Source organism: Urtica dioica, chromosome 6 (assembly GCF_054948205.1).
Source record: "Urtica dioica subsp. dioica isolate 48M chromosome 6, U.dioica_male_clone48M_v1_H2, whole genome shotgun sequence".
NCBI classification, from domain to species: domain Eukaryota; kingdom Viridiplantae; phylum Streptophyta; class Magnoliopsida; order Rosales; family Urticaceae; genus Urtica; species Urtica dioica.
In genome coordinates, this window is record NC_142761.1 from 38493333 (window position 1) to 38552034 (window position 58702).

At 36.3% G+C, this 58702-nt stretch overlaps 5 protein-coding genes across 7 annotated transcripts; 2 read left to right on the top strand and 3 right to left on the bottom strand.

Moving 5' to 3' along the window:
• Window positions 1–7067: 7067 nt before the first annotated feature.
• Window positions 7068–7824, top strand: LOC149393973 (uncharacterized). The gene is made up of 2 exons (XM_089618227.1): window positions 7068–7379; window positions 7495–7824. The coding sequence occupies exons 1-2, from the start codon at window positions 7068–7070 to the stop codon at window positions 7822–7824; spliced, it is 642 nt and encodes a 213-aa protein (XP_089474353.1).
• A 6545-nt stretch (window positions 7825–14369) lies between these two features.
• Window positions 14370–19173, top strand: LOC149393974 (high mobility group B protein 15-like). Of its 3 annotated transcripts, none has more exons than XM_089616471.1 (7): window positions 14370–14396; window positions 15559–15749; window positions 16300–16378; window positions 16459–16621; window positions 16715–16819; window positions 17548–17927; window positions 18496–19173. In XM_089616471.1, the coding sequence occupies exons 2-7, from the start codon at window positions 15619–15621 to the stop codon at window positions 18844–18846; spliced, it is 1209 nt and encodes a 402-aa protein (XP_089472597.1). In that variant the 5' UTR covers window positions 14370–14396; window positions 15559–15618; the 3' UTR covers window positions 18847–19173. The 3 variants fall into 3 exon arrangements, with proteins under 3 accessions (XP_089472597.1, XP_089472595.1, XP_089472596.1); XM_089616469.1 differs by lacking the exon at window positions 14370–14396 and adding an exon at window positions 14694–15454; XM_089616470.1 differs by lacking the exon at window positions 14370–14396 and adding an exon at window positions 14694–15138.
• A 13024-nt stretch (window positions 19174–32197) lies between these two features.
• On the bottom strand, window positions 32198–33727 carry LOC149393975 (uncharacterized). The gene is made up of 3 exons (XM_089617309.1): window positions 33495–33727; window positions 33193–33424; window positions 32198–32668 (listed from the first exon to the last, which is right to left on the bottom strand). Exons 1-3 carry the CDS (start codon window positions 33512–33514, stop codon window positions 32396–32398), a joined length of 525 nt encoding a protein of 174 aa, XP_089473435.1. The 5' UTR covers window positions 33515–33727; the 3' UTR covers window positions 32198–32395.
• A 12114-nt stretch (window positions 33728–45841) lies between these two features.
• Window positions 45842–47152, bottom strand: LOC149393976 (uncharacterized). The gene is made up of 3 exons (XM_089617762.1): window positions 47034–47152; window positions 46715–46949; window positions 45842–46253 (listed from the first exon to the last, which is right to left on the bottom strand). Exons 1-3 carry the CDS (start codon window positions 47051–47053, stop codon window positions 46026–46028), a joined length of 483 nt encoding a protein of 160 aa, XP_089473888.1. The 5' UTR covers window positions 47054–47152; the 3' UTR covers window positions 45842–46025.
• A 7797-nt stretch (window positions 47153–54949) lies between these two features.
• On the bottom strand, window positions 54950–57089 carry LOC149393977 (uncharacterized). Its single transcript, XM_089617457.1, has 3 exons — window positions 56832–57089; window positions 56494–56725; window positions 54950–55485 (listed from the first exon to the last, which is right to left on the bottom strand). Exons 1-3 carry the CDS (start codon window positions 56849–56851, stop codon window positions 55210–55212), a joined length of 528 nt encoding a protein of 175 aa, XP_089473583.1. The 5' UTR covers window positions 56852–57089; the 3' UTR covers window positions 54950–55209.
• Between the last annotated feature and the right edge of the window lie 1613 nt (window positions 57090–58702).

The window sequence follows — 58702 nt, forward strand, 5'->3', positions numbered from 1 at the left end:
TTTTCACATGGTAAAAATAACACCCCGAGAAAAAAAAAACGACACATCAAGCTCATACACAAGGCCCAAGCCCACAAGCAAATTCACGCGCCAAACTCCGAGTCAACACTCATAAAATGTCTTTCAAAAGAGACTCTCAAAGAATGTTCTCAAGCGAGACTTCTTGACAAATCTTCAAGACAAAACCACAAAAGAAGACCATCCGGTCATCTTCACTCGGTCAAAATCACCGTCCGGTTATCTTCACTCGGCCAAGACCATCCGGTTATCTTCACTCGGCCAAGACCACCCGGTCATTTTCACTCGGCCAATATCACCCGCCCGGTCATCTTCACTCGGCCAATATCACCCGGTCATCTTCACTCGGCCAAGATCACCCAGTCATCTTCACTCCGCCGAAATCACCTGGTCGTCTTCACTCGACCAAGATCACCCGATCGTCTTCACACGGCCAAGATCACCCAGTTGTCTTCACTCGGTCAAGACCACCCGGCCATCTCCACCACCCAATCAAGTACTTTTCACCAAACTCTTGGCTCCTATAAATACCACACTCATTCATAACACAAGGGAAGTTTCTCTCAACTTGTCAAAACTCTACAAAAATCACACCACCATTTTCTCTCTCTAGAAAACATAGAGACAAGTACAAATCGTTTACCAAAACCACAATACAACACAACTAATGTTGAGCATCGGAGAACGCGCCGAGGGAAAACCCTCCGCGTCCCTCTAGATTCACGTTTTCTTGTGGTTAGGGGAAAGTGCAAGGATTCGAAGACCCGACAAAGAGTGGAAGATTCGAAGACCCGGAGACCCGAAGATCCGGACACTGGAAGATTCGAAGAACACGATGAACACGAAGAACACGTGAGAAACATGAAGAACATGGAAGATTCAAAGGGTTGAAGACTCAGAGAAGCAAAGACTCAAGAACTCAACGAAGAACACGAAAGATCCTTAGATCCGAAAACTCAAGGACTCGAAAACCCGAAAATCCGAATAACACAAACACGAGAGAAGAGAAGAACTTCACCAAACTCAACCTACGTGCAGCTATAGGGTCCGGCCATAGATCGAACCGCGGACGGTTCTTAGTGCTAATTCAGAAACGCGATTAACAAAATGTTCTCTCCATTACACTACCCGGGGGCCCCACCCCCTCTCTCTCATGCGTCAATTTGATTTTCTTTAATAAAAGTAATAGTGTTTGTAAGCACAAAGAACTTCCACATTATTACTCAAATATCTCTTTTATTATTTGAGCAAAAAAAATATATATCTTATAATTATTTTTTAAATATTTCAAACCTTTAATTACAACTTACATGTACGTAGTGTTATACAATATATATATATATATATATATATATATATATATATATATATCTGCGTACATAGATATTCATTATCATATGTAATATGATTTATGTGTACATATAGTAAAATTGAAATATAAATTGTATATGCATGTATATACAACATTAATTATACATGTAAAAAATTAGTTGTATCAGATTTATTTGTACATGAATTAAAATTCAAAAATACAAATAGTATAAATTTAGGATACAAAATTTTTGTGTGTATATGTTTTATAATTTTATTTAATTCATAAATTTGAATGGTCACTACATACATATACATATATAGAACATATATTCTAAATTAAATTCTTACCTATTACGCGAGGAGGGGTAAGGAAAAAGTAAACAACATTAAAGAAATACTTTCGTTGCAAGAAGAGCTAGGCTATCGGAGATTAGATGAATTTAATCAAGCATATATGACTATATTAGCCTGGTATGTGGCCTATAAACCCGGTTTATTTTGGGTGAGAATCCTAAGAGCCAAGTATTGTCGTGAAATGCCTTTTTTACACTGCAAATTGAAGACTAACGCTTCTAGTGGTTGGAGAGACATATGCAATATGCGGACGCTGATGAAAAGCAACTCGAGATCCCTGATTGGGGATATGGATACTTTTACCGATCGATGGCTGGAGAGTGGAATCATGGAATGGAGACCTTACATGGGAGTGGCTAAAAGCGTGAAAGTCTCGGATTTGATCCACGGTAATTCGAGATCTTGGGATCTGGAGACGGTTAGTTAGTTTTGCGATCAGAATAAAGTAGCGAGTATTCTGAAGATTCAACTAAGACCGACCCAGTTACACGATAAATTAGTGTAGACTAAGATATTGAATGAAAATTTCTCAATTAAATCGGCGTACAACGATATCCTTAGACCTTCCTTTGATCCTAACGAACTAGTGTAGGCGGCCATCTGAATATTAAAAGTTCATGAACAATGTAGGTTGTTCGTGTGACGTGTTGGTCGTGAGGCGATTTTGATAGCGAAACATCTCAGGATATGCATGGTGAAAATCAGAGAAGAGTGCAGAGTCAGTGGAAGGGACAAGGACTCGCTATGGCACATCTTTTTCAAATGCAACACAACTGAGCGTCTGTGGTCCATGGCTGGGTTCGGTCGGAGATGGGGAGGGATGGTTTGGAGATCATTCGTGTTCTTTTGGATTTTAACACGAGTTTGAAGGTTCACTTGGGTGAGAATGTCTTTATTTGCAGAGCGGTCAGATGGAAAGTTATGTTGTTCTCCAATCTAGTGTCGCAGGCTATCCAGATAGGTCATGACATGGCGGCGTCGAGCCATGTGCACGGCCCAAGGGCTCATAGCATAGACGACCTAGAGACTTGTCACTAGATTCGTTCCCCTAAGAACACGACTAAGTTCAACGTCGATGCGACGTTCAGAGTAGCGGGAGTGGCAATCAGTTTGGTGGCTCGTGATTGGATGGGCGGGGTTCTCTGGTTGTGGAGAAGTAAGGTGGAGGTAGAGCCGGTTATGGAGGCAAAGTTGAGAGGGTCCTGATACCTCTTTTATTGGCATAGTTTCGGATTCACACGAGAATCTTAATTAAGGGGGACAACAAGGCACTTATGGAGGGACTCGCAAGGCGAGGTACTTGTCTGACTTGGCCGTGTATCCTTCTTTTCGAGCGGACTCTTTCTCTGTGTAAAGTGCACTTGCAACGAAGGTGCTCATAGACTTAGTCAATGAGGTACTACATTTTTGGATTTTGGCTTTTTTAATCTTAGGGATGTCCCGCCCTTGTGCAGGACCTTTTCACGGTGGAAGCCGAAGTTTTATGAGATGATTGGGGTATTTTTTTCCTTAGTCGCCAAACCTTTTTTAAAGGATGGTTGAGGTTTTGAGTAGGCACCTGCAATTTTTAAAACAAAAGATTTGGCGTTGTACCTCTCAATCTTTAATCGAAGTGATTAGTTTCTTCAAATCTAAATCTCAAATATAAAATATGATTTTCTTTGGACGTGGACCTCAGGTGGGCAATACCTCTATAACCGCAATCTGCAACAGGCGAAGACTGGCGTTTCCGCTCATGATTCCTGTAGTGATCTAATAATGACTGGTTACCTGCATAGACAGATAACCAACAAGTTATTTCTTGTATTCTGATTGTTTGTGGTCCACTTTTCATCTTTTTCATGTAGAAGTTTTTGAATTTTTTTTTTCCTTATTCTTGTTATCTAAGTCTTTGTTTTATTTATCAATATATTCATTTGAGGAGCCCTATATAAATAAAAATAAAAATAAAACCTAAAAAAAAAGTTTGTATGACATAAAGCTAGAGAGTAAGAGAAAATTAGAACAGAAAATTAGAAAAATAGTCAATTTAAATGTTTGACATTGCTAAATAGCCAACATTTGGTAAATCTTAGATAAATAGTCGTAAATAAGGACGCGGTCTAATATATGGAGGTGGCTGCTTATCTAAGATTTACGTCTGTAAATACATGAAAATGACTATTTATTTAAAATTTACCAAACGTTGACTATTTAGCAATATCAAACGTTTAAGTTGACTATTTTTTTAATAGATCCAAGTTTCCTAATAGACCAAAATAAAAAGGTAAACGACGTCAAAAAAAATAAAGAGGTATACATATTTTGGGAACTTGTTTTAATTATTTAGGATAAAGTCATGAATATAGAGGCCATGTAATTCTGGCCCAGCATCTTTCAGCTCCACAACTAAGATAGATGAAATGGAAATGATAGGAAGGAAGTTATGAAATAATATGTGATGTATAAAATATGATATTTTGAAAATTTTGTGTTGAGCTTATCGAAACACCATTTCAGCCAATCGCTTTCAACTGTCATTTGTTGTCGTCGTATGTTTCCTTAATATGGTTTTATTTGAAAGATTAATTAACTAGGTTATCACCAGTTTGTGTATAGTACAAATTCGAAAAAAGTAACATAAGTTGTGTTTTAAAGTGCAATATGTTAAAACTGTGGCTGTTAGAATCCTTTCAAAAATGAAAAAAAAAATGTTATAACTAAGTAAATGCCTACATTTAATTGAAAGTATAGTTCAACTATTCAAATATTAAAATTAAATAATCCAACTCATACTTACATCTCAATAACATGACGCATGCGTCTTGTTTAAGTTTAGATTATTTTTTTAATTTTTAATGTACATAATTTAAATGAGTTATATATCTAATTCTCTCTTCAAAAATGGTGTTTTGTTTCAAATTGATATTATTTTTCTTATAAATAAACCTCTAAACAATAAATAAACAAAGTTAAATAGAGCCCAAAACAATAAACAAACTTTAAAGAAAAAAATTGTACGCATTAAGTGAAATGATTGATTATGGCTTGAAAACATTATTTTGGAGATAAAAACTATAAACACACCAATTTTGCAATAAGTTTAAAAAACAAAGGGATTATTTCTAAACTATGAATTCCTCAATAGTTTTGGACCAAAGTTCAATATGTTCAAATTAATCCAAAACTATGACTTATCATTTGGTGTAACTACTCTTTTACTTTTTTCTTTCTTTCCCACTCATTTATCATTTCGTTCCCCTCTCCATCTCTCTCTCTCTCTCTTTCTCTCTCTCTCTCTCTCTCTCTCTCTCTCTCTCTCTCTCTCTCTCTCTCTCTCTCTCTCTTCTTTTTTGCAACTATTCATCTTCTTCTTTGATTCTCTGCTCAACAAAAATGACAAAAGAAACTCTAAAATCAAAACTCAAACCTAAAGTTAAATCCACAATGAGTTGGAGTTAACGCCGATGCCGACTCCGTGAACGGAACGACTCTGTGAGTAGCATGTTATGTTCATGAACCCCAACGACAGCGCTCCTCCGGAGAACTCTAATCTGCGACAACTGCTCTTTCGACGCTGCCGTCGTCAGCTGCTCCACTGAAAGTTTGGAAGAAGCAAGATTTAGCAACGGGAATTTGCTCAACATTGGAGGTCAAGTTTGGAAGAAGCAAGAAATGATTCCGTGAAGATAAAAAAAAATTTATAAAAAATCTGCTTGTTTGTTCCTCACCACAACCATGCCGAAGATCGGGTTCACTAGCCCTCAGAGTCCCAGATTCTATGAAGATTTATTGATATCGATATCAATAAATTTGGAAATGCGAGTTCTTGAAAATTCTGGAATTTTTTTTCGAAGATTTTGGGAATTTCTTTGTAGATTTATTGACATCTAAAAAGTTTATTGACAACGATGTCAATAAAATCTTCAAAGAATTTTCCAAAGAGAAATTTCATTTTCTAGACCCGAAAGTAATGGAAATATCTCAATTAAACCCACTAGTTAAGAAATATTCAAAATTGGACTTTTGTACAAATTTTGGACGAAAATACCATTGCAAGACCATATAACACTACTAATAACAAAAAATTCATTAACTACTTAATTGAAAATCTCTCATTCTCTCTCATTTTCTCATCATTTCGCGTATCCAATTGGTTGAATTCCTTCAAAATCGGTGCGTATGCTTCTTCATCCATCTTTTATAGCTTTAGTGATATAGTTTGTGTAGAATAAATAAAGTTGGTAGATGTAGGTTAAACTTTCCGGAATTTGACGTTATTTCCGATGAAATCCGTCCATTTCGGATGAAATTCATGTACAAATTCCAATGAAATTCAAGCAGAAAATCCGGCGGTTTCCAAAAACAAACTATCACATATAAGTTCTGTATAAATTTCAGCTGCCGCACCCAACTTGGGCAAGATCTTTTTATCTTTGGGCCACGCTTCTTCGGCCTCACACAATAAAGTCAGAATGGGCTTCTTATGGTTCTGTTTGAGAGAATTATACATATATCTCATTTATAATGTATAATTTCCTTATTATCTCTTATTTTCCAACCTTCAAAAAACTAACTCTGCGACGAGAAGTAATTTTCAGACAATATGGTTTTGTTTGAGAGAATTATACATAAAAGTAGAACTAAGTTAAAATATATAATATCCTGATTATCTTTTATTTTCCAACCTTCCAAGAACTAATTCTGTATTACTAATTTTCAGACGAGAAGTAATTTTCATAATATATATTTCTTATTCAAATAAATACAGCAAAGAAAAGATTAATAAATTGTAATCAGTAAGAAATAAAGTCAAATAAAGCTACAAACACCAAATTAACTTCTTCTTTTTTTTATATAAAAAGATATATTTATGAAGAAAAAAAAAACAAATGAAAATTTGATTGACTAAGTTTTTATTTTAAAATTAGTTTAGGTTATTTCCACTCCATATTTTGGAAAGTAACGTTGGGACTATTCTTGATTGACTTAGGATAACCGAATTACATTTTTTTTTTACGAATGCCATAAATTGAACTCCACCTGAACCAACCTTTGGATGTGATATTGGGAATGGTGGCTAATACGGTGTCGTTTGCTCTGTTTTAGCGATTGTGCGTTTTATTTGTTCTGTTGTTAGTATTTTTATTTTTGACTCTCTTGTACACGGTGGCTCTGTATATATTAAATAGCCCTTTACTGTGTTTTGTTTTTTTTCTCTCAATAAGAAAGTTCAGATATTATTCAGAAATCTTTATTCCCAGTTCATCTTCTCCGATATTCTTCATTCATAGAATTAGGTTGCAATATGGTATCAGAGCTTCCGCGAATTCTCTGACCTAAGCTTTCCTTTTTCTCATATCTTCTTCATTCTCGATTGAGGATTTCTTGTTTCTGCAACAATGGCGAAACCGAAAAACACATCGACTGAAGAATCGTCAAAGAAGATCGTATCGCATCAATCTTCCGATGACGATCTCCTGGATCCTTACTACCTTCACCATTCGGATACTCCAGGCTCTCTTCTGGTTTCTCAAGTTCTCACCGGTGACAACTACGTCTCTTGGAGCAGATCGATGAAGATCGCGCTCGATATCAAGAACAAGCTTGGTTTCATTGACAGATCGATTCAGAAACCGGAATCGGAGGATCCGAAATTGCTTAGGAAATGGAGGCGCAACAATGGAATCGTCCTCGTGTGGATTCTCAACTATGTATCAAAGGAAATCTACGCAAGCCTCCTATATGGAGAAACAGCTCCTGAGATTTGGAAAGACCTCGAAGAAAGATTTCAACAGAGCAATGCTCCAAACTCCAAGAATCTTTCAGCTGCATCGAGATTTCGTTCATTGCGTCCAAGAACAGCAAAGTGTTGGCCTCTACTTCACCAAGCTCAAAGGAATTTGGGAGGAACTCGGCAATCATCGCCCTAATTGCAAATGCAAGTGCAAATGCGGAGGAGCTAAGGAATTGAACGCGTTTCTTCACTCGGAATACGTGATGCAGTTCCTCATGGGAATCAATGAGTCTTTTACACAGGCAAGAGGCCAGGTCTTGCTGATGGATCCCACTTCTCCAATAAACAAGGTCTACGCAATGATCACTCAAGAAGAGAAGCAAAAGGCGATCCAGATGGACATGGCAAACGGAGTTGATTAGACCTCTTCAATGGCGATGAATGTCAACCAAGATCCGAAGAAATTCAACAAGAAAGAGAGGCCTCTATGCACACACTGCAAAATGCTCGGCCACACCATCGATAAGTGCTACAAATTACACGGCTATCCTCTTGGTTACAAACCTAAAATCAGGAGCCAGGCCAATGTGGCAGAAAATGGTGGTCAAACCTACAATGGTGTGTCCGAAGCAGTCAATGCCATGGGAAACTTCACCAGCGAGCAGTGTCACCAACTGATCAATGTCCTCTCCAACAGGATCACTTCTTCTTCCTCAGAGCAACCTATATCGGGTGATGTGAACATGGCTTCATACACCACAGGTTCTTTATGTTTCAAGTGTCCCCATTTTTGTTCTAATATTACTAACAATGCCTGGATTATGGACACTGGTGCTACAAAACATATTTTCTCTGACAAGTCTTTATTCATTAGTCTCAAACCCTTGCAAAATTCTAGTGTAACTCTACCTGATCATTCTTCTATAGCAGTTCATTTTTTTGGTGATGTTAAGATCAATTATGACCTGACTTTGAAGAATGTCCTTTTGGTCCCGAGTTTCAAATTCAATCTAATTTCTGTCAGTACTTTAACCCGTCATATGATGGTCAAGATTTCTTTCACTGACGCTCACTTTGACATACAGGATATCAAGCGCAAGAAGATGATTGGCTAGGGTGAGATGTACTCGGATCTCCATGTCCTCACAAGTCACATTGAGCATCACAGTGCCGTGGTCAACAAAGTGACAGATCAAGTGTGGCATAGAAGATTGGGTCACATCTCATTCAAGAGACTTGAATATTTACGTACTAATCTTGGTTTTTCTTCTTGTAGCAATCATATTCCTTGTTATGTGTGTCTGTTAGCCAAACAGAAACGACTTCCTTTCATTTCCCACAATAATCGTCATAGTCAGCCATTTGACTTAGTTCATTGCGATATTTGGGGACCTTTCTCTGTAATATCACGTAATGGTAACAGGTTTTTCTTGACTTTAGTGGATGATTGTACACGTTTTTGTTGGTTGTGTATGTTAGTTAATAAATCTGATGTTCATCATATTGTTCCTCATTTTTGCGCTATGATTGAAACTCAATTTTCTTCTAAAATAAAGAATTTTCGTTCTGATAATGCTAAGGAATTAGTGTTTGCTGATTATTTTTCTAAGCAAGGTATTTTACATCGATACTCTTGCGTTGAAACACCACAACAAAATTCTGTCGTGGAACGCAAACATCAACATCTTTTGAACGTTGCTAGAGCTCTTTATTTTCAGTCCAAATTACCTATTATTTTCTGGTGTGATTGCATTCTTACTGCTACGTTCTTGATCAATAGAACTCCCTCCCCGTTGTTAGACAACAAAAGCCCATATGAATTGTTATACAACACTCCAGTTGATTATAATTCATTGTGGGTTTTTGGTTGTTTGGTCTTTACCTCTACTTCGAAGGCTCACCAATCGAAATTTGAACCAAGAGCCAAGAAATGTGTTTTTATTGGTTATCCTCCTGGTATCAAAGGCTATAGATGACTGGATTTACAAACTAGAGATACCTTTATATCTCGTGATGTTATTTTCCATGAGAACATTTTTCCCTTTCATCACATACATGATGATTTACATTCCCATGATTATTTTCCTAATATTGTTTTACCTATTAATCCTAGTACATATACTAGCAGTAGTTCTTTATCTCATACTTTTCAGGAAAATAGAGATGATAATCATGATCATGACGTAGATAATCAGTTGGAATCGCATGATCATGATATACAAGATCCTGTGGAAATAGATGGTCATGTTGATAGTCATGTGGAGTCACAAGATGTTGGTACAGTCCCAGTTCAACCTGATGACATACGGAATCCGACTGATAGTTCACATGACCATTCCAGGCCTCAACGAACTAGACACGCACCGACTTATCTCAAGGACTATCATTGTGAATTATTGCAAAAATCTCCAGGTGGACATGTTTCATCTCCTCACCATTTATCCAACGTTGTTAGCTATGATAACTTGTCTACTTCATATCGTGCATATTCCCTTTCAGTTTCTATTCATTCCGAGCCGCAGTTTTATCATCAAGCGGCGAGGCATGAGCATTGGAGAAAGGCTATGGATGATGAATTGAAGGCCATGATGGATAAAAAGACTTGGAGTATTGTTCCTTTGCCGCTGGATAAGAAAGCTATTAGATGTCGTTGGGTCTATACCAACAAATTTCACTCCGACGGGACTCTTGCTCGTCATAAAGCACGATTGGTGGCTAAAGGATATAATCAAAAGGAAGGAGTGGATTTCTTCAGTACCTTTTCACCGGTGGCCAAATTAGTGACGGTGAAAGTGTTGTTTGCTTTAGCTGCTTCCCAAAAATGGCATTTGGCGCAATTAAACATCAACAACGCTTTCTTAAACGGAGATATTTTTGAAGAAGTTTACATGGAGATTCCACATGGATATCATCTTCAGGGGGAGCTGAGGAATTCCAAGCCTAAGATGGTTTGCAAGCTGCACAAATCAATCTACGGTTTGAAACAAGCTTCGCGCCAATGGAATTTGAAGGTCACAGAATCTATTCTATCTGAAGGTTTTGCTCAGTCCAAATCCGAATATTTTTTGTTCACAAGAGGAAGTGGAGATCAGTTTGTGGCCATTCTTCTATACGTAGATGACATTATAGTGGCTGGTCCATCAATTCAATTGATCGATCGAGTGAAGAAGATTCTGAGTTCCAGGTTCAAGCTAAAGGATTTGGGAGTACTCAAATATTTTCTGGGGCTCGAAATTGTGAGATCAAGTCAAGGCATTGTGGTCAATCAAAGACAATATGCGTTGCAGCTTCTCCAGGATTTTGGCTTCCTGGAATCCAAGCCTCTTTATACGCCTATGAATCTCAGGCATACAATGTCAGTTGATGATTCTGAACCATTGCCGGATGTTTCTCATTATCGGAGTTTAATAGGCAGGTTGTTATACCTGACTATTACCCGGCCTGACATTACTTATTCGGTGCATTCTTTAAGTCAGTTTGTTCATGCACCCAAGGTCTCACATCTTCAAGCAGCTCATCATTTGCTCAGATACATAAAGTCTTCTCCTGGGTTGGGATTGTTCTTTTCTTCACAGTCTAGGACTCCGTTGAGAGGGTTTTCGGATGCAGATTGGTCTACCTGCCCTGATACGAGAAGGTCTGTTACAGGGTTCTGTATCTTTCTCGGAGAGTCATTGGTGTCTTGGAAGTTGAAAAAGCAGTCTACAATTTCACATTCTTTTGCGGAGTCTGAGTATAGAGCGCTTGCTGCAGCCACCAGCGAAGTCATCTGGTTGAAGCAGTTACTTTCAGATTTTAAAGTCGAACCTTCTGGGAGTACGATTTTGTACTGCGATAATCAGGCAGAAATTCATATTGCTTCGAATCCTTCGTTCCATGAACGGACGAAGCATATCGAGATAGACTTGCATTTCGTTCGCGAGATATTTATGTCCGGAGATATTAAGCTTCTCCCTATACGAACACATCATCAGCTTGCTGATGTGTTGACGAAGCCTTTGCCAGGTCCTGCGATTCAGTCGATTAAGTCCAAGCTTTTCCTTAAGCATGTGTTCAGTAAAGCTTGAGGGGGAGTATTGGGAATGGTGGCCTAATACGGTGTCGTTTGCTCTGTTTTAGCGATTGTGCGTTTTATTTGTTCTGTTGTTAGTATTTTTATTTTTGACTCTCTTGTACACGGTGGCTCCGTATATATTAAATAGCCATTTACTGTGTTTTGTTTTTTTTTTTTCTCTCAATAAGAAAGTTCAGATGTTATTTAGAAATCTTCATTCCCAGTTCATCTTCTCCGATATTCTTCATTCATAGCTTAGGTTGCAATATGTGATTTCATTGCGTCGATATTATAATCAAAATACACATTTCATAGGACTAACATTCCACGCCGCAAAATATGTTAGAAAATAGCTCAAACAACACTTCAATTTGCTCGCATTTTTATTGCACCCTTCAAATGATGGACCTACCTTCGAAGTTCGAATGTCTTTGCCTTGATATTATAACCAAATAAACCTTTTATAGGACTAACATTCCAAGCCACTCGGCCAATATTTTATCATCACACTTATATACAATTATAGTGACCATAATCTTATTATTCACTTGTCATTCTTCCTTTCCTAGTAAGCCTTAAACAACTAGTTATGTGAAATCCATTAAAGATCTACAAATCAAGTTATCCAAAGGCAAATTTGATGATTCTAAGCCATAATTATCAAACCCCTTAAACTAACCTTATACGGTATGTTTCGGGGTTGTACTAATATTGTATTTAGTGTATTTTAATAATAAGCTTAGTATTGAGTGGTCTAACGCTCCATCAATAAACTTTCATGTAGACACAAGGACTTTCATGCCAATAAGAATGTAATTGCTGGATGCTTTTCCTTAAATTTTCACCCTCAGCACCAAGACTAGAATTAACTTTGAGAGGACATGCAAAATTAATGATATAATCAACGTATTTATCTAGGAAAATCTCACGAACATCCATCTGCGAACATCCAAAAAGGAGCGTGAATGTTCAATCTAAGACCACTAGTACGATGATTCCATTTCGTCCGCAAAGAACGAGTACGCATGACCTAAGTCGTTCAATACCCCCAATCTCTTTTTGCCATCGTCGTTCATATTTCATCAAAACAACAAGGTCTCCGACCAAAATCTCAGCTCTTCTAGCATAATATTAGGTGTTTAAGAATCCTTACTTACAATGACGAGTTGGATATATCTAAGGTAAGATATATAATTATGGACCACCAACTCCTTAGGGAGGCCAACAATAGTTCCTTGTGTGAAAATATTTCCATATTCCGAAGTTTAATTCGTGCTTCAATGTTCAATATACTTAATTGTCTATTCTACATGAGGTAAAAAGTAAATCTAAAAAAAAAATAAGAATGGATTTGGTTGTAAATTTGTGATTGGTAAATAAAGATGTATTTTTCCGCAATAAAAAAGATGAGAGTTTAGCTGCGTTATAATAGCCGAGTATTTTATTTCAATATTCTAATTATGTAACTGAAATTTAACTTTTTTGTGGAGCGTTTTTTATTTGTCTTCCTAAAATGACCATGCAAATTGGTCAAGCATTTATCATAGATTGAATACGAATGCATAACTGAATTTAATCCTTTTTTAAAGTTAAAATTGCCCCCCTTAAAATAAGAAAATATATTAAAAGGTAATCTAATAATAAACTTGCAACACTCACAGCCTCACAAATTTTCAAGCTGTGCTTGCCATTTTCTTATCATGCGCTAAAATAAGTATGAATTTTTCTATATGTTGAATCTACTAAATTTTTGGCCACCCAACCCAATACAACCAAATGACTAATGGTTCCTCTTTGATGCCAATTTTTTTTTTCTAATTTTTTTTTTCTCCTTCCTTCAATGAATTTGAAGGTTATGATTTGTAAATTAGGTGATGATGATACATCTCCATCTAGTCTAGAAAGACAAATTTAAGTCCCAATTTTTTTTTATATTTTTATTTTTTTGGATATACGTAATATCAAGCCTTTATTGTTTGTCATTTATTGCTTTAACGTAGTACAAAGTAAGATGCCGGTAAAACAATTAATTGGGTATTGAATATTACCAAATAAAGCCAATGTTTAAAAGGAGAGAGGTACACAAATAAAATGAAAATATAATAAAGTTCTTAGAGAAAAAAGAAAGGGGTTGAGAATTAATTTCAAGTGATAAATGCGTTTATTTAATTCCAAGGTGCTTCTGTTACGGCACTCATATCTCAACCCCAACCCCTTATTTTTGGTCCTTATCTCTTTATTTTATTTCATTTTTTCTATTATTTATTTAATTCCTATATGAAATATCGTGCCCATTTTATACGGAAAGTCAATAGACACGTTTTTACTAATCCATTAGAAATGGAAAAATACACCTCCCTTTTTTGTTATTTTGATTTTTACTAACTTTCGTTTACTAAATAATTATCTTCTAATAACACCATATGAAAATAATATTTTATTTCATTTAAAATATTTGTTTTCCAAGTTTCGAGGAATTTACATGGGGCACCCACCAAATCTTTTGAATTTGTTTAGGATTAGGAGGGCAATAAAGGACACCGAAATTCCAAGTCTACCCTTATCCCATCACCCATATGTGACAAATTAATAGGCCAAATATTGTCTTTTCAGCGGCTTTTTTATTTTATTTTATATGAATTATATATCTTCCATAACGAGGCTTTTATTTTTCTTCTGTGTATTGTTTTCCACCATCGAAAAATATGAAGAGAAAATAGAAAGAAAGGAATACGCTATATATATATATATATATATATATATATATAATAGATTGGCAAATATAAATAAAATTACAATCATAACCTATCAAAACATTTCGTTGGTTTATAATATGAGAGGTTAGTATAAATCTCTCTATAAGCTTTTCTTCGTTAATGTCATTTCATTTTTGCATGCTCTATTCTATTCTCTCTCTCCGGGTCTCATTGTATTTGTTGGGTAAGTTTTTTTTTTTTTTTTTTTTCCCTTTTCTTTTTCATTCTTATTTAATTCTCTTATACTTTATGGAAGCTTTGTGTGTCTGACATTTCGTCATCTTCGTTGCCTTCATTCTGTATTATTCTCGACATACATACATAAATAAGCATATGCGTATTTCACTATTCATTTTTATAATCGAACCCATTATTTTAATATCATTAGAGTATTGAACATTAGAGCATTCAGTTCGGATTCGAAATCTGTGAAAGAGTATTTTATTTGTTTATTATTCCTCTGCTAATTCCTTTGGGCAAAACAGGTGAAGGGAAAAAAAAAAAAATCATTAAGATTTGGGTGTGAAAGAATCGACCCACTTCTGAATATCATTGATTTTCTCTTCTACCCCACAAACACAATATCTTTGACAAAAAAAACAAAAAAAACCCCAAATAATTTGCTATTTATTTATTTTTCCATGTCTATGAAACAGTGTCAGAAAAAATATTCAAGGAAGAAATGGGAAAAAGGGACATGGGACTTTGTTTAATGAGAGAAGATAGACAATAGACATATAGACATATGTACATGTACAATTTAGATATCATCATATCTTTGGAATGTCAGTTTCAGTCAGGCAAAGCTTAAATGAGCCTATATACACACATACATTGTATTATATCTATAGATGGGTAGCTAGAATAGGCCTGTCTGTTGTGTAAGCGAGTAAGTCTGGTTTCAAACAGAAGGGAAAAATAGAGAGGTGACTTTGTTTTATTTTTTTTTGTATCTGGGTCTTAATTGCTCAAAAGAAAGAAATAATAACAATAATAAAGAAAAAGGTGTGATCTTGATGGATGTTTCTACTAGTTCGTGTTGGTATTGCTGTTTCATCCTCCTCGGTAGTGTGAAGGGAATTCATGGCTCTTGTGACAGCTATTATGTGTTATTGTTGTACTTTTTTTTTTCTTTTCTTGGGCTTGCTTTGATAAATATCTCTCTCCTCTGTTCTTCTTCTGGGATAATAAGGGCTATTGTACTATTAATTCTATTCTCACTCCTCCTCTCCAATCTGCATGGTGATTTTTTTTTTTTTTTTTTTTTTTGGGAATATTTTCATTTTAGCTTTATTTCGTAATTCCTATATGCATTAACTATTGTGTGGTTGGTTATATATGTGTAGTGTAGAGAAGGAAAAGTGAAGTGTAGCGATTAGTATCTTGGTTGATGGTTGAGCCAAGAAATGGCATCGACTTCTTCAAACTTCAGACCATATCCGCAGGTTTTTGGGAAGTACGAGGATGTTGTTTCTGATGCTAAGCTTTTCATGGAGACTTTGGAGAAGCTTCATGCTTCTATGAGAACCAAGTTCATGTATGATCTCATTTCTTTTTCCCTATCTTTTTTTGTTTGTTTTTATTTTACCATTCTTTGTTGCTTGTTAAAAAATAAATAAGGAATAAGGTGACTTGTTATGGAGAATGTAGGTGAACAAGTCTCTGTAGTTATTATGGTCTCACTTGCTGATTGATCAGATGTCTTTTTTTCTTTTTGTTTTTCCTTTTTTTTATTGGGTGCATGATGTTTGTGGTTAAACTTTATTTAATCATCTAACGTCGATATTAACCTTTGGAAAACTTCATAGTATTTTTCACCTCTTACAGTCTAAAATAATATCTTAGAAAAGTAGTCACATGTTACATTTGTTTCCATAGACAAGATATAAAAAAACCTGATTTGTGTAGTGTTAAGCTCTTGTAGGTCCAGAGAAGTTTATTATTATATATTAGTGTGTGTGTGTGTGCGCCAACAATTTGCTAGCATTTTGGCCATTAATCTCTGTTTCAGATATCATCATCTCATGTATTTATTTTTGTTTGTTTATAAACTTTATATAAGTAAATAACTATGGTTTCTGTTTTAGGATCCCGATTATAGGCGGGAAAGAGCTCGATTTACACCGACTGTTTAAAGAGGTGACATCGCGGGGCGGCATCGAGAAGGTTACAAGAAAAGAAAAATAAAAATAAAATGTTCATCAACAATTTCTTTTTTATTGATAATTTTTTTCTTGACGTGAAAGATTCAAAGGGACAGAAGATGGAAAGAAGTGACGGCTGTGTTCAACTTCCCGTCGACGGCCACGAACGCTTCGTTCGTTCTGAGAAAGTATTACTATTCGCTGCTTCACCATTACGAGCAAATCTATTATTTCAATGCCGGTGGATTTAGCCCCGTCTCTACCGGTACTAAAACTTTGCTCCGTGTTTCGATAATTTCCCTTTTTTTGCGACGATTCGCTGTTTTTGATTGGTTCGGGAAACGGAAAAAAATGGCAGAGGATTTGCAGAGCCCTTCGAGGGCGCGTGCTGAGTCATCGCCCACGGAAGCTCAAGCGATTATGTTCCCTCAAACTCCGACCACTGAGACCGAACTGCCTGGAGGTACTTTATGTTGGTGAAACATTTGTTATTTGTATAGTAGAATATTAGGTCCAATTTTTGCATCTCAACTGAAAAACTGTTGGAGTATTAGAAATTTCCTTAGGCAGTTTGTATGTAAAAAAAAATGGGCTATACAAAACATTTCAGTGCCGGAGCCAGAAATTGCAGTCAGAGAGCATATTTAGAAAGAACAAACCAATTCAGGGGGAAAATTTTTTAAAAAGAAAATGATGTAATTTTGAGCTAAAAATTGATAAAAAAATCTTAAGAGTAACGGTTAAAATATTCTAAAGTTTAGCGAGACATTGAAAAAAAAATCTTTTGTATTTTAGTACGTGTATATAGTATCACACCAAATTTGATGTGTTACTGTATCACATGGCAAAAGAAAAAAAGAAAAAGAAAAAAGAGTGATATTATTTTAGTTTTAGTTGATTACCAATTCCACTACTAAACCAACACTATTGTACTATTTTATTGATTTTAATAATATAACAATAAAAAATAGTACTTTTAGCGTGAAATTTAGTGTTGTGATTGGAGTAAAAAAACAAAAATTTGGTGCTAAAAACACACAAAAATAGTGTGATTTCAACACAAATCTTTAGGTGTGATTTGTAACATTGACCTTTCCTCTTCATTTGTATTTTTAATTATAAAAAATATTTCACAACATTAGAAAAAAAATAAAATTTCCCTTAGAATTTTTTTTATTTATTTTTGGCAAGCTCGAAGCGCGCCTCAGTCTTCATCAGGAACTCCGGTGATGGGAGTGATCGACGGGAAGTTCGAGAGCGGATATCTGGTGACAGTGACGATCGGGTCGGAGAAGCTGAAGGGCGTGCTGTACCAAGCGCCTCGGCAACACAGCGAGAAGGGCAACAGCAAGGCCTCGACGGGCGTGCCGGTGATCCAGCGGCGCAAACGGAGGAAGAAATCGGAGATAAAGAGGCGGGACCCGGCGCACCCGAAGCCCAACCGGAGCGGATACAATTTCTTCTTTGCGGAGCAACACGCGAGGCTCAAGCCCCTCCACCCGGGCAAGGACCGCGAGATCAGCCGAATGATCGGCGAGCTTTGGAACAACCTCACCGAGTCCCAAAGAGTGGTCAGATTGCTTTTCTATCTCAACCATTTACAAAAGACTGGTCTCAAACGGTTTGGTCTTTTTTACGTTGTTTAAAACATGTTATTTCCATTTTCTCTCGATTTTTCGGGTATTTAAAACCTTTTTTTTTATTAGTAAAATGGTCATAAAATTATCGATTTTGTAACATTTAATTTTTTTTTTCGGGTATTTTATTTTTTTAAGTGAAATGATCATCGAATTATCGATTTTGTGGCATTTAATTTTTTTTCTTCTTTACTTGTGAAATTCAACACCTAAATAATTTAAAATGTATTTACAAGTGACTTGAGTTTGTAAATATGTCTTCCGTGGTTTAGGTGTTGAATGTTAGTACATACTACAAATCAATAGCTTGAAAGACCAGTTTTGCTAAAATAATAATATAAAAAAAAGGTTTACATTTTAATTGTTAGCATTTTATATTTATAAACAGATTTTATTTTATTTTAATTTTTTTTTTCTTTTTATTTGGTTTGTTCTGATCTCAACTATGGTTGGAACATAAAACTGAGAATTGAACTTTATGGTTGAAAAATAAATTGGACAGGTATACCAAGAGAAGGCAATCCAAGACAAGGAAAGGTACCGAATCGAAATGGAAGTGTACAGAGAGAGGTTGAAAACGGGGCAAGTGATCAGCGATGCGGTTCCTCTGAGGCAGCGTTTTCCCGAGCAAGAGGTCTCCGTCGTGGGATCCGCCCCGAAGGCTGAGATCGAGGCAGACGAGTCTCCTCAGCAAACTATGGACAATGAGAGCGTCTCGAGCGGCTCCGAGGACAATGACGGCTCAGCTGGGCCGATGAAGGCCGTAGAGGAACCTGAGGTGGTTGACTTTGGGACTGGAGAGTCAAAGGAGACAGAAGAAGAAGAACAACAACAACAACGAAGCATTAACTGAAGGGAAGTGCAGTTCTAACTTTGGTTTTTTCTTTTTTTAAATATATATAACTATAGCTTGAGCATTTATCAGTCTAGTTTAATGTTTTTTGTCACAGTTGTAAAGTTTGGGGGGTTTTTTTTAACTTTTAACCTGTTTTTTTAACGCATTGGTGAAATGGGGACAGTAATTTTGGAAGACGCTCAGTTTTGTTGGTGAGAAACTTCCGGTGGAGTAATTCCTAGTAGTAGGTTTTTATTTATTATTTTATTTATTGGAATAGTTTGGTACTTTTCATGTAACCGAAACAAGTTTATTTACAAAAGAAGAGAAGGCTATTGTTATGTTCACGGGTTATCAATTTTTTTTATTATTATTTTTTTTTCTTTATCCGAAGGTTTTATCAATTATTCGTTTAATCGTAAAATGTGTATCGAAAAGAGGATGTAGGGCCAAAAAAATTTGACCCAAAAAATGGGAGATATGGTCTCTCCGTTCGTAGCTTGGGTGTTGAAACATCCCTTGTTTAATCGTTTCAAGATGCCAAGCATTCCAACATGTGATAAAAAGATATACCTCGATGATCATCTTGATACGTTCATATCATGAATGCTGCTACAAGGAGCTGGACCAGAAGTAATATGACGAGGTTTTTCTATCACCCTTGCAGGCTCAACCAAACCGAATACACAAGCCACTCGGTGGAATCATGGAAGCAGTTGACTCGAAAGTTCATGGAACAATTCGTCGGGTCTAGTTTCGGAAAAACTCCGAAGGAGAGGTTGTTAGCAATTAAGCATATCCATGAGGAGTCCTTGAAGGACTACATCAATCAATACTCAGAGCAAGCACTTCAAGTACACGACATAAACGATGATTTCAAGCTCTTCGTAAATACCTCAGTGGTCCGAATAGAATCAAAATTATGGCACCCTCCCACGAAACAAAGGTAAAGCTCAGAACCTAAAGTTCCGAGCAGCACGGTACTTCATGGAAGGTAGCTCCCTTTATAAAAGAGGTTTCACAAGCCAACTTCTCAAATGTCTATACGAAGATGAGTCAGTGTATGTGCTCCGATAAATCCACGAAGGGATTTCTGGAAGTAAGATTGGGGGCGAGGCACGGGCTCAAAAGGCCTTCCACCAAGGCCTTTATTAGCCAACTCTGAAGAAGGATGCTCATGACATGGTCCGCAGATGCGCCAAATGCCAAATATTCTCCAACATCCCAAGGCTACCACCATTAAATCTCATTACCCTGACCTACTCGGTACCATTCGTAGAATGAGAGATAGTTCTCATCGGAGCCTTACCGACAGGAAAAAGGGGATGCAGGTACGCCATTGTAGCAATTGATTATTTTTTCAAATGGGTCGAAGTCGAACCTTTGAATAAAATAATTGCTTATAATATTGAAAAATTTGTATGGAAGAATATCGTAACAAAGTTCAAAATCCCAACCAAAATAGTATCCGACCACAGAACACAATTCAATTGTGATTCATTCCGAATGTTCTGTGACAAATATGGTATTAACATAGTATTTTCTACACCAGTCCGACGACAATCCAACGGATTAGTGAAACCAGTCAACAAAACTATCAAGCATGGTCTGAAGACAAAGCTGGACAACCATAATGGCGAATGAGTAGAAGTGCTCCCGGAAGTGCTATGGTCATACAGAGCCACCAGCCACTCCATAACTGGCGAAACACCTTTCTCTCTCGCACACGATTTCGACGCCATTATCCCAACGGATGTCATGGTACCGACTAAGTGATGGGAAAATTATTCAACAGAGGTAAGCATCCAAAACTTAAGGTCTGATCTCGATTTCTTTGCCTTTGTTTATACACTTCTAATCTAAATTGGAAAATCTCTTGAAAATCCAAAATTTATTTGTTTGTAGCTTATTTATTCAAAACTTGTAAGCGTATATTATGGATTAATAAAAATAAATAACATAATAATAACTACGTTATATATTAAAATGTCTTATCACTAACCAATTGTCGAAAACCTAAATGGGTTACAAAAATAAAATTAATATTACAAACATGATCCGACCACGTAGCTATTGCTTGAAACCCTTTTGGGTAAAACTTTAAAAAAAAAAAGGTACTGCCCAATAAACTTGTCTCCCCGTCCCAATCACTGGTCCACTGCCACAGACTCTTTCTCCGACACTTCCTCGATAGTCTCAGACTGATCGTTAAGAATTATTTGGACCAACGATCTTGACCTCATCGTCCATACCCGCCGAGTAGAGATCATTCCACATGTTGCGGTACTCCTCAGATGATTTGTATTCCTCAACGGCGGAAGCACGAGCAGCCTGGAGATTAGCCCGGTACTTTGCCTCCAGATCCGAGCGGATCTTTCCCACTTCGGCCCAAGCCTCGTCCCGCTCTCAGAGGTAACGCTCATTCATGCTCTTCAGCGGAGTGAGCTCAGTACCAATCAGGCTCACTAGGCTAGCAGAACCTGCAAGACATAATATGCGTAAGCCAAGAATAGAGGAAAGGATAAAGAAAAAGTCCTTGAGCAAAAAGACAAGACGATAAGAAAGTACCAAGGTCAATGTCTCAACAGCATTGACCAGGTGATCGAGAGGAGCTTGGAACTTGATAAGCTCGACATCCTCGACGGTCAGATGATTGTTGAGGAACTCCAATTTTGGCACCAAAAGTTCTCTGGTTCCGGACGGTTCTGATGTAATAATCTTTCCTGAGGAGACTTAGATGGCCCCGAAGACTTGGGCGGAGCAGGGGCCGAGGTTTTCGGGATTCGGCTACGCTTCGGGTTGGCCGAGACAATAACGGATGCACTTCTTTTCTTTTTCATATCTAAAATAGGTAAATGAATTAATACGGATAAAAATAGAAAATAAATTATGACGCTCATAATAAAAACCTACTTGAATAAGGTAGCAGTAGTATTTGTCTAAGAAGTCGGGATCCAAAAGTGTGTGAGTAAAGCGATCTTGTTCTGAAAACTCGAGGATCTAAAAAAGATCGGGTATGTCTTGTTCCGAATAATGGCTAAACCTTCAAAATCGCCTTGTTAAAGGCTACTTTTCCAGTATGAGGACAGCAGTCTCACTCACGATCCTCGGGAGCAGCCAAAATTATGTCGTCGGGAATCTTGAAATCCCGAGTTAATCTTTGAGGTACCGATTCTTGACCCGAGACGTCTAGTGTGTGGCCTTCCACTGTCCATTTTTCCTCTTGAAATATTTCTCGAGATCTTTCCTCTAAAAAAAAGGAATGTCTTACCCAGAGTGAAGGATAACGTCCTCGGGATCTGGCTCCATTTTTCGAACCACCCGAGGATCAAAATTCAAATCCCGTAATACTACGACCCCCTGTCGCCTAACAAGTGAAAAGTCGAAAACTAAAAACCCTTAGAACTTGGTAAAATACAGGGTCCGAGCTTCGTAAAAATGAAGGTAAACAAAATCATGTAAACTCCTTAAAAAAATAAGCGGAGATGAACATGCAGTGGACACACATTCAATTATTGTTGTCGAGAGACTTACCTAAACGAAATTTTGTTTGTAAAAATTGCAGAAAACACGGGAATCGTCAAAGGAACGTCCGAGAAGTTGAAAAGATAAAGGGAGCGCTAAAATTCAAATAGAAAGTGAAGAAATGAATTTAAAGCCTGAAAATGTTATATAGTCAAAATCAATGGACCAAATGAAGCGTGACCTTGAAGATTTACGATAGAACGGCGGAGAAAAAGAGTCGCGTCGATTCGAATTAAACAATAGCTAAAACGACGCCGTGTCATTTAGTTCCAATGAATGATAAAGGGACCGAGCGAGATGTTCTCGGAAAACCCCAAAGATAAAACATAAAAAAGTGTTCGACATATAGTTGAATTGAAGATCATACCTTATAGTTTCTTAACGTTTTTACCAAAATACTAAGAAACTAGAAGGCTATTATTACTCATATAATTTGCACAGTCCGAGCAAGAGCTCGGAGGCACCGAGAATGGAAGGAATCCAGCGTCGAGCCCAAGTCCAATAAGCCCGATGGCTTATTAAGTCTAAGGAATGACCCATTCATAAGTTAAGAACGGACCCTATAAAGTAGAACTTCCAAGAGAAGAAAAGATGGTAGGTAAAAGACTAGTAAAATCAAATATAAACACGTGTTACAAAGATAAACTTAAGTAAAACGCTCACATCAGCGGTTATACCGAGCACTCAAGAAAATAACCACCCACTTTGCAAGTTCTGGGAATGGTTACTCCACAACTGCCATGGACGTGAGATTGATCACATCACGTACTCGCCCCCAGGGCTTTGAAATACATGAGGACAACACTGAAGCAAAGGTAGTTTTCCTTTTTACATGCACAATCATTCACCAGAAGTCTTACCTATCTTTCAGCACCCTCAATTACTTGTTCTCTTTTACTAGATTTGTTTGCATTTAGGGAGAATCTTGCCTGGACACTCGGAGTTCTTGTAACTTCGTGCTTGGAAGCAAGTGGTCTTCATGAGACAATTTTTGTACTAATTTTGTTTGTCAACAATATATATATATATATATACATATATATATATATACATATATATATATATATACATATATATATATATACATATAATTGTAGTTCATTAGGTTAATTCCTCTTGTTGATTTCCTTGGTACAAAAGTAATTAAAAAACTGCCTAACTCCCGAGAGAGAGAGAGAGAGAGAGAGAGAGAGAGAGAGAGAGAGAGAGAGAGAGAGAGAGAGAGAGAGAGAGAGATATATATATATATATATATATATATAAACAAATAAGATATATATAAAGTAGGAACTAAAAATAGTAGGGGAAAAAAGATAGAAAGCAAAAATAAGAAGAAAAAAAACTCAAAACTATCATGTGCCGCTGTCTGATGAAGCCATGTCGCGGCACTCATCACTAGAGAAAGGTTAGAAAACCATATGCTACTTATTATCTGTGTAGTGGATATAATGGAGACTCGATATTTTAACTATTTAATCATGAATTTTCATTCATTTATTATTTGGTATTTGTGTATTTATGCTTAAATAAATGTGGACACCCCTAATGACTTTTGTGAGAGGGTGATAGTTCAATCCCTAAAAAATACATTATTGTCCTTTGAAGATTATATGTTGTAATTTAGGTTTAAATATTCAATGTAATTGATGATATTATGTATGATATAAAATTGAATTATTTAAAAAAAAATGCGGGCTACTATGCATAATGAGAGTCAGAAGAAATATGCGTAATATGATATTTATGCTTAGTTTATTTTAGTTAATATATATATATATATATATATATATATATATATATATATATATATATATATATAGATTGCAAAATTAATTAAACGGTACTAAATCTAAAATTCTATGTTTTCAATTGATAAATTTATTCGTCTAATAAATAAGTCAAAGAGTGCAGATAGTCAACTATCAGTTTCCTAATATACTTTCCATTTATATATATATATATATATATTGTTATAAAACCAAAGGAATAACTTGAATCTAAAAACTCTTTAAACACTAATGAGATGAAAATTTAGAGGAGAAGATTATGGAGAGTAAATGAGAGAATGAAATTATGTGGGAACTTAGGGATGATTTTCCCTTCATGCTACTCATGTATTTATAGTGAAAATTTGTGTACATTAGTCAATAAATTAGTTGTAGGGTAATTAATTATTTACCCATATTTTTGACTTATGAGCATAACAACTATTTATAACACTCCCCCTTTGGGATGCTCATGGATACATTTACGTGTTCATGATGCCTCGTTAAAAACCTTACTAGGAAAAACCCAGTGGGATAAAAACCTCAGTAAGGAAAATAGAGTACAGCTATGCAAAGCTCCCCCTGATGCAGACGTTGGTGCGGTCTTTCTACAAATCTTGCAATTTACGCATTCCAATGTCATGAACATGTTTTCCGAAAGTTGAAGTGGGGAGCGCCTTTGTGAGGAGATCAGATGAGTTATCACAAGAACGAATATACTGGATGTTGATAACATTGTTCTTCTCTAGCTCTTGAGTGAACGAAAAGAACTTCGGAGGGATGTGTTTTGTTCTGTCGCTCTTGATGAATCCTTCCTTCATTTGAGCAACACATGCGGCATTATCTTCATAAAGTGTGATGGAGTCTTCGTTTGTTGGAAGACCACTGGTGGCTCTGATATGTTGCGTCATTGATCTCAGCCATACACATTCACGACTTGCTTCATGTAGTGCTATAATTTCCTCATGATTTGATGATGTTGCAACGAGCGTTTGCTTTTGAGAACGCCAAGAAATTGCAGTCCCTCCATACGTAAACACATATCCAGTCTGAGATCTCCCTTTATGTGGATCTGATAAGTAACCTGCATCTGCATAACCAATCAAAACTGGTTTTGTCTTGTTAGGATAAAATAATCTTAAATCAATCGTTCCTTGAAGATAATGAAGCACATGTTTGACCCCATTCCAGTGTCTCTTTGTAGGAGCTGAGTTGAATCTTGCTAGTAGATTAACTGCAAAAGCTATATCTGGTCGGGTCCAATTAGCAAGGTACATAAGGGCTCCAATTGCACTAAAATATGGTACTTCAGGACTAAGAATCTGTTCAGATTCCTCACATGGACGAAATAGGTCTTTTACCACATCTAGGGATCTGACAACCATTGGAGTACTTAAAGGATTTGACTTATCCATATGGAAGCGTTTTATCACTTTTTTCGTGTAATTTGACTGATACACAAATATTCCATTTTTCACGTTCTCAATCTGTAAGCCAAGACAATATTTTGTCTTCCCAAGATCTTTCATTTCAAATTCTCGCTTTAAGTAAGAGATTACTTCTTTGATCTCTTCATCAGTCCCAATGATGTTTAAATCATCGACATAAACAGCGATGATTACACATCCGGATGTTGTTTTTTTTAATGAATACACATGGACAAAGAGAGTTATTGACATAACCTTTTTGTATTAAATATTCACTTAAGCGATTAAACCACATTCGTCCGGATTGCTTTAACCATATAAAGATCTTTGTAATTTGATGGAATATTTTTCTCTAGGCTTTGAACTAGATGCTTCAGGCATCTTGAATCCTTCAGGGATCTTCATATATATATTTGAGTATCTAGCGATCCGTATAAATAAGCTGTGACAACATCCATGAGATGCATATTTAGTTTCGCATGCACTGCTAGGCTGATCAAGTATCTGAATGTAATTCCATCCATTACAGGGGAATATGTTTCTTCAAAATCAATTCCGGGCCTTTGAGAAAAACCTTGGGCAACAAGTCGAGCTTTGTATCTCACAATCTCGTTTTTCTCATTTCTCTTTCGTACAAATACCCATTTGTATCCAACAGGTCTCACATCTACAGGTGTGAGTACTATAGGTCCAAAGACCTTGCGCTTGTTAAGCGAGTCAAGTTCGGCTTGAATTGCATTTTTCCATTCCCCCCAATCGTGTCTATTTTTACATTCAGTAACAGATCTTGGTTCATGGTCTCCATCATTTTCATCCATGACATCGCATGCCAGACTATATAAGAATGCATCATTGATTTCATCATTTCGGTTCCATTGTATACCTGTATTGGCATAATTGATTGAAATTTCTCGATTTTCCTCGTTTTGTATTTCTGGAATACATTCCTCCATTTTGGGGTAATTTTGTATCTCTGCTCCTTTTCTTTTCTGAGGATTTTTATCTTTGGAACCGAATGGTCTTCCACGCTTCAGGCGTGTTGTGACTTCATGAGTGACTTTATTTTCAATTTGTCCTTTTGGGACATCAATTTGCGCATGAGCATTTGCAGCAGGAATGTATGATTTAATCACTCTTTTAGTGTCTGTAAACGCATCAGGAAGTTGATTTGCAATACCTTGCAAATGTACAATCCTTTCCACTTCTCATTCACAATCTTTTGTGTAAGGATCAAGATGCAATAATGTTGGTACAGACCAAGTAATTTCCCTTTTCAGCTGGTTTCTTTCTCCCCCTAATACTGGGAAATTTTCTTCATCAAAATGGCAATCAGCAAACCGTGCTGTAAAAACATCACCAGTTTGAGGTTCTAGATACCTAACAATAGATGGACTTTCATAACCTACATAAATTCCAAGCCTCCTTTGAGGTCCCATCTTTGTTCTTTGAGGTGGTGCTATAGGCACATAAACAGCACATCCAAAAATTCTCAGATGAGATATATTTGGTACTTGGCCAAATGCAAGTTGCATAGGGGAGTATTTATGATATGCACTCGGTCGGATGCGAATTAATGCAGCAGCATGTAATATTGCATGACCCCATATTGAAGTAGGGAGCTTTCTTCTCATTATCAATGGTCTAGCAATAAGCTGGAGGCGCTTGATTAGCGATTCAACTAGACCATTTTGTGTATGTACATGAGCAACAAGATGCTCAACATCAATCCCAACTGACATACAATAATCATTGAATGTTTGGGACGTAAATTCACTAGCATTATCGAGCCTGATTTTCTTAATTGTATGATCAGGAAATTGAGCTTGTAATTTAATTATTTGAGCAAGTAATTTTGCAAATGCCATATTGCGAGTTGATAACAGACAAACATGTGACCATTTGCTAGAAGCATCTATCAATACCATGAAGTATCGAAATGGACCAGATGGTGGGTGAATAGGCCCACATATGTCACCTTGAATACGTTCAAGGAACGTAGGTGATTCTGTTTCAACCTTTCCCGGTGAAGGCCTTATGATAAGCTTTCCAAGAGAACAAGCTTTACATGGGAAAGTATTACCTTGAGGGATCTTCTGGCCCTTCAATGGATGCCCATGTGTATTTTCAATAATTCTTCGCATCATAATAGAACCAGGATGACCTAAACGATTATGCCATGTCGCTAAAATTGAAGACTCAATGACTACCGAATTTGATTCTATCGTATTTATATATGTGTAGTGCAATCCAGTAGGGAGCATAGGTAGTTTTTCTAAAATTTGCTTCTCTCCGAATTTGGATGTCGTAAGACATATATATTTCATGGTGCCTTCAGTTATAGACTGAGTATTAAATCCATGAGAATATATGTCATTAAAACTCAACAAGTTTCGTTTGGATCTCGGTGAAAATAAATCATTATTTATATTGAATTCCGTTCCATTTGGCAGTGTAAAATTTGCCTTACCAATACCTTCAATCAGATCTACAGGACCTGATATTGTATTCACAAAATTTTTCGTTGGCTTTATTATTGAGAAAAACTTTTTATCATTCAAAATAGTATGTGTTGTTCCACTATCCGGTATGCAGATTTCTCCAGTACCAACCATTTGGTTCGTCACACAATTTGCTTTTTCCATATGATAACTTCATATTAAAACAATAAATAATAGTTATACGAGATTTAGTGTTTAGAGTATTATACCTCCGAATTGATCTTGACGAGAGTGATCGTGCTGATAACGTGTTATAAAACCAAATGAATAACTTGAATCTAAAAACTCTTTAAACACTAATGAGATGAAAATTTAGAGGAGAAGATTATGGAGAGTAAATGAGAGAATGAAATTATGTGGGAACTTAGGGATGATTTTCCCTTCATGCTACTCATGTATTTATAGTGAAAATTTGTGTACATTAGTCAATAAATTAGTTGTCGGGTAATTAATTATTTACCCATATTTTTGACTTAGCATAACAACTATTTATAACATATATATATATATGTATATATATATATAAATGAGTTAAAGTATTTTAGAGTGCAGATAGTCAACTATTAATTTCTAATATTATAAAAACAAAGAATGCAGTTCGAATTACGATGGTGTTATTTATGACGTGTGTATTGGGAATTCAATTTACGATTCTCAAAATTAATTCAGCTGGTGAATTAAACGGGGATTACTAAAAAAAAAAAAAAAATTACTCGTACATCAAATTGTCAATTGTGTAAAGAAACCATCAGTCTGTAAAAGCAGTAGTGCCTTTTGGATGGGGGAAAGGGAATCAAAACTTGATATAAAAATCTGGATTACTTCTTTTTGGATGACACACAAACCAAGAGCTATTGTATAAGTATAAAGAGAGAAACTTCTTCAGGAACTTCTGTCTCACAACCAGTATTGTATCATCGGAATCTTAACTCTGAAATATCATCATCGTCATTATCATCATCATCTAATTGGTGACGCAAAACTCTGCCCATTTTGTGCTTCCTTGTCATTGATTGGGGTCTGTCATGCATGGTTAGCAGTATAATAGTATTGTTTTATACTCTCATTAATGAATAAAATAAGACAACAAAATATTGTTTTTTTAATTTTTTATTGGAAACAAATTTTTATTTATTTATTTACGGAGAACAATTTTATACTGAGCTCATATGAGCACATAAGCATTAATGTCAGAGTTCATTAGGTATATAATCAATTTAAATTTTTGTTTTTGCAAAATAGCTTATTAGCATAAATCTTAGGTAAATATCATTGTATTTTATTTACGCTTATTTATAATCGTATATTTATAAAAATATTCATAAATACCCAAAAAGTTTTGAACTTCTTTATGACTATTTTTGTAAAAATACATTTGTAAATAAAATGCAGTGGTTATTCACCTAAGATTTACGATACGTTGACTATTTTACTAAATCCAGACGTTTAAGTTGGCTATTTTGCTAATTTTTTTTATATTAATGTTAGCCTATAAATTTCAGTAACTTATAAAGTACAAACCAAAGTTCAAAATATCGATATCGATACCCATATCGAGGTTCTGATTTTACGGATATATCGAGTATCAACGGATATTCTATAACAATTTTAATACCGACTACCGCTATATCGATGATATATCGATTATCAACGGATATATCGTCAAAAATCTTTTAATAAAATATAATAAAATATGTACCACTATTTATATTTTAAAATTTCTAATAAAACAATCAAATTTAAAATATACCTATAACTTTTTTCTTATAAATAAATAAGGAAATATTGATAATATCAGTAAAATTAATAAGTAAAAGATATAAATAATAAGAAATAATAAATAAAAAATAGAGAAAAATAAAATAAAAATAAATAAATAAAACGATATTTTCAAATTTGGACGATATTTTGTCGATAATTTGGATTTTTTAACTATTAAAAAATATCGGTATTTATCGATATATCATCGATATTTTAACGATATTTATAAAACGATAACATATAAACCGAGGACCTTGACCAAACCGAGGGCCTTGGGCAATAGGAAAAAAAAAATCCTATAATCATATTAAGATTAATTAAAAAAATAATAATAACATATAAATATATAAAGAATTTTTTTTTTTTTTTTGCCTTTTTTTCGTACGTGATGTTTTATGTCCTTTGGCTTCTCATTTTTCCTGATAAATTTCTTATCACTTTTATTTTTATTTTTTTGAGTTTGAATATGGTAAATGTTAACGCTTGGAATCGGGTAAACATTACTGAGCCGTCGGCAGTTCAACTCAAGGTCGAGCCCTGAGGTTGCACGTAGGCTGGTATCGTCAAACGCTTGAAATCACCGACCTCTTAAAGATGATATGGAGTCGTGTTCTGCCTGTGAGAGGAAACAAATGTGAACTAGAGGGACGCGAAAGGTTTCCCTTCTTCGCGCGCTCCGACGTTCAACATTAGTATTGGTGTAATGTAAGCGTTATGAAGTGAACGTCCTCTTAGCTCGGAAGCGTTTAGACTAGTTTTTAAAGAGAAAATGAGAGAGTGTGAGCTTTATTAGGTAGTGAATGACTTACAGATTGTGGAGAGTTAGCCCATATTTATAAGCATATTGGCTTATAGCGTGTGTGGCCCAATTCCGAGGTTGCCCGGCGGGGAGGGCCCGCGCGAGACCTGTGGAGCCTCGCCGTAGGTGACGAGGCCGGTGGAAGGGGCCGCCTACACGTGGGCGAGGCCCCTAGGATGAGCGGCGGGCCTTGGGCTGACTAGGCACGCCCTTATGCTGTGGCCTTGGGTGGCCCACGAGGCCTGCCGGTTGAGCCTCGCTTGGAGCTCTCGGGGCCTGCCCCTTCGGGTAGGGCTTCGTCCGCGGCTCGCGTGTCCTGCCCAGGCGGGCTGGGCCTCGCCTAGAGACTGCGGGGTCTGCCCTTTGGGGTGGACCCCGTTCGAGGCTCGCGAGACTTCTCATGGCTGACTGGGCCTCGCTCGAAGCCTACGGGGCCTACCCTGTGGGTTGGACCTCGCATATAGCTCGTGGGGCCTATCTGGATCTCGCATGGGCTCGATCAAAGACTGATCTCTTGATGGCAAGGAATGATTATATTCCTCGTATTCTGTTGCGTTTTGCTCTTTTTCGAAGGTCGATTTTGACCCTATAATAGTAAAATTATTTTAAACGATGATAAATAAGAGAAAAAAAAAATTGTAAAATGAGATATTCTTGGAATTAAGTAGCCCAAACAAGATGTCCAAATAAGAACATCCATCCCCAGACCGATAAACTAGTCATACCGAAGGGGTTATATCCGTTGATAAGTTGTGAAGAGTTTAACCATAGATAATCTCTTAATCATCCCATATGATCCTAACTAATGGACTACTTATTCGAGTAAGAGGAGAAGGGATTCTCATTCTATGGCAGTGCTCGCATGTAGGTGTTGGTCTATCTTTCAAGCCATTAACCTATCAAGGGTCTCTTCCCCTTTTTCAGAGGAAATGAGATTTTCAAGATGCAAGGAATGAATTGGGCTTCAAGAATGTATTGTCTCCAATTGTTTTAAAATAAGATAGAGATGGTAATTATCACACTAGAAACAAGTTATACAAGAGAAAAAAAAGAGTAAAAAAGATATATTATTATAATTAAATGAGACATTCTCGGAATAAGAACAATAATTCAAGTATTATCGGAATATAGTTTTGAAATAAAGTATATAGAGTCATAGTTTTATTTCCCAAATTATGAGGCTTTTGTTACAATGAGCTAATGTGAGATAGCCGATTCAGGTTTTATAAAGTTGTTGAGGTTCCGCCTGTTGTGTGGAACGTTTTTTTATATAACCATTAAAGAGAGGTATATTAACACCTTTTCTACCAAAATTTACCGATCGAATTTGGTGAGACCCTTTATGAAAAGGGTCCATTAGATATATACCATTATTTATAGTTTTGGTTTGCAATTTAGTTAATTTTTATCAAGTTTTTGGTAAATAGCCATGACCAAATATTTACACGCGTAAATTGACTGAAATGCTCTATCAAAATGTTGGTTATTTACTTAAAATTTATTAAACGGTGGTTAATTATAAATTCTTCTAGTTTTAGTTAGCTAATTTACTAATTATTTATCATAAAAAAATATTAAAGAGAAAACCGAAAAAATAAGAAGTAAATACAAAATTGATTACATTTTACAAATAATAATACAAAGGTGTAATTATAGGTACATACCATTATGAAAAGAAAAATACATAGATAACTCGTGTCACATCAAACAAATTTTGAACAAAAATGAAGAGGAGTGAAAAAAAAAAATCTTTATTTATTTTATGTTTTTACTGGAAAAAAAACAAAAGTTCTAATCATTACACAATATGGTAGTTGATTTTTCATATTCACATTCTCCCATTGCGTAAAGTTTAGTCCATTCCTTGGCTATTTTGTTGAACTCTTCCCTATCATAGTTGTAGAGAATACAACTCGTCTTGTCGGGGTCTACCGGGTCCGGATCAGCTAAGAGCGAGCATATCGAAATCAAGAGGGACTCGATTGTATAGATTGGCTTCCATTGGTCCTCCTCCAAAATGTCAACATATATCTTTCCATCTTCATCAATGTTGGGATGGAAAATCTGCAGTCAATCGAATTTGGATTTTTTAAATGAGGATAAATAAAATAAAATAATAATATATTAGTAGGCTATTTTTAAAATTGTCTACATTGATGTATTTTATAAAAATATTGAGTATTAGTGACATGAAAATGAAAATGAATTTAATAAAATATATATCATTTTTTATGATGTTTTATAAGTAATTAAGCAACTGAGTTGCTAAATTAATTAATTAATCATGTAAAAACACATTTTTTTGCCTTTCTATGAACTTGGTCATGGAGACAAGTCAACACAAGAGCTAGCACCATGATAATGACGTGTCTCTATAAATTTCTCTGAAATCCGTTTGTAATTTCCTAGCTAGACAGAACTAGTCAAAATTGAACTTGTACTCTTGCAATTTCATAATCTCGAGCTAAATCGTTCCTGATCGTTAAATTTTGACAACACATATCTCGACTTTGATCTGCTAATTAAAACAAGTTTAGATATAATTTTGTGTGTGTGTGAAATGATGAATAAAATGTGCACATACGTACCTTGGTTAAGAAGGTGATTATGGGAGGCTTAGAAGGATATTCGTTGGGCAAATCTATGGAGAGAAAAAAGAGACCGTCTTGGTACGGCGAACCGAGCGGTCCTAATATCACACCTTCCCATTTGTACGGATCGTCCCGCACCACCGGCCCATAGCTACAAAATTCTGGATAATCGGCTTTGACTATTTTCTCCCTTGTGTAAATCGGGTGCTTCATACGATCATCAAAACCACTACAAATGACCCAACAAATAGTTAGCAAATATGTCATGTTTTTATAGGCAAAGGGTTTATTGTACAAACCTTGTGTGTGTATCTTCCATGTTGAATCCTAGCAAAAGAGAGAAGATGGTTTTGAATCGATTGTGTATGGGAAAGAAAAATGGAAGCAAAACTTTTTAGTTCTTTGGTGTCACGAGGGCTTAAGTTTGTGTGAATCGGAATACTTTGCAAAATGTTTCACTAATGATATATATAAGATTGTAAGCACGTTGAACAGTGAGGTGAGTTTCGTGCTCAAGTGTGTTTCCGCGTTTAGAAAGTTTAGATATGGTCTTCACTTGATAGTATTGGTGGAGGAAAACTATAAGCAGCTTCCTGTCAAACTATACTACTACTATATATATAATATATGTATTGTTGTCCTTTTACAAATGAATAAGATAAGACTCATGGACTTTTGCTTTTTCCTTGACCATATGGGGCTTTTTCTCTAGTCCTAACTAATTTTATAACACATTTAGATGCTTTCTAGTTGTTTATTTTATTTTTCATTAAAAGATTTCTTGGATATCAAGTTTTGACATGGAGTCCCTTCTCAGATTATCTAGAAGGGAATTTAAAGTCCCGTGGGGTACATATTTAGAAGAAAATATCGTGGATATGTTATTATTATTATTATTATTTTGCAAGATCGATTGAAATGGTTGTACGCAGTGACGGAGCCAGAAAAGCTCATCAGGGGGGGCTAATTTGAAAAAAAAAATTCATGGGGAGCTTGATTGTAAAAAATTTATAAAAATTGGGCCAAAAGTATAAATTTTCAAGGGAAAAAAATGTAATTTTTTTTAAAATGGGTAAAAAGTGCAAAAAAATTTTTTTTTGAAGGGGGGCTTAAGCCCCTGCTGGGCCTATACTGGCTCCGTCACTGGTTGTACGTATGTAGACACACTATTCTTGTACTATAATATCACGAGAAGGAATGTGTCAAGAAATAGGTCAAAAGTTGGACAAAAAGTATACCCTCAAGTTAAAGTCCGAAAGCGTTTGGCTTGGACTCGCTGAATGGGTCCAACCTGCTTGGGGAGATCATCTTATTGCTACAATTTTATAAATGAAATCATGTAAGACATACAACCATTCGTTGAAGAGTTGGAAGTGTTTTGGGAAAACTGAGTAAGATTTTGAGATGAGGCCATTTTGGGAAAACTGAGTAAGATTTTGATGAGGCCAATAGTGAAGTAGTCAAGATTCTTGCCGCACTACTTTGATAATAAACAATTTTTTGGATGAAGCAATCTATTGGGGTACTTAGCTTTCCCTACGTATGACATTTATATGTCTTCATCGGGCGTTACAAACAAAGTAGCTAGTATCACTATACAAATATGCGATTACACGTTGCCCATAAGACGACAATTGTGAAAACGTCGTGTAATCTCCCGATATGTCACTTTACACGACGGTTTTTGAAACCATCGTGGAAAGAGTATGGTTTATCAACTTTCCACGACGGTTTGGTCGCTCGTTGTGTAAATAGTGTCGTTGGGTGAGTTTTCACGACGGGAATGAGTCTTGTGGAAAGAAAACACTTTGGGTGTATTTCGTCGCGACTTCAAATTATTCTTCGTAACAAGATGGGTAAAGGTGTTTATTCAACGATGGAAATTATTACCGTCGTGGTAAAGGTGTTGTTAACTAATATTTCGTCACGACAAAAAAAGTCTCATCGTGTCGGGAAGGGTTTCTACAACGAAAAATATCTCCATCGTGGAATGATTCAAATAAATAATAAAAAAATAAATTTTCCTTATGGATTCGTCACAACGTAAAAATTTCACGTCGCGAAGGGAACTGATTATGCAACGGAAGAATAATCCGTCGTGGAATCATGTAAATAGTTAATAAATATTAAAATATCATTCTTGTTTCTTCATGTTGTAAAATGTCACGTCGCAACGGAAACTAATTATACGTCAAAAGAATGACATCTCGTAAAAAGAGTAAGTTCTCGTCACGATGTCAAAATTCGCCGCTGTGATGAAACGGTTTTAAAACAATATTTTTTAGACTCAGGATTTCGAGAAAAACCTAAGTTATTTCATTTCCTTCTCTTTCCCTCGAGTTTTCCTATGTGGCCAGCCCTAAAACTCTATAAACCTCTTCACTTCTCAAATCACGATTTCTTTTTCTCTCTCTCACCGTTCCTCCGCCTCCACTGTGTCGCTCTCTCTCTCTCTCTCTCTCTCTCTCTCTCTCTCTCTCTCTCCATGCTCACCATGTCTTCTGTGCTCTATTTCTCTATCTCTGTGGTCGTGATTTTCTCTCTCTCTCTCTCTCTCTCTCTCTCTCTCTCTCTCTCTCTATCTCTCTTCGTGGTCGCAATTTCTTATGTGCTCACCGTCCGTGCTCTTCACCTCCGTTGTGAACTTATACGCTAGAAAGACGCGACGAACTAAAATCATATCGCGGCGTGATTAGAAACATACCACAATAGTCTTTCTTATGTCGTGGAAACTCCATGCCATTTCTCCAAATACTATCGCGACCTAAAAATTCGCGCCACAACGAGATTAACATCTTCAATGACCGTTATTAACCGTCGTATTCTACTAAACTTTGTCATGACGCGAATATCTCGGTCACGAGTAGATGGATTCCACAACATTTATTACCCGTCGACACGGCGATCAAATAGTTTGTTGCGACTGGACAAATTTTTGCAACGATGTAATTAAATTATGTTGTGATGGGAGAAGTCTCAACAACAAAAAATACCGTCGTGGAAATTCAAAGGTACAAAGTCGCTTCCCAATTTTAGCATTCCACAACAGACCAAAACCATCGTTGAAAATATATTAAATGACGGTCTTTTTTCCCTCACGGAAACTTACCATGTCATTGGATTCCACGACGTAGAAAAACCGTCGTGGTAAGATTAAACGATAGGTAAAAACCGTCGTGTAATCGCATATTTCTACTAGTGTATACTATGATCCCATTGGTACCTGCTAGATCCACATCTCATAAGAAATAAAATTCACTTCATGTACATGTTTCATAGATACCTTAGATCTCTGGACCATTTTGTGAAAGATAAAGCTAAACTACCGAGTTTTATTGCCAAAAGATATGTTGCTGAAAAAGTTTTAACCATTTCTCTATATTAGAGCAGTATATAACGATGCCGTTTAGGCAAGTCTAAAGTTAGTTATAAATGATAGACTCACAACCATTAGATCAAAATCATGTTGTAAGATCAATGGTTGTGAGCTTATCACTGTTGTTGCATTTTTATAAACCGTTAGTGCAATCGAGAAATCAGTTGAAGATTCTCTCATTCAATCTCCTCTCATTCTCTCTAGCTATTACTCAGTCTCTCTGAATCTCTCTCATGGTATAAGAGCTCGTTCTCTAAACCCACAGATCTTCAACTCATCAATGGCGAATCTAAGCAACTCATCTTCTCCGATCTCAATCGATCCTCAACAAAGCTCCGCTCAATCACAGCTCTACCAAAATTTCTCTCCTCATTTAAATCCCCTAAGTCTTTGCTTAGATCGAAACAACTTCTTTTTCTGAAGTTCTCAAGTCCTAGCCATTACGCGCGCGCATAGCCTTGAAGGTTTCTTTCTCGGTACGATTCATGCTCCTCTAATGTTTGTTGAATCGACCAGTTGTGATGGCGTTACCAGTCAAACTCCAAATCCATAGTACGTTCTATGGATTTGACACGATGAGTTCTTACTCAGCTGGCTCTTCTCATCGATCTCTGATTCCATGCTGGGACATGTGAATCGCTGTGCAAGCTCAGTCGAAGCCTGGAAAATTCTAGGTCAGATCTTCACCACAACCTCAAAAGCAAGGGTTCTCCAATTCTGATTCTCCTTGCAGACAATGAAGAAAGGAAATTTGAGTGTGGATGAATTCATTATGAAAATGAAGAACATTGCTGATCTGAAATTCCTGATGAAGATCTCATTCTCTATGTTCTTGGAGGCCTTGGATCTGAATTCGAGTCAGTGGCGGTTAATCTCACAAGTAGATCTGAACCGTTTTCACTCCAAGAAGTGCAATTCGCACTACAGTCTCAAGAGATGCGCATAGAGGCACAAAATTCAGTCAACAATGAAAGCCTGTCTCCTATGGAAAATGTGGCAACTCGTAGTGGTCGTCACAATGGTGGTCGTGGTACTCCGAGAGGCCGTTGACATGGTGGTCGATCCGGTGGGAGAACTGGTGGAAACTGTCCGATCTTCAGCTGTGTGGCCGCCCTGGTCACGTTGCCATGAAGTGCTATCATAGGTTTGTTGTTATTTATCATGGAAACAATCAACACCAGAGCAACTCTCCTACAAGTCCAACTCAAAAGTAAGGTCGTGCTCAGAACTCAGCTCATGCGTACATAGCAAGTGCGGAGCTAGGAATTGAATTCAGGGGGGACAAAAAAAAATTAAACAAAATTAAAGATACATAATATATAATAAAAATATCCAATTCGATAAAATTATTACATATTTCCACGACGGATTTTTAATTTATCAAAACGATCTATAATGACTTCATTATCAATACATGATAGTTGGCTTGTTTTTATTGGATTGTTTGTTGAAAGGTGTCTCAATATGTTGCTTTGTGTTCATCAAAGCCATGCACTTATTCCAAGCATAGTTGTGAGCACTATCCGGACCCCCGACATGAACTTTCAACCTCTCTTTATTCTTTTGCCAATTTGAATATCCTTTTCCAACAAAAGAATCTCCACCTCCTTAATCTCCATTATTCTCTTTGTAAAGATAACAACATAAACAAAAGAGTGCATCTTTTGCTATGCTATACTCCAACCAAGTAGGATAGTCTTGAAATCTTGATTGGTTGAATTTTCTAGGTTTCGTTCCAAAAAAAGTTTTTGGAAAATCATGATTGTGTGGTTGGCAAGGACCTTTTAGCATATACCTTCTATGCATGTCATCTTGGACATTAGGATGATGATTCAAAATCGGAATCCTTAACCCCGGATCGGTAGCGAGCTCTTCTATGTTGACCTCCAAATCTCCACTTCTCTTCTTTGCACTTTTAGCATGTTTTTCTATTAATGTCGTTGTTGAGTCTACTTTTCTTTTGAAATATCTCTCTATATCTATACTCATAAAAAAAAAAATCAACACCAAATGATTAGAGAAAAAAAAAATTCATTTGGAACTTTCATCAAACACATAGTATGCATTAAAAGATTAGAGAACTCTAATAATAAAAATACAAAATGAGCAATGCACATATGAATCATATATTAAACATTTACCTTGTTAATGATAAACAAGAAAGGAGAAGAGTTGAAATGAGAAACTAGAAGAAAAAAAAGTGTATGATTGCTATTTGGAGTTTTTTTAACATTGAAGATGAAAGAAGACTTGTTAATGAATATTTTTTTGGACTTTTCTCTTAAAAACGCTGCTGTTTGTATTAGAAAAAATAAAAAGCAAATTTTCGTCCAACCTGGGATTCAAACTTGGGGCACTGCCAACATTTCCTCTAAGCATTGACCATTTGAGCTGCAACAACTTTGTGATGTTATTAGTGTACCTATTATATTTATTAATATGCATTATTTAATTTTTTTTAATAATTATAATTAAGCCTATTAATTTTTTTTTGTCCCGAGCCAGTGGGGACCCGTGCACCCGCTGGTCCCCACGTAGCTCCGCCCCTGGCAAGTAATGAAGATCATCAGGACAACCAAGAATGGTACCGGGACAGTGGAGCCACCAATCATGTCACGTCTGACCTTAACAACTTGTCAATTTAATCCAACTACAAAGGCAAGGACAAATTAACTGTTGGTAATGGCTCATCTCTCCCTATTCTTCATATTGGTAATTCAACGTTAAATAGTATCCATGGATTTTCTTGCTCAAACACATTCTTCATGTGCCATCCATAACCAAAAATCTAGTCAGTATTTCACAATTTACAAAAGATAACAATGTCCTACTTGAATTTTTCCATGATAAATGTCTAATAAAGGACATGGCTACTCGGAAGGTGTTGTTGGTGGCAGCTCTAAGGAAGGACTGTATCAGCTAGACCTTTCCAAGCTGGCTTCTCATTTCAAATCAAAGTTCAAACCTCTTGTTGCTTCATTAAATGGAAATATGTTTTCTGTTGATAAAATTTCCAAAGTTGTGTCAAACCATACTCCAAACTTGTTACTTGCTTGTAAAACCTCAAAGTCTTTTTCTATCAATTTTTTGGTTTCAGATAAATACAAGTCTTTTGCCTGTAACAATATTGCTAACAACTCTAGCACTTGTGATGTAAATATTTCGCATAAAAGTCTTGGACACCCATCAAAAGATGTACTTGACTATATTTTGAAATCAATACAAGTGTCTTTGTTTGTCAAAAATCTGCAATTCTATTCATCCTGTGCTAAAGGAAAAATGCATGCCTGCAACTTTCCAAAAACGCAAACCCACTCATCTGCACCTTTTGATGTTGTGCACACTGACTTGTGGGGTTCAGCCCCTGAAATATCTCTGAATGGCTTTAGGTATTACATACATTTTGTAGATGATTTCACACGTTTTTATCTGGATTTACCATCTCAAAACCAAATCAGAAACCACCTCAGCCCTTCAAGTTCAATAGCTATGTAGAAAGACAGTTTTCCACAAAAACAAAATGCATTCAGTCTGATTGGGGAGGAGTCCATCCTAGAAAACCTTGGCATAACCTTTAGGCAATCATGTCCCCATACACATCAACAACATGGCAGAGCAGAAAGAAAGCATCAACATATAACTAAACTTGGCCTAACCTTCTTAGCTCAGTCAAACCTACCATACACCTACTGGTGGGGATGCCTTTATCTCAACAATATTCATAATAAACTGACTCCCATCATCTACCTTAGAAAACAAGTCACCCTACCAAATACTGTTCTACAAAATCCCTGACTATAAACTTTTCAAAGTGTTTGGTTGTCTGTGCTTTCCTCACCTGAAACCATACAATACACAAAAGTTTAGTTATAAATCTGATTAATGTGTTTTCTGTTGTCAATGGTGCCCACAAGAAGAGTTGTAGTCTCTATTTATGTACATTTGATGTAATATAGTCTTACGAAGACTCTTGATTGTAACTGCTTATTTATTAATAAAAGTTGAAACGTTCATTCATTCTTCATTGTCTGTTTGAAGCTTTATGATAATCTATAGTCTATAGTCCTTAAACAAACCTAACAACACATGAAGATACAAATGTAGATTTACATGAACAAACTCTTCATGGTTTGCTTAAAACTGCACATTCACAATCTAAGGATCAAAAGACTATTGATCTCAGTACGATTGTTAGAAGAATCTATGATGTCTGGTTATGGGACATTGAGAGTTGGAGACTCTATAGTTCTTCTAGGTATGTTCTGAAGGTACTGAATTGACCAGTGCACTTCTAGAGACAGAATAAGAACAAACCATTTAACTTCTTATGTCTCGAAGTTACTACGTATGAATTGCATCATGCTTACCTCAATCCTGAAATGAGACATGTCATTTCATAGCTTACGTATTCTCATTTGAGAAAGTCAGAGTTCGGATTCACTATGTGATTCTGAACATGACCTATTGGTGAAGTACTAAGCTATGAAGATGTCATGAGAAACTTTGTGAAGCTCTCATAGATATGGAATTCATGTACAAGATTGCTGAAATGCAATGTATATCATATCATGTTTTGTTCCTTGGAATGTGAATAAATGAACTGACCAGTGTCCAAATTGAGCCATGACTCTTTTGGATGAATCAATGTGACCTGTTAGCTCCTCGTCAATATATTGTTTCTAACTTATTCACAAGTGACAAAGGAGTTGAGGAAATAACAGCTAGAAGGGTAAAATGATAATTTTGTAAATCCCAACTAGCTGATGATATTCATGAAGGGTAAACATAGATAATATTCAGTGGATCCACTCATCACAATTAAGTTGAATTCTTGAGTAGAAAATAAATTCATTTGACCCGAGAGATTTTCAGTGTCAACTCTTTAGTGGAGTCAGTTGACATTAAGCTAAACTTGTAAAATGTTTGTGAACTTTTGAGTCCAAGTATGTTAGCTCAAGCTTTGTTCGTTTGGATCCATGAGGTCACTGTCACAAATCGTATCGAGTAGGAATAGTTAAACTAGAAGCTAAGTCAAAACAAGAACGAGACAAGTTTTACGAAAATTGTCTAAAGGGTATTTTTGTCTTTTTGGACATAGGATGAAATGAATGTCAATAAATAAGTTTTTTAACATTGTCATCATATGACAATAAATTAATGTACTCAGCCATAACAATGTATTTGGGCCTTGAGGATTAATTTCATTTCATAAAATTTTATTAAAAATTCTTAATGGGCTTTTCTTATGTTGTCATGAACAAATGAAGAAATATCTAGAAGGACCTTCTAAAAGCCTTCTACACGTCCAAATGGAGAGAAAGAGAGACCAATTTTGTGCATTGATGTATGAAGATACTTTCCAAAAGAAAAAAAGGAAACAAATTTCCTCTACAAGGAAAGGAAGGGGGCGGCAAACACAAGGCAAGGAGAGAGCAAAACAAATAAGGAAACAAATCCAAGGACTTGCATGGCAAGCCTTGGACGTGTGACCTTGATAGAATAAGGGCAATATTTGCTCATGAATATGTGATATTCTATAGAAAATGAAACTACCTTATTGAAGTTAATCCCTCTCCTATAAATAGAGCCATCATTCCTCTCATTTTATTCATTCCAAAGTTTTAGAGATTGAGAGCTTCTCTCTCTAGACTTGGCTGCCCATCTCTCTCTCTCCCTAAGTTTTTTTCGTTTTTGTTTTGGCACCTAGGTCCACATTTGACCTAGTGTTTTAGCTCGACTCTTAGACTTGTTCTTGAGTCGTCGTGTTTAAAAGTGCCCACACACTAATTCCTTTATTTTTCGAGTGATTCTTGTGATAGAAACTTTCGTGGTTACTCGAGTTTTCCGAAGAACGAAGAAAGACGAGCTGCGTGGGGAGACGAACGTTTCAACCTTCCTAAGGCTTCTCAATGTTCAAGCTTCACAAAAGTTAGTAAACGTGTAATTGCTTTTAGATAGTTTTAATAATATAAACATGTGCTTGCTCTTTGTCTAGGTTAGTAAAATCGTTTTACTTGTTTAAAAGAAAATTTTTAAACCCGCCTCTTGCTCGAAGCGTTAAATCTTTTCTTAACCCTAGATCAATTCCAACATTTTCTTAGGTTACAGTCCATCTCACAAAGGGTATAGGTGTTTCTCTAAAACAGGAAGAGTGTTCATTGCCAGATCTGTTCTTTTATATGAAACCACATTTCCATATACTACTCTCTTCAAACCTGCAGATATGTCAACATCGCATGGTCCCAAAACCTTACCTCTCTTATGTCCTGTCATCTTCAGTACACAAAACACACCTACTCAGCCATGTCCTCCACTACACAGAACCCCAGAGGAGTCTTACCACTCTCCACACAACGGTCCAAACATGAGTCATTCACACAACAATCCATACATGGGTCCTCAAGTAAGTGAACAAGATCATTCACCATCTGAGACTCACCAATACGACCTTAGTCCAGACCTAAACTCACAAATTGTTCCATATGTTCCTCCGCATCTGTATCCTCTTAATTCTCTCATTCCATGGTTACCAGAGCTAAAGCTGGAATCACAAAGCCTAAGTTGTTTAATGTTGAATCTATATACCAATATGTTTAGATGAGCCACTGACTTATGATGCAGCTCTAACACAACTAGAATGGAAGCAGGCAATGAAGACTGAGATAGATGCCTTAATCAAGAATGGTACCCAGTCTCTTGTACCATTTGAAGGTGACATGTACATTGTTCACAACAAGTGGTTGTTTCGTACAAAGTTGAAAGCAGATGGCTCACTGGACAAATACAAAGCTAGGCTAGTGGCCAAAGGGTTTCAACAAACAGCTGGAGTTGACTACTTTGAAACCTTCAGTCCAGTAGTCAAGCCCTCAACTATCAAAGTCATCTTCACCATTGATGTCACTCACAAGTGGGATATTCAACAAATTGACATCAACAATGATTTCTTGAATGACACTCTAAAGGAAAAGTATACATGGCAAACCAGAGGGTCTTACAAATCAGTCAAAGCCTACTCAAGTTTGCAGACTCCACAAAGCTCTGTATGAGCTTAAACAGGCTCCAAGGGCTTGGTATGAGGAACTAAGCAAAGCATTACTAGCCTGGGGATTTACCAACTCTACATCAGATTTCTCTCTATTCATCTACAAACACAACAACAAGTGTCTATTTCTGCTTGTGTATGTAGATGATATACTAATCACAGGAAATGATGACTCACTTATCTCCAAAGCTCTCTCTGACCTCAACAAAGCTTTTGCTCTCAAAAGCTTAGGATCCATCAGCTACTTTCTTGGATTTGAAGCTACACGTAATGGGGCAGGTCTGTGACTCACTCAACATAAGTTCCCAAGGGAGCTACTTCACAATACCAACATGAGTAATGCCAAAGCAGCTTCAACACCAATGTGTCCAAGTGCCAAGATTTACAAGGAAGATAGTAAACCGTTTGATCATCCAACACTATATAGGAGTACAATTGGGTCATTACAATACCTCACAATGTCAAGACCTGATATAGCCTACTCAGTAAACAGGCTAAGTCAGTTCCTGCAACACCCCGTAGTCAATCATTGGGGAGCTTGCAAAAGGATCTTGAGATACTTAGCAGGCACGCAGAGTCAAGGTCTTCTCTTCTTAGCAGCAAATCAAATGTCACTAACAGCATACTCAGATGCTGACTATGCTAGGAACCTGGATGACAGACGCTCCACTACATGTCTATGTGTTTACCTAGGCAACAACCTAATTGTTTGGTCCTCAAAGAAGCAAAGTGTAGTAGCTAGAAGTCACTGAAGCTGAATACATGGCTTTGTCTTTTGCCACCACATAGATTCTTTGGCTCAAAGCTCTCTTTGTTGACCTCGACATCAAACTAGATCCTAATCCTTTTGTCATCTGGTGTGACAACATTGGTGCCACAACCTTAGCCTACAATATGCTATTTCACGCAAGGACAAAGCACATTGAAGTGGACGTACACTTCATCGGGGAATAGGTTGCGGATAAGGATGTGGAAGTCAGACACATCCCAAGTGAAGATCAGATTACAGACGTCTTCACTAAAGCTCTATATGTACCACAATCTGTTTATTTGTGTAATAAGCTAAGCCTAGTTCACCCGGCTTAGTTTGAGAGGGTGTATTAGAGCAGTATAGAACGATGCCGTTTAGGCAAGTCTGAAGTTAGTTATAAATGATAGACTCACAACCATTAGATCAAAATTAGTTGTAAGATCAATGGATGTGAGCTTATCACTGTTGTTGTATTTATATAAACCGTTAGTGCAATCAAGAAATCAATTGAAGATTCTCTCATTCAATCTCGTCTCATTCTCTCTCTAGCTATTACTCAGTCTCTCTGAATCTCTCTCACTCTAAAGTATCTAAAAGGTCTCGATACTCTTCTAAACACGCAAGAACAAACGTATGGTTCCTCAAACTCTCTTAAGTAAAAGAACACGAGTTCTCTCTGTTTTAGAGTCACATAACTATTAGCCCTGCAGGTGGATGAAGATGATACAACTAGATGAAAAACTTAGAGACGTAGCAGAGTAATATGTCTTGACAAAGTGGTTTGAACCGGATGAATACATGACGTAAGTAATATTTTTTCTATTTGTTAAAATTCATATGCTAGTGAGTAAAGTTGTAACAAAGAAAAGGAGTGACCGGGAGCTTATGGAAACATAAGAGAGACCCGATAGGCACAAAAGAAATATTTCAAAGACTTGTTTGTGGAAAGTGTAATTCAGTCTTAGGAATTCGCCTTCCAAAGTCCCATGTCATCTTCCATGAAACCTTTGATTGGGAGAACGATCCCAACGAGAACTTCACAGCATCCCTCGGAGAAAATTAAAAAGTCCACGACTCAACATAGTCCGAACTCCTTCCTCAAGGCCTCGACAAAGTTTTGTCTCCGAAGAAAATGACAAAATTCGGCCCAAGTTTGAGAATATAAGAACGGAGGGTCCTCCTCGTCCAAGGGTGTGCAAACCCGTGGACGTTCCAAATACTCCAATCATTAGGGCTGGCAACCCTCGATTGTAGGGTTCGCCACTTTATCTTTAGAAGTGGCCTCGGGACTTGGACCGGTACCAAACATCAGCGGTCCCGTAATATGAGAGAATGCCAACACAATCGTACGATTTTTTTTTCTTCTAAACTCTTAGGGTCCCCGTTTGGAACCCGAAAATTGTGGGAGAATGAAAATGGCAGAGAAGATGGATGAGAAATTAAAAAAAAAAAATTGTTATGTTTGGAAGTGGTAAAAATCAAATTTCAGATTATTGGTATATCAAACTTCAAATTTTGTATATACATGCATACCTCGTATTATAACGTTGGCATTGTAAACTGGTAAATCATTGGTCAAACAACAAATAAAATTAACGAAGAAAGAACACCGTAAAATTATTGCACAATGTGGTAGTTGATATTTCAGATTATTCAAACTGTCACATTGCATGAGTTCTTGTCCATTCCTTGGCTATTCTGTTGAACTCTTCCCTATCAGAGTTGTAGAGAATGCAACTCTTCTTGTCAGGGTCTGCCGGATCCGGATCCGCTAAGAGCGAGAACAACGAAATCAAGAGGGACTGGATCGTATAGATTGGTTTCCATTGGTCTTCCTCCAAAATGTCCACGTAGATCTTTCCATCTTCATCGATGTTAGGATGAAAAACCTGCACAGCCCATGGAATACTTTATTTTGAATATTTCAAATGCAATAGTATGTATATATATATATATATATATATATATATATATACCATAGTATATATTGATACAAAAAAAAAAAAAAAAAAAAAAAAAAAACCTCGGTGATTGAATGAATCAAAGTCTACTCAAGACCTAGCACCATGATGATGACGTGTCGCTTTAAATTTCTTGAAATGCATTTGTAGTTTCTTAGCTACACAGAACTTGTAAAAATCAAAGATAACCTTTGTAATTTCGTAATCTCGAGCTAAATCGTTCCTGGTCGTTATATTTTGATCTGCTAATTAAAACCAAGTTTAGAATTTATAATTCGTGTGTGAAACGAATATAAGGTATAGCAAAGCACGTCTATACATATAATATATATATATATATATATATATATATATATACATGTATACACACAAATATATCATATATGTACCTTGGTTATGAAAGTAATTATGGGAGGCTTAGAAGGATATTCTTCGGGCAAATTTATGGAGAGAGAAAAGAAGCCGTCTTGGTACGGCGAACCAACGGGTCCAAATATCATGCCATGCCATTTATACGGATTTGCCCACACATCCGGTCCATAGCTACAACATTCTGGATAATCCGCTTTGTCTATTTTCTCCCTTATGTAAATCGGGTGCATCATCATACGATAATAATCATCACTACAAATTAATCACACAACAAAGAATTAGCATAGATACGATGTTTATGCTATAGTATACATGCAAAGGGTTTATTATACAAACCTTGTGTGTGCTTCTTCCATGTTGAATTTCAGCCGGAGAGAGTTTTGAATCAATTCTGTATGGAAAAGAAAAATTGGAAGCAAACTTTTTCGTCCTTTGGTGGAAGGAGAGCTTAAGTTGTATATATCTTTGCAAAATAGTTTCGAGCCCATATATATAAGTTTCCAAGCACGTAGAACCGAGACGTGTTGCGTGCACAAATATATATCCGCGTGAAGTTTAAGTATTACCTCCACAATGGAGGAAAACTATGAGAAGCTTCCAGCATATATCTAGTTATCCCTTTAATTATTACTAAAAAAAAAAAAGTTATCCCTTTAATAAATTGAAAAGAGAAGACATTTCATTGACTTTGCTTTGTTCTATGAAAATGGGACTTTTTCTCATGTTCTAATTCATTTTATAACATATTAAGATTCTTTCTAATTTTTTATTGTTCATTATTATTTTTAATTTCGGATATTTATTTTGCTCCTTATCAACTTCGTAACGCGGAGGTCTCCTCACCTTGTCCTAGAAGTGGAATTTAAGCCGTGTGGGTTATTTACAAAAAAGATGGTTGGGTTATTTATAAAACATATTTTAAATAAAATATAAAGACCACAAATGTTTTACATAGAATATGACTTGAACATGCAATTTTCAGTTTTGTACTTCTCTCCTAAGAGAGTTTTATTTTCCCACTCTCCCGTGTCCGGTACACGTCTACCTCGGTGATGTTTGGACTCACGAGGGAATAAATGAGGTGGGGTTAACCTCTTGGAGAATATCCGCACGGCTAGACCGGTACGAACATTTTCAATGACTGATAAGTACGATTCATTCGCATTTATCAAAACTTTTCAATAGTGAATCGAGACTTGTTTTTGAGTTTTTGATAATTTTTTGTAGTTTTTTTTTTTTGTTATATAGGTCATTAGTGAGCTACAATTTTTTGATGTTAGTGGATCAATGGCGTAGTTAGGGTAAAACAAGAAACATAACGGTCTCTTCTATACGATTTGGATATTCATAATTGAAGATTTGAGATGATTTATTTCTATAACTAAATAGATCTTTCTCGTAGTTTTCCAACGCATATTTATTTTCCAAAATCGAAGTTTAGAGCAAGAAGTTATGGTTAATTCAAATTTGTTGCGCACTCGGGAAAGAAGCTCACGCGACAGTCGCGTTGACGGCGACGCAACGCGTTGATGATGTCGCGACCCATATTTTAATTTTTTCGTGTTTACATTGGATGGTCTAGAATGCTTCGAAAACACCCATATTCTTTGGGTTTATGTTTATTTGGGTCTAGACTTCATTTTAGAGAAGAAAAACAAAACCTAGAGCTAAGGAGAGCTACTACAAAAAAAAAATAAAAAAAAAAATAAAAAGCCTTTAGAAGCGACAAATGGTAAAAAAAAAAAATCGCTTCTAATCGATCTTTAGAAGCGCAAAGTCGCTTCTAAAGGTTCTTCTAATGGTCCGTCGCTTCTAAATATTATAAGCGACATATTTAGAACCGATTAGTCGCCTCCAACATCGCTTCTAACTCAAACTTTTTGGTGCCGAAAATGGCTCCCATGAAATGGCGGGAACATCGTAGAAGCGGAATGTCGTTTCTAATCGTTTCCCGCAATTTTGTAAGAAATATTTAAAAGCGACATTAGAAGCGAATTGTCGCTTCTAATGTCGGAGCTTCAATGGCGTGGTGGTTGGAGCTTTCAAAGAAGAGAAAGAGAGATTGGGTTGAGAGATATTTCAAGAAGGAAATAGATAAAGAGGGAAATAGAGAAGGGAGGAGACTCACCGGAGTCGTGGACGACGGCGAGAGGTGACAGAGAGAGCAAAAATGGTCCGAGATAGAGAGAGAACTCTGAGATTTGGTTTTTTTTTGGCGAAAACGTTTGTCTAGGCGAAGAAGACGAAGTCATCAATTTATTGTCTGACCTATACTTTTAGAAGCGACTAATCGCTTCTAAATTTCTGATCATTCAAAACAACGTCGTTTTGCTAAAAAATTGAAAAATTGAAAATTTTGGCGGAACAAACAAAGAGCCAAATATTTCGGTCACGTGGAAGCGACATGGTGCTTCACGAGAAAAATTTAGAAGCGACAATAGTCGCTTCTAAACTTCTAATTTGGACTTTTTCACGCAGTATACTTTGATTTTCAGTGACTACGCTGGAAGCGACAAGTCGCTTCTAATAAAAATTATCGCTTCTAGTTAGAAGCGACAAGTGAAAATCAAAGTATCCTTGTCACGACCCGCGAGCGTCATTAGTTCGCCCACAAACCGCGGCTCATCGAACCCAAATACCCAACATATCGCAACCATGACATCATATAAGCAATAGTAGTCAAATATAATACTCAAGACAAACATATAAATAATTAAACATATGATAAGTAAGATACAATATAATTTTAAGTGCGGAAACGTTTAACATAGAAGTGGTTAATCAAAAATCCCGAGAAATTTTTCGCTTTTCATTTAGGACCTTAAAGTCGTATATAGACCTTTATATGTATATACATAGGAGCTCCCGGATTTACACATATACACGGGATATTATTTTAGGAAGAGTTAATAATATATTATTATATAGTAGACTAGTTCCCGGGTCAGAACCCATAAGCCCGTAGGTCAAGAGATACTTGTCCGGTCTCTGTTTTGCCTCCCCTATGCTTACATTGCCGCTTACCTTTATCTACATTACCAAGAGACATAAAACTAGGAGTCGATTGACTCAGTAAGCGGGAGCCTAACATAGGAAAGGAAAGTAGTCTAATGCAAAGCATGTGACGTGCCAACAAGCGTACAAAAATGCAAGATCCAGCTAAAGCTACAACATGACTAATGTGCGCGCATCCTAATTGACACTTGCCATCCCGCGAGGTTATACACTCATCACTCCTATAACCACATCGTCCGATAAGAGACCAGCATCAGACTTCAAGCGGCAGTCATCCGCTGATCTAAGTTTTAACCTTCGTCTGGGATCCACTAGTGGTACCTTCTCCGTCATGACGTCAGGGCCGCTGGTCTCTGGCACAGCGAGCTCACAAATCGCGACCTTCACCCACTACGCCCCAAGGCGCCCGATGCAAATCTCGTCGAGTCTCGCAGCCAGCAATGCGCTCGCGATGTGCGACCTTCACGTGAGGGACATGTTCCACGTGTCAAATGGCATGCCCATAGCCAAACTGTCCCTCCTTAATTTTTCCTTTCAATCTTGTCCCTCATCTTGTTGCATATAAGTCCTTCCAATTTTAAACTTCATAACTTTGTCCAACACTTAAAAATACTCTTGAAAAATAAACCGAGAAATTTTTTATTTATTCTTGTTACCTTGAGTAATTTTTAAGGAATTTAGGAATTTTTTTTACTCTCGAGATTTCTCAATCTCCGAGTATTTACCGAATAATCTTATTCGGGAAAAAGATAAAAATAATATCGAGTTCACTCGAATACTCTTATTCCGAAATTTTGTCAACCTTAAATATTTTTGTTTTTCAATTCAAGATATTTAAAATTTTAAGGACGTCTCATATGCAACAAGAATTTGATTTAAAATAAAACTCGTTTATTTTATTCAAATTCACAAACCGAGCGTTTACAAAAATTCATACTGTACAATCCTGCCTTAAAAATGATGGCGTGGAAAGGCAAGATCGTTACGAGATCCTACAACGATCAATAGACGCGATGGATGATGAAAATATCGATGATGAAATCCTTGATTGGATTCGCCCATCTCATCTAGATGGCGAGCATGGAAACCATGATCCCAATATTGCTGCCGAGGCTCAAACACAGGTTGTAGATGTCGAGCGAGTTATGCAAGATGATGTCGGTCTTGATGGTGGAGGTCACGGTGATGGGGGAGGTGGTCGTGGTAGTGATTTTGGAGTAAATTATTGTGGTAGTGATTTTGGAGGAAGTGATCGGGTACTGGTAGTGAGTATGGTGGTGGAGGTACTAGTACATGTGGTGGTAGTTCACATGGTGGTGGCGGTAGTGGTTTTGGTGGTGGTGGTGGGTATCGCGGTGGTAATGATTATAGCGGCAATGGATATCATGACGGAGGTGAATATGGTAGTAAGGGTGGATATCGTGACGTGGGTGGTCATGGAGGTGGTGATACTGGATATGAACCTCAATATGCTCAAGGTAGAGGTGGTGGAGCAGATGATACAAGTCTCAGGTTAGATGAGCTATCTTCATTTTATTATATCTTTGGTGCCCCTATTTATCCAGCTCCTATGTCCATCGGTTCGGTTGCGAGTCACGATCATGACTTTGATCACATGTCATCTCGATTTGGAGCTATATCATTGACAACTTCAGAGAGTGGTACCGAATCACACTTGCATCATCCTCTACCTCCGAGGTCGAGTCTTATGTTTACCATGACGGTGTTGGCCAAAGTCCAACCAATACTACTATATGTGATTTAGACATATCCGATGTATCCCTCGATCAACATCTTTATGCGTGTTGACCAGCACAACTACAACATGCACGTAATGACTTATATTGAGACTTACGAACGTTTCATGAAATGGGAGTAATATTGTCAACATTAGGCGGTACAACCTCATATCTTTCAAGAGCCTCGTCACTCAACGTACAACTAGTGAGTAGTTTATGTTTCAAGTGGTAGTCAAACTTTTTTTTTTTGATATGTTGATTTATGTTGGGTTATATTTTGAGTTGCATAATTATGACATTATGAGTTATGTTCTATGTGGAATACTGTATAAGACTATAAGTAATATGTAGTTTAGAACATTGCATTAGCCTTTGTGTGATATTATAATTTGTGTTGTATTTTTTAACCTATATATAATTGTCATCTTTTATATGTATATATATTTTATAGGGAAAATGTTGATATACCCATCGGTACTCGGTATTCCTTTAATTTTGAATCGGTATGAAATCATTCTGGCCTACCCGTCGGTTTACCCAACGGTACTTATACTCATAAAATAGGGTTATTAAGCTATATAGCCACATATGCTATAATGTTTTGTAAAAGAGCTCACATTTTGTTAATATCATGTAAATAGTTAGGGCACCATATTTACGGGATAGAAAAAGACTTTTATAACCCAACCAATTACCGGCCAATATTTTCAGCTGATTAATTAAAAAGAAAATCAAATTTTTGGCAATAACTGCAGTCACGCGAATCGAGGATAATGATTTACACGGCATTTACACAATTGAGAAAAAAAAAAAAAAGCTCGAGAGAAACAGAGCTTATCATCTACCATGGCCGCCACGGTGGTCGCTGCTTCGTCTCCGGCAAACTCTTAGCCGTTTCAGTCGCGGCGTCCCAGCGAACGAGCGCGAGAGTGAGAGGGAGAGCGAGAGTCAGAGTCAGAGCCGCCGTGGTCGAGACGAGACCTCCGTCGCCGACTCTGAGCATTCCGATCCTCCGGACCGGGGTCAACCCAGTCGAGGACCTCCAAGCCGAGTTCAGAACCATGGAGTGAGCCGTTAACGCCTCCGTCTACAGTCCCGAGCTTATCACCCGAGGACCTCTGAGCGCGAGAGTTCAGATCTGTTTGATTTTTTTTTTTTTGACATTTTCAACAGCCATTGAAAATCAAAACACCTACAAAGCCAGGTTTCCACGAAAATCAAACAAAGTATACGAAACCCCTAATTCCTAATTCGAAATAACAGATCTGAAAAATTCAAATTCTCAGATTTGAAATTTCCTAATCGATTTCAATGTTTAATTCAAATTTTAAAAAAATAACTGCCTATTTTGTAACGATGGACCGAAATTAATAAAGGGCAAACATGTAAAAATGAAGCAGTTAATAAGATGCCACGTATACAACTTAGTTATTTACAAATAATTTACAAAAGGTTGGCTAATTTACAATTCCTACAGTTTAGGTGGCTTACGTAGCTAATTTTTTTTGCATAAAATATGAACTTAGGTAGCTGTATCAGTATCGGTATTTTGAACCTTGACCTTGATTAAAACTTTGAATTTGTTGAATTAGATTTGAGTGTGGATTATTGATTGAATAAATGTCTCTCCTTGTGTTTATGCTTTTGCTCATTTCCATATTGATTTGTTTGATTATAATAACGAATAGGTAAACACTTAGGATGGGTGCGATGTAGTTGAGTGATTTTATTCGGTTAGTATAGTATACTAGGATTGTGCTTAAATGTGGTTTAGCTTGTGGTAATCAAGAGAATTGAGATAATTACTATCATTGCTTCGCTTAGCTAACAAGGTAGTGAATCTCTACACCCATTTAGATACACATAGGTTGTAATTGAGTGTGCTTAACCCGTTCTTTCACACTCCTACCTAGATCTATAGAAAGACTAGGAGGTTTGTGTAGTTGTTTGAGTTCCCGTAACAAACGCAATTGTTTTTTTTATATGATCCAAGCTGAGAGGTGTAAGTTCGTTAAACAATTAGGTTTGTTTCTACTCGAGAGAGATTAATGGGTATTCAAGAGGCAATTACACTATGTTTACTCAAACAATAGCCATCATTAGAATCCTTAAAACCGACCGAATCGATGATCCAACGATGTTGCACCCCTTTGCTCTCCTTATCATATGTCAAATCCTTATTTAATTGCTTTTACTCTTTTTTTTTTCATTTTTAATTAGTTTCATCTCTAAAACCATCAAACCCTCTTCTTTTGCATTTTCAAATTCAATTAGATTTTCTACTTAGTTTGCATAAAAAAATAGGACGAGTCCTCGTCGGATCGATATTCATGCTGTAAGCACATCTACTACTCGAAGACACATGCGCTTGCATCGTGAGAATTTTCTTGGAAATTTTTTTTCCATCAATGACCTCTTTGTATCCCTGTGAAATCTGAAAGGGATAATTGATATTCGACAAGTAGAAAGTGCTCGTCAATAAGCAAAAAATTGCTGCAAACCAACCATGGCACTTTAATAAGACCATATTAACCTAGAAGGAGCTGGATGATTATTACGACCAATAGGGGAAATTTTTCCTATTTACTAGTGGGTTCAAATTGACATGTGGTTGATGTTTGCGATGACTACTCCGATTGGTCGTTTCCTCATCAGTCAAATTAGTGAGGTATTGCAGTTCGAGACCAATGATAGAGGCCACTATATCAGGAGATTTATGCGCATTCGGATCCATTTTGACACAAGATTCCTAATAAAATGAGGAAAAATATAAGATTGAGCTCAAAAAGTGAAGTTAAATGTGTTGATCTCCGATATAATAATTAACATCATTTGGTTTTGGGTGTGGTATTCTATCCCATACGCCAAAGCAATGACTTTCTTATGTGGCTCAAACTTTTGTATAGGATAATAGTAACTACCAAAAGCCAGAGACTTGGTCTAACATTCGACGCCAGGAGCACAGGGCTCACAATTGAGATTGGATAGGGTTTCTCATATGCAACCTGCGGCGGCGGCATGGTGGAAAGAGTCGTGAGCAAATGTCAAAGTTAACATGGTATATCAAATTTTTGAAATCTTGACTTTCCCCGTGTAAAAATAAAATTGTGAATTGTGTTACATCAAACTTAGTGTAAAAACAGGTTTTATAGTTTTTGTGTTGGATAAAATCAAGAAGCTTTGTATTGTCTTCAATATTCTTTTAATGAACGATTTAATGAGTCTTTAACAAAAACTAGTTGACATTGTTCTCGATGCCATCAGGCCTTCATAACCACCTCTAACTTGTCTTAGCACTCGACCAGCCTCTGACTAAGAAGATTTGTGTTACGTAACCTTGATTCTATTTTAATTAAGTCACTCTTAAGAGAGATCTCTTGTATAGGAGAAAAACACTAGCCATAATGACTTTTTAAGGTTTTGGAGAAGATCACCACATATTGATTCGATAAAGATAAAATCGGAAGCAAATCTCTATAGACAAAAACTTGCACAAAATACTCAACTAATCAAACATGGCACAATCAGGCAAACAAGTCGAAATATGTGTTTCCATGATGTAATGTTAGAACATGACGACGCGTGATATCTTGAAACAGTTTTGTCAAATTACACATTAGCCAATTCACATGACATCAAGATAAAAACAACATAAATCCAAGGCATAGTGGTTCGAGTGGTTAATATGTCTGCCCAAACTCGATGAGGTCTTACGGAAAATCATGAGGTAAATTGCAAGGAAAAAAACATAAAAAGTTCTAATCATTACACAATATGGTAGCAATTGATATTTCAGATTCACACTCTCCCATTGCATAAAGTCTAGTCCATTCCCTGGCAATTCTGTTGAACTCTTCCCTATCATATCTGTAGAGTATACAACTCTCCCAGTCTGGGTTTGCTGGGTCCGGATCTGCTAGTAGCGAGCATATCGAAATCAAGAGGGATTCGATAGTATAGATCGGTCTCCATTGGTCCTCCTCCAAAATGTCAACGTATATCTTTCCATCTTCATCGATGTTCGGATGAAAAACCTGCACATCCAATCGCTTACATCAATTGTCTTTAATAATACTAATTTTTGTTTAGATGAGAAAAAAAAATATGTTTGCAGACTTACAGATAACTCTTAATATTTAACTCTTTACATTTTTTTATGAATCTTCAAATTTATACATGAATACTAGTTGGAATTTTCGCACCATTTTAATAAAATACGAAAGGAGATAAAAAAAAAAAAAAAAAAAATTCTTCTTTTCATTTTGAATTCTCAAATGAATGTGAAAATAGTAAGCTTTAAATGAATTAGCTTCAAGTTTAGAGACGAGACAATAATTGAGTCAATATTTGAATTTATCTAGTCTACGTTTTACCTATTTGCCATGATCTAGACATTTGGCTTTTTCCTAGCCACTATTTTCTCTAACAAGCTCACACCATAAAACTCAATATCCTTATAGCTAGTCAAAATATTGGTGTGCTATAACATGAACGCAAAAATAGGTATAAAACAACCATGAATATATATGATCATAAAAAAAATCCAACAAACATACTAAAAATTGAAATGATCATATATGTAGGGTTGACACATGTGAGGTTAGTCTATTTTTTTAAAAAAAATAATCACTCATTTCAACGTTGCTACAAGATATTTTTTTTGGATCATGAACCTATCTTAGATTAGCTTAGCTACTAGCGTATAGTGTGAGTTTGGCGAGTGGTCTTTACTGTGTAGGACTCGTCAACAAAGCTTGAACTAATGATATATAATATTAAAAACTTGATCACCACATGGGTCAAAGTCTACTATCAGGACCTAGGTACATGATAATGACATGTCTCTTTGTATATAATATCATTCCTCTCTAAAAATTCCACATAAATTTTCCGTAATACATTTAATATTTCTTACCTTGAAATGGTCAAATTAAAAACAAAACTTGTACCTCTGCTTCTACCAATATCTAAAGTAAGATCATTTTGAAACAAATTTAGAGCTCATCAACATTCTCTTCTGTGTAAGGGATTATTAAATGTACCTTGGTCTTGAAAGTGACTATGGGAGGATTAGAAGGGTATTCATTGGGCAAATCGATGGAGAGAAAGAATAGACCGTCTTGGTACGGCGAACCGGGCGGTCCAAATATCACACCTTGCCATTTGTACGGATCATCCGAGTTGACCGGTCCATAACTACAAAAATCTGGAAAATCTGTGTTGGCTTTTATCTCCCTTCTGTAAATCCTGTCCCTCATAAGAACTTCAAGATCACTATCGTATATATATATATACACACACACACAAGAGAGATAATTAGCATATGACGTTGAATAAATTTATTGTTGCATATATGTGAAGGATTTACAATACAAATCACCTTATTTGTGTGTCTCCCATGTTGAATCCTATGCAGAGCGAGGGTTTTGGATGAAATGTGAAAAGGAAAAAGAATATGATCAAAGCAATTTTTTTTTTTTTTTTTTTGTTACTTGGAGAATGTTTTACCCGATATTTATATTTCAAAGAAGATAAAGTAGCGTTCTACTGTGCAAAATGGTTCTTCCGTGTTTAGAATATTTAGCTATATTGACTTGTGTACTTTGAGTGTTGGTGGGGGGGTTTTTCGCAAGAGGAAAATTACTAGCAGGTTCCTCAATATTTTGTGTTTTATAATTTGAATAATAGTAACCTAAGGTTTCCAATGACTTTGCATATGAATGAAAAACACGGGACTTTCTTTTTCTAACTAATTTTAGAAATATTTAGCAGCTTGTAAATTTAATTTCTCGAATTTTTTTCTTTCTTTCTTGGATATCAAGTTTAGTAGCGGCCCTTGTCCGGCATTTCAGGAGGGGAGTTAAAAGCCGCGTGGGTTATTAACAGAAGTATTTTAAATAAAATATATAGATTTTTGAAGGTGAATATGTCAATTTTTTTAGTAAATGTCTCACACCCATTCTAAACTTCTAAATAAAATGTCTTTTTTTCGCAAAATATTTTAATTGTTTCAAATAAACATTTTCTTCATTTATCTCTTCTTACTTCACTAAAGCTGGATTTGAATTGGCGCAAAAAAACTGTAAAAATCACAAACCGGACCGGATCAGTGAATTTTAGACCACCGATCTGGTCTACTCATTACAAACTGTCCGATCCGGTTTTTATTTTTTCTAAATATGGTTAAACCGGACTGGATCAGCTTATTTAAAAAAAAAATTAATGTCTAGTTATCCAAATTAGGTATTCGTACGTGTGTTTTCCTCCCGTACATGATTATATGTTTTTGTTTTTGCGGAAAATTAATGATTTTTTTTTAATATTATGTAAAACGGTCTAAAACGATCTAGAACAGTCCAGTCTAAATGGTTCAAAACGGTTTAAAGTAGATTGAATCGTTCAAAACGATCCGGTCTGGTCCGGTTTTCACAATTTTTTTGTCTAGTCCAGTTTGGATTTTTAATAGGACCGTTTTGAGCGATCCGGTCTGATTTTTTGATCGATTTTGGACCGGATCGTGTACAGTCCTATGAGATCTCATTCATACGCAAAATAATGAACTATTTTACCCTTTTAACAATCAGTAACATTAATATTATCATTTTAACGCGCATTAACATAAATATATAGCGTTATTTTTCAGAAAATTGATCATTAATAAGCCCTAATATGAATTCAAATTTTTTAGTTCAATTTTCATGTATTTTATGAGGCTTATATGAACACATTAGTTAACATAAATATCATGATATATTAACATACACTAACATTAATAAAAATAAAAATAAAAATAAAATAAAATAAAAAAACAAACAAACATAACAACTATAAATTCGATGAAACGTAACCATCCCGCAATCATTATAAGTTTCAAACAGCGTAACAGAAGGGAATATCCAAAAAAAAAAGGAGTTTGTATATGTAAGGGGCAAGGTTCGCTCTACAGTTACTGTTATCGTACCAAGACTTTAATTTTTGGGATAAACCGTTTATCGGATGAGAAATCGATGGGTATTCATACAAAAAAAGGAAAACGGTACCGGCAAGAAACTTCTTACCGTAGAGGAAACCGGCAAAAAAATGTTGGAAACCGATGAGTATTCAGACAAATATTTTGCAAAAATAAACATAATTTTCATAATTCAAACTTCACAGTTCATACAATGAACACACGACATCAATTCATCATCACAAATCATCATATTTAACATCAAATCATCATATTCAACTCATGAACATCATTCATCATCA

Coding starts and splice junctions, on each gene's coding strand:
- LOC149393974 (XM_089616471.1), top strand. CDS start 15,619: ATGGCATCGACTTCTTCAAACTTCAGACCATATCCGCAGGTTTTTGGG. Junction 15,750..16,299: donor TCTATGAGAACCAAGTTCAT/GTATGATCTCAT, acceptor TTTCTGTTTTAG/GATCCCGATTATAGGCGGGA. Junction 17,928..18,495: donor TCACCGAGTCCCAAAGAGTG/GTCAGATTGCTT, acceptor TAAATTGGACAG/GTATACCAAGAGAAGGCAAT.
- LOC149393973 (XM_089618227.1), top strand. CDS start 7,068: ATGGCGAAACCGAAAAACACATCGACTGAAGAATCGTCAAAGAAGATC. Junction 7,380..7,494: donor TCGTGTGGATTCTCAACTAT/GTATCAAAGGAA, acceptor AGAATCTTTCAG/CTGCATCGAGATTTCGTTCA.
- LOC149393977 (XM_089617457.1), bottom strand. CDS start 56,851: ATGGGAGACACACAAATAAG. Junction 56,726..56,831: donor ATGGGAGACACACAAATAAG/GTGATTTGTATT, acceptor TATATACGATAG/TGATCTTGAAGTTCTTATGA. Junction 55,486..56,493: donor TAGTCACTTTCAAGACCAAG/GTACATTTAATA, acceptor TTGGATGTGCAG/GTTTTTCATCCGAACATCGA.
- LOC149393975 (XM_089617309.1), bottom strand. CDS start 33,514: ATGGAAGATACACACACAAG. Junction 33,425..33,494: donor ATGGAAGATACACACACAAG/GTTTGTACAATA, acceptor GGTCATTTGTAG/TGGTTTTGATGATCGTATGA. Junction 32,669..33,192: donor TAATCACCTTCTTAACCAAG/GTACGTATGTGC, acceptor GATTGACTGCAG/ATTTTCCATCCCAACATTGA.
- LOC149393976 (XM_089617762.1), bottom strand. CDS start 47,053: ATGGAAGAAGCACACACAAG. Junction 46,950..47,033: donor ATGGAAGAAGCACACACAAG/GTTTGTATAATA, acceptor ATTAATTTGTAG/TGATGATTATTATCGTATGA. Junction 46,254..46,714: donor TAATTACTTTCATAACCAAG/GTACATATATGA, acceptor TGGGCTGTGCAG/GTTTTTCATCCTAACATCGA.